This window comes from Poeciliopsis prolifica, unplaced genomic scaffold (genome assembly GCF_027474105.1).
Source record: "Poeciliopsis prolifica strain line A6 unplaced genomic scaffold, Auburn_PproV2 SCAFFOLD003, whole genome shotgun sequence".
Classification (NCBI taxonomy): domain Eukaryota; kingdom Metazoa; phylum Chordata; class Actinopteri; order Cyprinodontiformes; family Poeciliidae; genus Poeciliopsis; species Poeciliopsis prolifica.
Genome location: NW_026562378.1, coordinates 1,136,450 through 1,197,397, shown reverse-complemented (window position 1 = coordinate 1,197,397; position 60,948 = coordinate 1,136,450). Strand labels below are relative to the sequence as shown.

Here is a 60,948-nt window from a genome sequence, read left to right as displayed (position 1 = left end):
GACGATTTTATTGAAATATGTGAATGTCTGTCAGCAGTTTGTGTGTGTGTGAGTACTTATTTTTCCTACATTGTAAGGACCATTTTCCTAACACACACTACATTATGGGGACCCACTGCTCCTTATGGGGCCCAAAGCTAGAATCCGATGAGAAGAAGAGAAGAAGTGCTGTTTTTGGGTTCGGGGTCAGGGTTAGAGTGTAGAAATGAACACAAAATGAGTGAAAGTTGATGCAAAGTCCCTGTGAAGGTAGACATAGTATATGCGTGTGTGTGCGTTTGCCTTGTGGTGAAACGCAATCTCTCATGTTTCTGATGGTTTCCCACTTTTTTCTTTAATATTTAATATTTATCATTCATACACACACTTACCTACACACACAAACACCATATAATCTTTGTTTTATTAAAAAAATGACAACACTGAACTTAAAAACATCATATTTCATTATCAGCATACATTCATAGGCAGTATGGTCTTCTTCAGTGTCTTTACAGATTGACAGTTTATCTCTATGATATAAACACGTTATAGGGAAGCTTGGCTTTATGGTGGAGGCACAGGAAGTCCTGACAGTGGCATTGATAACTTTATGTGTGTGTGTGAATGAGTGCAATAGATGTACAGAGGGTAAGCGGATATGCGTTTGAATGCTTGTTGCTGTGTGCCGAGGGTTCTATGTGCGCTTGGAGAGAAAGTGCTTCAGTCATGCTCAGAACATGCCCTCTGGATGACCCCTTTGGGTGTGAATATGTGTGTGTTTGTCTTTGGAGAGTTGGCTGGTAAATGCATGTTACTCATGTTTGTATGAAACTTAACAATCTGACAGATGGCAACTAACGTCAACATCACTCCGAAAAAACACAAAAGGATATTCAGGAATAATAGCAAGTCATTACAAATCTTTTCTGGTAAATGTTTAGACAGAAGCTTTCAGGTGTCCTGGACAGTCGTGGCTGGATGCAGGTGTTGTTCTGTGGCGTCGTTTACTGCGTGTTAGGGGTGTAGCAAGACGGCCGGGTCAGAACAATGGACTGCATTGCAAGAATGAGGCAAGATGTTAGCTCATTTTTAGGAAAAACTTGGAATCCCCACTCTTTTATGGCAGCTCCATCAGGCCAAGTTGTGGGTTTTATTGACTTTATTATTGAAGTCAGACTCAGAGAAGAGGGAGAGTGAAAGGAGATGGTTGTAGCTCTCATGCTTTTGCAAAAGAGGACAAGAATCAGATGTTGGTTGGAGGAGCAGCCATGCTGCACAATTTTCCCAGAGCGTTTCTGACACTAGGTGGTCTTTGGTAGTGCAAGTGCTAAATCAGCATTTGATCCATATGTCCTGCTTAATGGCCGGAGAACACATACTCAGGTTCACAGCCAGAGATTTTCTTATGACATAGGGCAGTGTGAACCCAACTTTGGTTTGACGCTTACCGGACTCTACAAAGCAGACGCCGACTTTCATCTCTTTCTTCTGTCTAAATAGATACTAATAAAACGCTTTCTTCAATGCTTTACTAACAAAGCTGTGGGCCAGTCTCGTCACAAGTCTTTGTTCTTAAATCTGTTAACAAAACGAGGCAACTCAAGAAGCATTTTTTTCTTACTTCAAAATAAGACTCTCAGACAAGTAGCTGTGTTTCCATTATCCATAAAATTGAACACAACTGGGTTTATGAAAGTTAATTAATGGAAATAAACCAATGAAAAAAACCCTGGTGTTTGTCAATGAAAAGTGTTTGCACCAGACTGAGGCTTTTTTTGGCTGTGTCCAAATTTGTGCACTTCACAAAACTGTAAAAGAAACATTTTTTTTGTATTGTTCGGATCATTCCAGTTTATACTCAGCAGTTTGTACTTTTAGCCAATGCACAGCTGGCTCCACCAGAGCTCTCAAAGCATCACACGGTTCATTAAAAGTTGGTTTTGGTATTCAAACAAGTTGAATCCATAGCTATTCTATAAAATCGGCAACTACAATTTTGCAAAACACAGCTTATGTAGACGCTCCCGAGTATAAGACGTCTCCTCTGAGGGCTGAATTATGAATATATTTCTCATCAGTGTGTACATCCGTCACCACCTTCATTTTTAATAACTTATTGTGTGAGCAGACTCATTCATGTGCGATTTTAATTACATTTCCCACTTATTGGAAATTAGTATTTTCTTACAAACACTAATGATATTAAAATTAGCAGAATATCAATGCTTGAGCACATTTCTAATGGAAACTCAGCTGTAGGTACAGATGAACTGTCCTTAAGCTCTCACCTTCACATCCAGAAACCTGCCTTATAAACTGACACTAATTTTACCAGATGATACAAACTTTACTCAGGCCAGAAACATTATAGTGTTTTAACATTGCAAGATTTCTTGGCATGACCTCTTGCTACACCCCTATTGTGCAAGTATGTATATTAGATTTCGATACCCATCACCTGCCAGTGCTATGAAACAAACCAGAAGGAGACGAAAGTGGCTTTTTCCTCTCCATTATCATCATTATATTCATCATCCTCTCTGGAGGAAGAACCCAGTGGGCGTGTCAACGTCAGCGTGTTTCAGTGGCCAGTTAGGGACTCATGCACACTGAGAAACCCACAGAAGATCCACAGAAGGTGTGTGTTTCTCTGTGTTGTGCGGGTGCGTCCTCTGACAGACTCGCTGACTCCCTTTTTTCACATCCAGCTCTCCAAATGAGTCCTGGAAGCAGCAGCAACATCATCAAGCACAGCGGGCAGGCAACCCTCATTCTGATCCCCAACCCCACCTCCACCCTCGACTGTACAGTCGCAGTTCCAAATTTGTCACTTCTTGTCCCAACTTATCTCCTTCTGTGTCCACCATCTGTCAATCTCCTCAGTCTCAACAAATAAGTTAGAGAATATAAAAATAAAAGGCATCAGTGACAAACCATGTGAGCAAGAGGGAGACAGGAAGAGAATGAATGTTCTTTTTTTAAAAAAAAATCTGACTCTGTTACTGGTAGTAGCCATTACTACAGCAGGATATATTTGTGTGGTGATGATTGACCTGAAAGAGTCATTGCCCTTTGCTGTTTTAGGAGGGTGGGATGGTTTTAAAGCAGAAGAAGAGGGAGTTTCATAGAGCTCCCTCTGGACCGTCACTGAGGAGCCGTTTACCAACCTGGCCCTCTCTGCAGATTCCATCACCGGCAAGTGTGAATCTCCACCATTTTCCGGCACTGTTTGCATTTCACGTAACAGCACCAGTGGAACTTACAACTACACCTGTCCACCACTTCCACTTCCTGTGTCTGGAAGCCTCGGCCGCAGCACATCAGCTCACAGCCATCGATGGCCTTGGACGTTCTGTTGCACTGGCGTCCCACCGTGCCCAACATACCCGGTGTACGTGGGTCATGGTCACAGAAATCTGGACTGGGCTCCAGGTAGACCAGATCTTCATCTGTGTGAGGTTTGAACTGGGAATTGCGAGGCACCAGGACTTTGGTAGATCCCACCTTGCGCTGCTCCACCTCTGTGGCGCCGTCAAATTTTTCCTTGATGATGTTGCCCACCTTGCGGAAAGGTGGCATGGCTTTCCAGCAGGTCTTCACCTCACAGGAACCTGACACGCCATGGCATTTGCATTCCACTCGCATATGGGACAAGATGGCCTGGAGAGATATCATAGCCATTGTCATTACTCTTTAACTGAATGTTTAACTCAAGCAACCCCATTTTTCCTTAAGTGGAAGCTTGTTTTGTACATTTGAGGATTTTTTGTTATCAGAAAAGTTTCTATTGACTAGTTACTTCCTGTAGATTTGGCAATAACTGTAACTAAACAGAAGATAAACTAGAAGTAAAACCACACCTTTTAATCTGAAAATCTAAAACTCAATTATCTCAACAATCCTCAGTCTCAATGGCAATTGAAATTAAATTTGAGCAAAGCACTGCAAGTTTATTTGCAGATTTTAGCCACAAAGCAGTTCAGAGCACTGAGCAGTGAGCTACCTTTCTCCCAGCTTCGTTGTTGTGCAGGTTCATGAGAGCGCGGCTGGAGGATTGGCCTTTACCCCTCTCTCTCACATCCACAAAAGACTGCGAGAAGGCCACTCCGTATGCGATGTTATCACTGCAGCCTGACCATTGGAAACCTTTGAAAACACATACATATGTACAGGAAGTGGTTATTACCGTTATGACGGAGTTGGCTTTATAAGGTCAAAATGAGTTATTTAAAATGTCACATTATTTCATCTTATTTTCAAGAGTAAATTGGGTTGCCCTTCTGTTCCCTTTCCATGTGTGAAAGCGCTGCAGAGACCTACCCTCTGGACTGACTCCATGCACATTGTGGTCACAGCCACATTTTTCCAGCTCTCCACTGCTGCAGGCCCTTGTGACCGCAAATGCCACACTGGCTGCTGAGATGGCATACACAAAGGCTGCCTCACGGGTGCCTAACACACGTAGGAAAACACAGGCACATTTTATATAAATGAAAAGAGCTTCTTGCTCTGAATGGTGCAGCCTAAACAGAGAACACACTCAGGATTAGAATGAAGCCAAATGCAAAGTAGTTTCGACTTTTGACCTATAATACATGAAGATTATGACTGATCAGAGCATAAAAGTTCTAACTGATGCAGTTAGTGATGTCCCTTCAGGACTTGCAGCTGTGCACAACCCTACCTTGGGTCACTACTTTGCCAAACACAGGCATGGTTTCCAGAGTGGAACAGTTCCATCTACGGTTGCGAAACTGGAACTGACACTCTTCTATAGCCAACTGTGCTCCACGGCGGACCGCATCCATCACCTCCACACTGCGCTTACAGATCTGCACCTGAAGCACAAGCACAGTGGACATGTTACGGTCATAACATGATCTCACTACTTGAACTGACTCCTCACCATTGTCGTTTGAGGTGTGGAAAAAAGAAAGTGGGAACATTTTGAAGTTTAGGCACCAGTTCCCCTGCAGCCCTGAGCGGCATTAAACACATAAAGGACCACAGGTATAAAATGATCTTCAAATTTTAAGACTTTCAAGCAAGTGATAACTTTATGAAGCAGGAAATCAAGTTGTTTTTAAAGACTGCCCTGTGCATACTTAACTGGGATCTTATTTGTGTTGTTATTTTTTTGTTTGTTATATATATTGTTTGTTTGTCTTATGGTGAACTTTTGTGGTAAAAGTGTTTTTTTTATTTTGTAATATACCCATTTTAGTAAAAAAATAGGAGTTTATTATATTATTATTGTTCTCTTTTTTTTGAAGAAGCTTTGTAAGATGTCTGTATTGCATTGTAATATATTTATCTTAAAGCAGATGAAAACTAGCCTTTATGGCTCACTCTGGCATACTATGTGATGGGCAATGTTCCTTTTTGAAATAAATAAACAACCTTATAAAAATTGTAGGTAATTATCAACAAGTCATAGCAAAACAGTGACTTACTAATGTTAGCCTTGCACTTTGACCCGTGAAATCTTAATAAAATGTCATCAGCAGGGAGAAGGTGTAACTTCTTTGAAGACTGCATCTATCTTGAGTCAGATGTTTGTTTAGAAACCAAAGTCAATCCTACTGTTAGAACATAATATCTGCTGCTGTTGAGTAAAACTGATACGGTGTCATCACTGACGAGGGATTTAATGCTGATTATAAATCACTAAATCTCCACATGTCCTCTTGACAATTCTTAAATTCTTAAGGCTGATGACAAAGACAATATTGTTTTGACCAAAACATTGTTAATATTTAGACAAATCAGCATTTTAGATTCCTGGAGCCGTCAATAGAACAGGTTCAATTCTGCTGTTTGGCCAACAGCAAAAGGCAAAGTCGATGTAAAAAATCCATGGCTCTCAAGTCTGTGAATTAGTATATAATAGGTAATAGCATGCCAAACGTTTGTTGACAATTTGCTTTACATTGTTAATGAGTTGGTTTGACTGGAGAATCAGGTGGGGCCGAAAGACATGGAGAAGCTTAAACATAATAATATTCTTGCCCTGTGACGGACTGGCTACTTGTCCACTGTATACTTAGCTTCTCATGCATTAGCCGCCTGGGCTAGCCCCAAACCTGAACAGCTCCTATGTTTTACTATGACTCAGGGCACATAGAAAATGGATGACGTGACCCTAAGTCATCACTGACTGTTGAAACCTCACTCTGGGCTTCAAGTAACATGGATTCTATGTCTCTCCACTCTTCCTCCAAGCTCTGGAAGCTTAATGTCGAAATGAAATGCATCTGAAAGTCGTACTTTGGACCACTGAGCAACAGTCCAGTTCTTTTTCTACTTAACCCAGGTGAGACACTTTGGCCGTTACCCCTGATTCAGAAGCTGTGACTCAAGGCATGCAACATTTGTATCCTGTGTACAGGAGCCGTCTGTGTGTAGTGGCTCTTAATGTTACAAAAGGGCTGCGGTTGTCCCCTTTGCTGGTGCACCTTTTCCTACTAAACTTTTTCCAACCACTCAGCTTTCTATGAATGCGCTTGGATGCAGCATCAGGGAGTGTCACAACCAGTTTCCAATGTTGAACTTTTTCAAAATATTAACATTTTCTGAGACACTATTTCGCTCTATCCCTAATGAAGGCATACATACTGGTTATATAAAAAATGCTTTTTATGCACCTGTACCTAAATTTATTTTGAATAACTTTGATGAAGTACTGGACTGGGACTTGGTATTCAATGATACCTATTTTTTCTGACTCTTCTGTAGCAACAAACATCTTGATCAGGGCAACTCAACTTGACTAAATTACCCTGAACTTGAACATGCTTTTTCCTAAATCTCAAAACTCACTGCTGTAACTCTTGGAGTCCCAGTGAATTCTGTGTGTAACTCTGAAACCTTTCTCTTGTGATGTCTGTCAGTGTACCTGTCTTTGGATAAGGCCTCGTAACCTTTCGCATGTCTCCTCATCCCTGATGCTCCCCACTGATGACAGCTTGGCGAGATACCTGACAAAAGAGCACAGCAAGATGAAATCTCATCAGCACCATTTTGAAGTTCTGTTTTTTGTAGGACTACCAACGGTATCCCATTAACAAATGCAGTTGTTCTGGAAACCATAATGCATTGATATTACATATAGCAGATTAATCAACTATTTTGACCTAAAAGCCTCTTCTAGGAGGATATGGAGAAGGAGCAACATCGACTTTTGTGTGTTGGGCACATTATGAGTTCTTGTACTGCGGTCATCAATACAGAGTTTCGCGCACAAATGAATATATGAGCAAGGAGAGTCTAAGTGGTGTGCTGAACAGCAAATTTTGTTTTAAAAAACACCCTGATGGATGTTTGGATAAAACTGAGGTAGACTGTAGATAGTGTAGAAACTGAAATGATGAGATGTCCTTCCACCTCAGAACAAGCAGTTTGTAAATTAACATTTAGCACAAAATTATTTGGTTTAAACCTTCCTGAATTGTCAAAAAATTTGACATTTTCTTTGAAAACATGCATGTTTACAGTTAAGAATAGTGATTAATCTGATAAAAAAAAAAACATTTAATTGATTGCCAGCCCAAAAAACAGCATAGTGGGAAAAGGAATGATGCCTTAATCTGATTGAATTTACTGGAACAAACAAGTTAATACCTCACCATCTGAATTTGATATCAGTCACCTTAAAACATCCACAAAACTTTATATATTCAATGATGAATATATCAAGTGATATATTTAATATATATCATCAAATATATATCAAATATATATTTCCCACATTGACTGGAGGCTCCCTGGTCAAAGGGGGAGGCGTCTCCAGTTTCGTTCTCCATCACTCTCGGTGGCGTCACCGAGAGTGATGGAGAACGAAACCCGCTAAGAATCCGACTGATAAAAAGGGGGTGGCTAACCAACCGGACATCGTGATGGTGAACAAAGCCTAAAAGAGGGCAGTAGTGATAGATGCAGAAGAAACACAAGCAGCTAGAGAAATTCCAAGGTCCCAAAGAGGAAACTGAGGCGTTGTGGAGAGGCAGGGCCTCAGCTGGAGCAGCGGCTCCCAATCCGGGGGAGTGGAGACAGATTCCAGGAACAAACAGGTGGAATCTCGGTCTAGAAGACAGGGCTAGCTTTTGTGTTGATATGGGAATGTTTTGGATGGTTGTCTGGTTGAGAGGAAGTAAAGTGGCTTATCACACACAGCACCTCCAGGCCAGACAGGTCTGATATGCTGCTAACGGACACACTCACACACAATAGAAGACGATGTGTGAGAAAATGACACTGGTCAGAATAACCTGATCCTCCCACCTTCACCTCAGGCTCATATCTGAAGTCCCAGCTGCACCTTACAGAAATAGGCCTTCTCATAACCCTCAGATTGTGTAGCGTTTGCACCGCTCCATGGCCAGCAACGGCCTTTAAATGCGTGTTGAGTCTAGAAGTTGTTTTACTAAAACAAAAGAATGTAATCAATCCAAATTTTCAACAAGGATTCGATTGCCATTTTTCTCAAGATAAACACCTGTGCCTTTAAAGAGCCCACTTCACAAGGGACTGGATTGTAGTTAAAGCGGTGACACGCTGTAGCTCTAATAATGGTTCACATTCTTTTGAAGGGGGAATGAAAGTGCTTCATTGTATGTGTGAATGTTAAAAACAGAGTTGTTTATATGAACAGAAGGAGCAGATAAATGGCTTACGTTTTTTTTTGGAGATAAAAATCTGAGAAGTGTGCTCTGCGTATATATTTAACCTCCATGAGTCAGAACTATCGTAGCTCACAATGGACCTTTTGCTACAGTTACAGCTGCAACACTTGAGGTACGGAGTCTCTACAAACTTTGGTCTCTAAAAGACTGGAAGTTTTGCTTGTTTTTCTTCACTATGCCAAACTTTTCTGCATCTGTGAACATCCATTTTCAAGTCTTGCCACAGATTCTCAACTGGATTTAGTCCTGGACTTTGACTAGACATGAATATGCTGTGGTCTAAACTGGTTTAGTCTCCAGTGTTTTGCAGCTTGTTTTGAATTATCCTGTACCTTGACATGTTTCATTACACCAGTCATGATTAGTCCAGTTTAATAAAACTAGTTTGTTTGCCAAGAAAGTCCAGTTCATCTGGGGAGGTGTGAATGCATAATAGATCTCTGATGTGAACCAAAACAGGGAATTCTGGTCCACCTACAAACCTGAATCTGGGTTTAGTTGAAGTGAACTCTGGACCAGGGAAAAAACAATGACTGAACCTTGAGGCCGAATACCAAAGTGGTTTGGTGTTCAACAAAGTAGTATACCAAAATACATTGTTGTGGAGAATTAGTATTTTCTAAAAATCTATCATCATGCTTTTTCAAAAACTTTATTCAGTTTTTAATAAACTGTATTTATATATAAATTTAAAAATTTGTAGAAATTTGGCATATCTGTCAGTCAGTGTGTGTGTGTGTGTGTGTGTGTGCATTTACATGTCACAGAGTTTGACAAGATGTAGGAAGCGAAACCAAATATCTTTAAAGTCTTTAAGCTTTCCTTTTGTTACATAAGTCAGTCTTTCCAGGTTGTTGCTCAATAGTTGGTCCGTTCATTTGTCTTTGGTCTTTCTGTGTTCCTCCACTTTAGATCAATCAAATGTTTAGCCTGCAAGAAGCAAAAACTCACACGCTTCTTTCTCTTTCTAGGTCCTTTAAAGTAATCTCGAAAAATGTGCAGCAAGCAAAGTTTACTGTCCATTGGCACATCCTGTCCAATCAAACGAGAGATGAACATGATAACCTCCTTCCAGGAAGTTTGAAGCTCCAGACATTGCCGCATACAATGGAAAAGAATCCCCTCACCTATATTACATTCAACATACACATCAGGAAAATTTGAATTGAAATGATGAAGTTTTACAGGAGTGATATACGTTCTAAATAACCATTGGTATTGTAATATTCCAAACTTTGTATGACTAGTTTGCATTGGAGCCAATAGACATGAGTTATTCCATTCATCCTCAGGAATTTCTGTTTGCAGATCAGTTTTCTATGCTTGTAAATATGAGAAACTATGTTCTTTCAAAGCCAAAAGTAAAATATTACAACATTTATAAATTAGGCCTCTTCTCTGATGATGAACAGTTTTGTCCTCTATGGTAATTTTGCTGTTTTTCAATAAAGGTCCTACCAAGGACTGGGTTTGCAAATCAGCCCGTGGCTAGATGGATGTGCACTAAACAACAGTTTTATTTTTAACATGTAACATTGTGTAATGTGCTTTTGAATTTGAATTGATTTGAAAAGTAGGAAGTGGACTAAAGCATTCTGGGTAAATACAACCAAAACAAACACACAAGTCTTCTGCTAGGAGGAGAAATTTGCCGAAGATGGAGGTGAAATCCTGATTCTCCTGACTGGAGTCAGAAACACTCAGTTCTGACGCCAAGCCATTTTTGTTTACATTTCATTAAGAAGAAAGTTGTCAGTGTTTTCTTCAGAGGTTTTTGTGTTGTTTCCTTTAGTTGTTCTTGGTGTAGAGCGCCCCCACAGGCAAGGAGGAACAGGTATTTCAAAGGATTTAGTTCATTTGACACAGTTTAGTGTGAAAGAGAACTGCAGAAGCTGAAAATGTAACTGATGTTGCAGGTTAAGTCTGCTGGATGAGCAGGTGTGAAAACCCCCTCAGACTGCTCCACAGTAACTGCAGCTGACACTCAGTTTGTTTGAGGTTCTCTAAAGCCAGTTCCACAAGGCATGGAAAGAACAAAGCTGTAAATCAAAATGCACGTTGTGAAAAGCAAAACAATTGACTTTTTGGACCATTATTCCTCTCAGACATGGATCTGCTTAGAGTTTCTCCAACTTATTTTTATGAGTTTGAGGTTATGAGTTTCCATGACCACACGTACCTCCGTGAATCCCTGTTTGTCCATTGAAATCAAGGCATGGCACACAGCCAGACTGAAGAGGCTGTTCGCAGAACTCAAATAGAATCCAAAGTCTTTTTTCTATGTGTGTTTCATACCATGTAAAGTAGTCAATACTGCAAAGTGAATGATAAACATCATAATGGTTATTATTATTGTTATTATGTCTTAAGTAACTTCTTAAAACTGTTGAGTTTAGGGGAGAATTTTTCCATCAAATTGTTGCATTATTTTTTCTCTTTTTTTATCCACTGTATTGTGATAAAAATTCCTCCTATGGGTATCAACGCCCTTCTTCTCTCTCCCTCTCAGAATTTCAGATAGCCCTCCCACCCCTTCCTTTGTCTCTTTGAAGGTCTTGTTTTTTCTTCCCGTCCAGACAGAGTTCGTATTAAACACTCATCGCTGTGATAACCTTGTTCTCTGCCACTCCACCACATCTCAGCCACATTGGCTCTTCCCTCGAAGCTGACCTCACCATCTCAGAACGTTCAAACCACACCAGCTTCTTGCCTGCAGCGTTCTTCGGGATTCTGACTCAACTGAATGATGTGAAGTTCGGAGAAAATGTGACATGATCATTCAGACTGCAGACGCCTTGAAAACAACTGGATACATATCTGAGTTCCACATACAGAAACGGCTCAGATTGGATTTTTTTGGGGTGGGGGAGAAAAGATCAGAAAGTTCAGACTGCTGTGGGTGAATATAACACAAGACAACCATAAGAAAACTTAGATGCAACGTTCTTTAAAAATGTTTTTTTTTTTTTATTGGCTGAAACTGTCACATGTTGTGACAGTTTGGTATGAGACAAATCATCCAGCTCTTCTGCTTTCCTTCAGTTCTAACTAAAATCAGCCAATCAGAGCTGGCAGGAGGGTCTTAGCACTATCAATCATCATTTCATGCACCTCCTCTGGTTACCTACTGCTTCTTCCTTACAGCTGAACCTATTGGAAATGCTAAAGCTAGTTAGCATAGAGGCGGATAAACAGTTTTCCAGTAGCATTAGTACAGAAGGTAGACTGAGCGATAAGCCCCTCCTCCTGGCTCCTGATTGGTTGCTTTTGGTGCATCTCTTCAGATGGCAATAGCAGCTCAAGAGAGGAGGTGGAAGAGATTGATCTTTTCACAGATTATCTGTCTCATATTATACAGACATGACAAGGTGACAGTTTTAACAAATATGTAAAAAGCCATATATTTTTTAAGAGCTACATCCTGCAGCTTTAAGGTTCTAGTCATGCGATGGAGCCACTGGGATGAGGACAAAGAAAGAGAAGAGTGAGGAAAACATGAACAAATGGAAATGGGCTATTGAACAAAAGTTCATTTGGCCAAACCGTCTTTCGTCAGGTGGAAAGAAACATTTAGTCAGACGGCTTTGTTTGCTAAAGTCAATCAACTTCATGCTGCAGCTGCCTGATGAATGTAGTGACTAATTCATCTGACATGCAAACTTTTATCAAATGCCTGAGTGCAGCTGAATGCGCCTGGCTTCTAAAAACTGGAACTGAGAAGTTAAAGGTCCGACCTCCGGCTCCTGTCATCAGAGGTACACAGACACAGAACCTCAGCAGCTTCAGGACATCACATCAGTACAAATGCTCTTTTCTGCAACCGCCTTCTGAAACATATCAGTGCCACAAGTCATCAACTATGAAAAGTTTCAATCACTAAAACTCATTAATGAATGCTTCTGTAAATTCAATCGGAGGAATTGTAAACGGTTGTTGCCGGGTGGATGACCTGTGTTTCTCTCTCTATCCATATTGGATCTGGTCCAAACCCAGACTGCTGCAGCTGCTCTGATTCGCTCCAGCGCAGTTTCATGATGTTCATCAAAGCCATGTGTGGTGCTTGATGCCTTTTTGCTCTGTTGCCTTGGATAGGGAGACGCCGACAAGGTACAGATGCAAATCTCTCACTGCCTAATGATTCGATTCTGAAATTTAGGGCTATGATCAAATTCAGAAACAACTTTCCAGTTCAAAAGACCAGAAGATTCTGTTTAAATTGTGTGACCGACTAGAGGAGAAGAAGACATTGTAAACAAATAGATCATTTATTTTAAACAAATTCAGACTGTATCAAATTCCATCAGTTTAGATTCCCTCATCAAAAACTTTCCTGCTCTGATACTTCCAGGCATATTTGAGAAATCCTTGAATCTCCATAGCAACCACTAAGCTGTGCAAAACATCTGCATGGACCTAACACCACCTCACAGAGCAGCCTTCCTCTGAGACTCCCGCACTCAGCTCCTTCAGACTAGCCAGCAGGAATTAGCAAGCACCTGGTGGACCTGCAGATCTGTTAAGCTCATTGTAGGAGCTGCTTCTCAGTGAAACACTAGTAAAAAAGATTAACAGAGGAGCCATGTTGTGATGACTGAAGTAAAAAACTTACTCAAAATTAGGGCTGTGACGATTCCTTAATGATTCGAGTAACTTGATTATTAGGATTCCTCGAGAAAACTTATCTGCCTCCTGACCTCATTAAATCATGCTTTATTATTTATCACACCATGTTCTTACCGGGTCATTATTTGCATTCTCTCGCGCACCAAACCAGTTTTTGTGTTTGGTCTGGGAGGATTTTATTGATTTATGAAAACGTCCGGGTTTTTATTGTATGAGGGGGAGCAATAAGCATTCTGAGATTGACCAGAGTGCAGCATCCTGTTTCCTCCCAGAGATGCTGCCTGGTGGCCTGTTCAGAGCGAACAGCAGGGAAGACCACGGCTGGAGAATTTACACAGGTGAGCGGATGAACTGAACACAGTGAGTAGCTGTCCTGTGGTTGATGCTTAATGTAAGTGTAGATTTATGGATGAACTGGAAAATAAATGTCATATCTTTCCGGTACATAGTAGCTGGTAGATGTTTCTGTGTGTGACGAACGAAGGTATCAAATCCCATCATAAACACAAAAGCTAAAAATGGCTGGCAGGGTGAGAAAGCTGGAGTACAGACATTTTTTATCAGCATATTTGTGAGTCTGCCTTTTTATTATTAGATTGAATATAATTTCAGATTCTTGTATAACTCAGAAAGTGAGCTGTTATTGTTACAGGTTAATTTTCTAAACTACAGAAAAGTTATTGTTATTCCTCAATTGTGAGGAATTGGACTGATGTTGATATCCATAGTAACACATCTGTAATAGTTCACCAATAGTTTATTTGATCATTCTTTTTATATGATTCTCATTTTATACCATTCTTTTTATTACTTGTTTAATTGTAAGAATAATCGATGGAATGTTTGATTACTAAAATATTACTTTAAAACAGACCTACTAAAACTACATAGAGTAAATGAGACGAGGCGACATGCAGCACACTCACAAATAGAAGTGCCAAAGACGTACAACTTAAACACATTTTATAATTGATTTTTCAATATGTTGAATCAATTCTGAATACCCAGGACTGGGAAATTAGATTTTCTTTTCTCACTACTTCTACTTTAGGGTAAGACCATCATAAAGTGAGAAAAATAAGCAAGGAAGAAAGACACTTCTCTGACAGGAAGCACTCAGAACGCCATCACACTGGCCTGACATTCACCTCGGAACCATTTAATAGACATTGGATAAGCTAACATTCAGGTAATTTTCTGGATATGTGTGTGTGTGTGTGTGTGTGTGTGTGTGTGTGTGTGTGCGTGCATGTGTGGGAAAAGCTGAGCGTAGGCCTGGGGCGGGTGTCTCACTTTATCTTTTCATACTGCTGTGTGCACCCTTCGTTTCCCAGAGACGAGGTTAACAAAACACCTCTGCAGGGGAGTCAGCTCATGGAAGGACAAACACACACACACACACACACACACACACACACACACACACACACACACACACACACACACACATGCACGAACACACCCACACACTCACAATATGGTCACTCCTCTCATCCTGGCTCTCCCTCTCCTCTGTCTGTCTCCTTGGCCCCTGGTGGTTTACTTGCTTAAATCCTGGGGGCCTGAGCCGCTGGAGGCCTGCGATGCGTAATGCAACACAAACACACAAACACGCTGCGCCTGCGAACGCACCCCGATCCAGGTGGAAAGCGCTCATCAGGCCCCCATTGGACCCCATCGGGACCCTCTGTCTGCCTCAGAGACCCATAATGACAAAATCATTCCAAGCAGCATGCAAACCAAAACACTTTGCATTTACTGTAATAGAAAAGTGATATTCATTACTAACTTTTACCCTCTCACTGCAGCATCTTTATTTTAAGTGAGGATGTCAGGATCGCTAATGTAAATTCATGATTTGCATGGATCATTTTTTTATCTCAGTTTTTAATCCTAGTACAAACAATTCAAATTAAGTTATTTTTAATCAATCAGGGATTCAGCCATATGTGGACTTTTCACTGTTGTAAAAACAGTAAAAATGTTTACAGTTGTTTCTGACATTTGCTGTTTTTTTTTTTTTTTTTTTGTCTTTTAAACATTTCAATTGAAATGCTTACCCTTAGATTAGGGCTTTTGTGTGTAATTCATTTTGGATGAATTACACACAGAAGAAGCCTCACATTTTTCAGTTTCCCATTTCTGACACAAACTCCTCCTTCCAGTAGGTGGCAGTAGTGGCCCCTAAGATCTACTGGACAAAAAATAAACAGGATGTATGGAGAACAAGCTTTTAATCTGAAAACCTACACTGCAGGAAGATGAAATCTAATCTCTATCAGCACCTTTAAAACATTAATCAGTAAGTATAATAAATGATTATAGCACCTATCACAAACATTAAAATCACAAAGGGTTTCACAAAAACACAAACATAAAATCAACTAACCCTCGTTAGCATAGTGCATGACAACATTGTTTTTAACTTTCCTATAGAGGAGTTTCAGCCTCTCACCTCGTTTAAGATCACTGCAGCAATTCAGTCAGACAGAAGTCTGAGATTAAAGAAGGTTGATTCAAAATCTCCACTATTTTTTATTTTTTATTTTTCAGTAATCGAGATGGACTTGCTGGTGGGATTTCCATCAATGATTTTCCACGTCACCCAGGTCGACTTTTGCCCAAAGTCAGAAACTTTTGCTCAGATTGTACTTTGTAATTTTTCCTTTTCCATTGACCTTTTCTAATGTTACACTTCAAAATAGGCAAAAAACTTTGATAAACGGTTAAAAAACAAGATTTAGGTTTCTGGACCAGTTTTTATCAAGAGCTGAACTAAAACTAAGGTAAAGTATTGTGTATTTCTCAGTCACATTGTGCCATTTTATAGCACAATCAAGTAACTATGTTACTTCCAGTTGTTATGAAAATGTATATATAAAATATGACTTAAAAGAAATTTGACTTAGTGTTTTAACACATTGAAATTGGGCCTCTGTCTCTTTAAGAAACTCCTTCTCTTTCTGAAGCGCCGCCTTCAGAAAGTCATCACAACATGGCTCCTCTATTAACCCTTTAATAACATGTTGGCCAGCGTTTCACTGAGAAGTAGCTCCTTTAATGAGCTCAGTAAACAAACAGATCCATCAGATGTTTGCGAAAATTTGATGGACCACCAGCAAATGTTGAAGCTGTAAGCTCAGAACAAAATAGAAAACATCATAAACAAATAAACATGATATATTTGTTAGTGCTTGCAAAACTATGGATTATTGTAATAAAAGCCTAATTAAATGTTGAAAAACGTCACTTCTTTTCCCTATGCAGTTAGTTATAAGTCTGTTTATTTTTCTGCAATCCGGTTAGAAAGTTGGGCCCTTCTTCAGGCCTTTCCTCATGTCTGCACATAAAATGACAGTAAAGCTTCTTATCGCTGCCCTCCAACAATAACTTACTGTCTACTACTGTTCTTCATGAAGGACACATTTTTAGGTGCACAGCTATAAATCAGTCGTGCCGATAGACTCTCCAAATCAAAGCCTTAAATCTCAGCTACTGTTACCATGACGCTGCTGGCTGTTTGTATGATTGATGTTCTGCCTGCTGATATCTTGCTTGGCTTCCAGTTGTGCCGTTCTCTGGTGTCAGGTGATAGAACCGGTTCAGAACCGTTTCATAACAGAACTCTGCTCTAAGCATCTCCACAACGGATTCCTTGATGTTTTATAAGAAAAGTCTGACAAATGGATTTATGTTCTCCACTAACTAATTAGATCCATTCTGAAGCTGCTTGGTTTTAATTTAGGGTATGAGATGGATAAAAAGGTTTGTCAGACTTTTTAAATTTTGGAAAATTTGAACCCATTTTCCTTCCATTTCATAATTCTGCTCTGCTTTGCGTTGTCTGGTCTCATTAAAACTATATTAATAAAGTATACTTTGCAAGGCATTGATGAAGTTGAAGAAGGAAATGACGAATAACTGAACAATAAGGTAAATGTTCATAAGTGATTAAGAAATAAATAAACATGCATCCTAGCGAAAGGAAGCGTCCGCACGGAAAACACTGCAGTAAGTCTGTCAGGCCAATCGGTGGCGCTGTGACGCAGCAATAGAACGATGCAACAAGCACTGAACCGTACCAGGTTTGCGTTTCGTGAGTGATTTTAAAAAGATGCTGCTCGTCTGTACACAATGAACTTTGACATTTTTCCCCACAGTTTCAAAAACAATTGCTTCTGGTCTCCAAGAACGCCAGATCAAATACCTTTAAAGGTTTTTATAAAATAATTTTTTGGACGTTTTTGTTCTTCCAATTGGGTCTCTGTTGCTTCTAGAAATAGTCCATGCGCTAATGAATCCTAAACATTTCATGGTTTTTGATGTGTATGAAGTGCGTGTGTTCACTTTTACTTGGGGGTGTGGCCAGCAGTAGCTTATTTGCATAAAAGTGATGTTAACTTGAAACAGCTCATATTAAAAGCAGCTCAAAGTAGGAAGGAGAGAAACCTCACAATCTGAGAACAATTTTGTGCAAAAGATTTAGTGAGTATGTTTTGTATAGACCACAGTCCTATATTAGCTTGTTTAAAATGAAGCATAATGGGTCACCTTTAACGTCTTCTTTAATGTGAATTTGTGCTGGTAAATTAATAGACAAGTTTTAGATTCAGATGTTTCCTACTTTTGTAAAACTTCTATAATTTACGGATTATTTATTTATTTATCTATTTCACTTTTTTGCAATTTTCTTTAAAATAATAATAATTTTTAAAAAAAGACTGAAAAAAGGTGCAAATAAAGTAATCACAGAAGGCTCTGTTAAAGGCCGCTTCACCGTGTTGGACTTGGATAAACCTCCTCAGGAAACAGGACATGAATCTGTATGCTGCTGCACACCTCCATCCTTTTCAAATGTGTATTTATGTGAAAATATCCCCGTGTTTACCCCGCTGGCTCTGAGCACACACTGATGCTTCACAGGAACAGATGTATATATAGCAAACGCAGAGACGACCTGGAAGAACAGCTTCTTCTGGGTCGGGGTAGAAAAACGAAGATTCAGAGTCTCTGAACAGATTTTAGTGAAATAAATTGGGCTGAATGAAGCCTTCACATGAAGCTCCTCTGGCAGATTCAAGGTGTGAACGGCCTGAATTAACCCTTGATGTCTTCCTCTGCAGAGAAAGCACAGCATGCACAGCAGGTTGTGGCCTGTAGACGGCGCTGTTCTCTCATTTTGATTTTGGCCATCATGCCAAAATGAGAGCTTGTTTCAGCTGAAACAAGCTCTCATTATGTTCATCACAGTGTCTTTAAGCTGTTTTATATAAAACTCCATGAGGAGAAAATTCAGAAATAAAACCTATTTCTAGGTGATTTTGTTTAGATTTAAACAAGGGAATGGAAAGCGTCACTTTTAAGTGTAAAACTGGTGCTATAACTACAAATCTGTTGGAGCGGATCATAAGATTCATCAATTCAAAAACAAATGTGTCGTTATTTTGGTATCAAAAACAACATGGAAGACAGATCACACCGCAACAGCATTTGTGGTTTTCAAGAAATTTCATCTGTGGGACATGCGGAAATATTAAAATGTAAAAAGTTTGGAGAGAGACATTTGTTTTTAAATGACTTTTTTATTTGTACAGTTATACATTTCATATTTCTATATTTATTTATATATCTCTTCAAAAGTTTTGCTGCCAATTTTCAGTGTCAGCTGTAAGGATTAGACCAGTTTGCGCCGATTTGAACCAGTAATTTAACAAACCGATTTACATTTTTGTTTTATAGTTGCTCAACGATAAAATGTCTTTTTCTGAAATCGAAATCTCATCAAAGATCTGAAACATCAAAAAGGGCTTCAGACTGTTTTCTTATTTAAAAAAAAAGTAAATTTCCAGATTTTGGGGTCATAAATTGTTTCCTGTGTTGTTGACCATTTATTTATTTTATTTTTCCATTCTTGACTTGGGATGAAACAAATTCTTTAAAAGGTGCTTAATTGAAATATCACCGACCATATTTACAGTGTTTGCAAAAAAGCTCCACTTATAGCTGAAAATTTATAGTTTGTTTTTTTGTTTTTTTTTTTTTTTTTTTTACATTTTTGTTACAGTTGTACCCAATATTTTTGATCATGACAAATACATCCATTTTTCTTAAATATTAAGAAAAATGATTAAGATATTCTTAATCATTATATCTAATTAAGAAATGGCCTCATAATCAAGCTAACGTTACTTTATTATGTCTTTCTGGGAATAAAAGTCCCAACAACTAAATCCACCAATTGCATTGTTCAAAAAGGGGAGTGAGATTTGCAAAAAGTGTTTTTTTTGCAAATCTCTACATGAAAAACAAAAACAAAACAAGCAAAAAAAATTGTCCATGGTGACCTAAATGATAAAGTTATGGCTGATTTTCCAGCTGAGCTTTAATATCAGGGCAGTTTTTGAAAAGAACGTCAGAACATATTTCACAATACGGAACAAAACGCGGGCACCACATGAGTAGTTGGAAACAGGTTGAAGTTAACAATTTTTCCCAACATAAACAACCTGCAGTCAATGGAAAATGTGACTAATTTATAAAATCTGCAGTCTGACAGTTGTTAGAGCCAAAGAAGAAGAACAGGTTCAACGCTAACATGAAACAGAGGATGAGAATTTATCATGAGAAAGAAATGTCTTATACTGTGCCTTGCAAACCATCCACACTCTGTGAACCTTTTCATGTTAATGATTTTTAAAACACAAAAAAACCAAAACAAAAAACAGAAGGTGTGTCGTTCAGCCCCGTGAGTAGAGCCATGTTTTAGGGTTTGTCTCCATCTTTGCACATCAAGTGATTGAAATTCTTGCCCGTTTTTATGGAAAAGTGCCTGAAACTCAATCAAAGTGGTTGAAAAGTAAAAACCAGATTTGTGTTATCAGTTTTCAAATGGATTTAAGCTCACACTTCGACTGGGCCATTCTAACACCTTGCTATGCTTCCGTACCTCAGTATGTTTAGGCCTGTCCAGCTGGAAAGCAAACATCAGTTGTTTTCCAGGTTTTCTCCCATTTTTGCCCTGGAATTAGCTCCATATATATCATTATCATGACACTGCCAGCACTTTGTAACCCTTTGGATGATGAACAGCATCAACATTTAGGTATAAAATGTAAACCTTTGTTAAATCTGACCAGACCATCTTCTTTCTCTTTTTCTAGTTGTCTAAAACTACAAACAAAGTCTCTTTATCGGATTCGGTCAACCATGACTTTATTCTTGTTTCTCTTTCATGATTTTCAATTAGAGACTAATCGGTTCGATTGATCTCCAACCGAAAATTCAACATGATCCATCCTCCCAACTCCACATACCCACCGTTCGTGATGGTTTTAGATTTTCTACCAAAAGAATGTTTCTCAAATTGTTTATCCTTTCAATGCCACTTCATGAAATTCTTACTCTCGCATAACATCCCCAAAAACATACATTGAAGTTTGGGGTTTTAACATGTTCAGGATGAGAATACTTCAGTTTTTTTTTTCTTTTTTACAATATAAATCTCTGTACCATGTTTTAAAAAAGTCCTGCGTTAAACCCAGAATGGGGCCACAGATGTGTCCTTGGTGCGGCATGCTGGGCTTGGTGCAGCGTGCTGGGCTGTTTCAGAGCTTCTCCCCATCGTCCTCCATCATTGTTTTGACTGCTGATTGTCTGTGAGATCAAAAGCTGGTCCTGCTGACCTCCGCTTCAACTATGAAAGTGTGACAAAGAGGCTGAATGGATGGCAGATTTCACACCGAGGAGGACTTGAACGGAGAAGAGAAGAAAGGAGTCATCAAACCCCGGCTGGATGGAATCGTCCTGACAAGAACATGAACAAAACCAGAACTGCCAGCCTGTTGATGCTTCACTGTTCGGCTGAAGACGTCTCTCATGATATACGAATAGTTTCAATCTTTTTTTTTCTCTCTTATGATTCAAAGTAAGCTTGCTAAGTTGAAAGTACAACTGCAGAAAAAAAGCTGAATATATTTTAAAAAAACAAAAAACGTGAAGCAAGAATGCAGTAGCTGGTTTTTATACTTGAAGAGCTTTGGTTCTCACAATAGGTAGGTGTGTGGGTCTTTGTATTACAGCTGGGTGGGTCAAATCTTCAGTCATAATACTCAAAATGGCCTTGTGACTGTATGTGGGAGGGAGGCAGCACCAGAAGGAGAGATAACACCGAGGACAGGATGTGAGAGAAAGAATGGTTACGATAAAGATGAAGTTTGCTTGAAAAGAAAAGGAGGTGGAAATTCTGAAGGGTGAAAGGTGAAACAAAATCAAAAGTTCCTGCATCACCATGCTGCCTGTGTGTGTGCATCGGCGTGTGTGCGTGCGCGTGTGTGTGCCCACGAGTGTCTGGGTGTATTTATATGCTTCAGGCTCCACTAGAGCTTATTTGCCCCTAAAAATAACACACACAGCCAACACCGCAACCCTCTCACACACACAAACACACACGCACACATGTACTCCAAAACTCACTTTAACACACATTTGCGGAGAGATGCCGTAAAAGTCCCAGAGTTATCTCCACACCCGGTGCCAGTGCCGCGGCCCCAGCAGGCTGGGAGCCAACCAGTAGCTGGTTGTGGGTGTTCGCCTGTATAAGGTTCCGATCTGCGTACAATAGCTGTGAACAGCTGATTGGTTCTAAATGCAGGACCTGGCAGAAGATTCCTGCGCTTCCTGTATCCGAGGTTGAGAGTGAACATAAACGAAGCTGAACGTCACAGCAGCCAATCACAGAGAGCTGGACAACATTTATCAGAATGGGATTCGGTTGTTTCTAGTACTTGAGCGTTACAACTTAATTAATGCTTAAGCTAAAACGGAACCCACATTTACATCCACATCCTTTCTCATCCCTGACCTTCTGTTTTGAACATTAATGTTGGTAGTGCGGCATCTCAGTAGTTTCAGGACTTTGAAAACAAACATTTTCACTTTAACACTTGAAAACTGAGCTATAAGTTGAACTTGCAAATTCAGTTACAAATTGAAATATTTTCCCTGCTCAAACATTTTTTACACACATTCCGTTAACGTCAAAATTACCCAATTTTGCAATTGCGGTGTTTTCATTAAGTCGGAAACGAAGTTAGAATCAGGCATGAGGAAGTTTGTTCACAGTAAAAGTTATTAAAAACATGCAGCGCCGCCATCGTCCTCCAAAATGTCTAATAAAGTAAGTTGCGTTTCACTGAGGATCCGTTGAGTCTATATATTGTAGTTATGTTATGAGCAAGAACGAGGTTTAATTGGCTCCCTGAGGTAACGACAGATAGAGGGAAATTATTATGAAAGTGACAAAAAGACAAGAAAAGGAGAAGAGAAGAAACAGAAGAAAGCCTCCGTTTAGATGCTAATGTGGCTTCAGAGCCGGCGAACTGCAGAGACGTGAGTAACACTCGTTCCTTAAGCGAAATGAATCACCTTAGATAACTGATTAACAGTCAGTGTTATAACATGTTAATCTGACAGCAGACTCATTCATGTTGCTCTGTTTTGTTCCACATCTTATCAATAATTATACAGAATAAACATGACAAGAGATGAATTTTAACTATAAGAATATTTTGCAGTATCTGGGAAGAACATGGATAAAATGTCTGCGGCAATGTGCAAACGACTTACGAATAACTTAGAAGATATGCGACCTATATCCTCTTCAATTAGTTGCATCAATAGTTGACTTCCTGTTTGATTGGTGATGCTTTTTGTTTTGAAGCATCACAAGCCCTACGTGTTTTTTAACACTTAGCGTAAAGGCAGCTTAACGGCAATCAAGACAGAAGATAAGTTACCTACATCGAAGACAAGCACATAAAATATGTTTTATTATCAGTACTTATGATTGAGACAAAAGGCAAGTATGTGATGTTTATTATATAAATAAGTACTTGTTTTAAATGTGTGATTTAAACTGGGCATTTGTTTAACCAGATGCCAAAACTAAAGATAATTTACATTTTAAACGTCATTTTAAGGTATGTTAATATGAATCAGTAAAGTATGCATAGAATGCTACAGCTAATAATGCTTGACTTAATTTTAATACATTTGTTTCTTTCTCTAATCCCTTCAACACTGTAGTGGTCTATTAAAGGCCATTCGGTCAAACTTCAGAACAGCGGTCTTCAGAAATGTAGTTGAACAGTCCCGCAGTCATCATTGATCATTTTAAAACTAATAATTTTAGTTTTAAAAAAAATATTATTTCATCATAATGTTGAAATTACAACATCATAATGTTGAAATTACAATAATACTTGACTGAACACCAACATAAATTAGTGTTTTCTTTTTAAACAACCTAATTAAAAAGACAAAAATAAATGGATAAAAAACAGAATTAGGAACAAAACTCACTGGTTTCTGATCAATGTGAGCACTGACCATGGTAACATACGTGTTAATAGTTAATAGTTTTTTCCAGAAAATCCAGCTTTAATCCTCCATCCTGGTTACATAAATCCAGTAAAGCAGATGATAGCAAGTTGGTCAGGTGGAGTTTGTTTGGTCATGTGACAGTGATGGTCATGCAGCACAGGATTGTGGGACGTTTAACTGAGACAAAGAAATCAGCTGTGTGGTTGTTTATTTTAAATGTGTCAGCAGAGTAGTGAAATATTTGTAAGATATAAAAAATATTGGTAAAAATGGGTTATTGGCCATAACAGCAATATTAATATCGGATATTGACATCGGCAAAACTTTATCATAGGTACATCTTTGGTTAAGAAACATGTCTTTGGGTTTTTGTTCTATTTATTTATGCCACAATAACATACATGCAATAAAAAAAATGATTCTGCAATGAAATGTTTCTTTAACTGTAACATCAGATTTTACCATCATAACCTGATAATACAAGCAAATTAATCTTACATTTTAATAACCTTCACAGTAAGACGCTGTTTTATTAACTAACTTGATTATTGGTGCATAAATGAATAATTTCACTAGTAAAGATGCTAACACAGTTAGCTTTCACGGTGAAAGTGAAAGTGCGGTATAGCGCTATAATGGTTTCATAAAACCAGGATACTGGATTAAACTCACCTGTTTATCTCCTCAGCAAAGTTAAAAAAAATTGGCTCTCATCTAGTATTGCATTTATAATGAGATATTTTATCACAACCTGGCAGCTTTCAGGTTGTTTTTATTTCCACACTCACTTTGGACAGATAAGGAGATGGGCCTGCTTGTGAAAATTTACATCATTCATGAGCAGCAGACAGGTTCCGACATGCAGCATTTACTGGTGCTGCTTACTGTTTACACAGTTTAATGTGTGTATTGTACATGGTTTCCTATGTATATTAAAAACTTCTGTATCAGTCATTTAAAGAATGTATTAATATACACAAATACAGTGCGAATAGTTTTTAATTCACCAACATCAGAAACTTTGAGTTTCCATGTTGAAATTTGATTTCTGTTTGGAATGAAACATTTCAAGGGATAAAACAGATTGAAGCAGTGACTGTTTTCATAAATGGATTAAATGACGCACTAATTATGTGTCACATAGTGACTGTCAAGCGTCGCTTCCAGTGAACCTCCCTGACGTGTCGTCTCACAGCTCCAAACTGGCAACAAAATCCATCCGCCCCTCAGCCACAGGCAGGCAGAACCATGGATCGAATGATTCTCTGCCGAGAGCTCAGTGTCGTATAACTCCTCCGAGTTCTTTTCTGTTTAAAATCACTTAAAAATAAACTGCTCACAAATTGATAACTTGTGTGGTCTGTAAATATGTTTCACATTACAGAGAGGAAAGGACTTAAGAATTCGCATCCGTCTCGTTTGCATCTGACAGCAGATTTTTACACTTGTAGTTTTGCTCTGGTGACGTCTGACAAAAAATGGACAAAGGCAGAGATAATACTACACATAACATCAACAGTACTTAATATACTAGTAAAATTCTAAACTTATTTTTAATTTGCCATAAATAGGTTGTGGTTCCTAGACTGAACCAGCACAAGCTGTGGCTGTTCAAAGTTCAGTCCTACTGGCTGATATTATGTCAAAGAAAACAGCAGAAGTGCCTCCATATTATGGTAGTAGACATTACTGGTTGGCGCTTGCAAAGCAGCCAATCAAGGTCATTTTTTTTAGCTCTGGCTGGTTGCAGTCCTGAGAGTGGAGATAAGGAAGACAGTAGATATTAGCTTGTTTGTTAGAGCTAATGGGCTCCACACACAGGACAACATGGAAAAGCAACAGTTTTTGAAACCTTGGCCTGGACTCAACTGTGGCGTTTGGCTGAAGAGGGCAAACAAGTTGTCGCCTCGTGAGAGTCAGCCCTTAGTCAACCCTGCTGTCCAATGTGTGCATTAATCCATATTAAGGTATATTTGGTTTTGAATTATTGAAACCGGCAGTTCTAAGAATTTTTAGAGATAATCTCAAGTATTTGTGGGTTTCAGCCATTAGTGTGTGGCCGTGGTCCCTGACCCCCACTAATACCAGAACTTAACTACATATATGTTGCAACTAGTGTCTCACAGCTATGTCCAAATGTAGTTTGGACATATTTCTAGACATATTTATGCATGTGCTTCTCTACATTAGAACGTGAGTGGAAACAATCAGTCAGCTATCATTGGTAGGGGAGTGAAAAACAATAAAAGGAACTGAAAGTCGACTTCAGAGTTAAGATCAGGTTCTGGTCTTCAGGTTAATGACATGATTTTGTGTTTGTGTTGTTCAGGAGTTTCTGATATGTGGTTTCCTGTGCTATTCTGTTAAGGTTGGTCCTTTCTGTTTAGTGTTGTCGTCACTTCCTGTTTTATTTCTCTCCCCTTTCTGAGTTTTTCCCCACCATTATGTTTATACACTTGTAGTTTCTGGTATTTCTGTGAGTTCAGTTTCTGTTCTGCCATTCTTTAAATTTGATCCATTCATCCCTACTTGTCAAGTTTATGAGTTTTTTTTCTGATATCACCACTTTTGGATGAAATATTTGGTTTTTGGACTTTCCTTTTGCACTTACTGTCCTCTGCCTCTCTCTTCACCTGCATCAGAAACACACCAAAGCGACAACAGAGCGCAGCACTAAATATCTAAATGTGGCAGTTTTGATTTGTGGCTATGCACTGCAGTACCTCACAATGAATATGCCAGAGACATGCACACGTTCACACACACACATAGCAACAAACAGAAAACCAAAGCAGTCATACTTTCCATACAATGCAGAGATACGATGACATGATGTAAGTATATTTAGCAGCTGGGGTGAGCAAATCACATGTAAGATAAAGTTACAACAGTATTCACGTCTTTATCGCGATTGCCTTTGTTTCTCTATCTCTTGCATCAGGGTGACAGAAGACTGTGACGTCCTAACTTGAACTCACTGTTTCCCACAAGGGTTTAAAAAGTAAATAGTCTGTTCTTTGTGGTTTAGAAAGCAATGTGCCGTCTTCAGACAATAAATAAGGACTATAATCCTTTCTGTAAAGGAGATTTGTGCCAGTTTAACTAAACAAACAAATGACTTTCAGCCAGGCTCATTTTCTTAACCTGTCTCTATGTAACCTTTCAGGCGTAGCGATGGTTCTTAGCCACCCTCCGGCTAGAGATTCAGGCATTCTGATCAGCCTCTGAAAATGTCACAAAAATGATTGATGTGCTGACTGAATAACTGGACTGATTTAATTCTATATAGCTGTATGTGAATGGGTTCTGTTTGTCTTGGAAAGTGCCTGGAGAAAACGTCCATCCATTGTTTGACCCGTTTATCCCTGCAGGGTAGCAGAAGAACTAGTGCTACGTTCAGTGGTGATTGTGTGAGAGCCTGGGTCCATCCTGGACAGGTTCCTGGTTCATCACAGGGAGACAACATCTGCAGCAAGATCATTTTTGTGTTCATCACATGGTTAAAGCCTGAAACTGTCCAATACACAACTCCCATTTGGCAACCTCCTGTGATTTCTGCAGATGGATGGATGGATGGATGGATGGATGGATGGATGGATGGATGGATGGATGGATGGATGGATGGATGGATGGATGGATGGATGGATGGATGGATGGATGGATGGATGGATGGATGGATGGATGGATGGATGGATGGATGGAGTCAGGGTTTTTTTCAATATTCAGTCAACTTTAAGTAAATGGATTTACATTGATAGCCAACAATAAGTAAAACATATCAAACAGTCAACCAAACTGTACATCATCAAAATGTGAGAATTATTGCACAGTTTAACCTTTATAAAAGCAATTCAGAAAATTTTGATTGTTTTGCAACATTTATGAAATATTGTCATGATGTTTCTTTTCTTAATACAAAAAAGCAATGACTTCACTGATGTTTTTTTCATTGGTTTACCTCAGTTCTCTTAGTGTTCAGTTTGAACCTTAGTTCCGTTATGGTGCATTCACTTTAAATCGGCGGTATCATGTGTTTTCAAGGCACATAGCACCACTTGATAGCACTATTAAGTCACTATGTTACCTTCAGTTCTAAAAATGAATTAAATATGACTTAAAAGAAATCTGACTTCCTAATTTGATGCCTTGAAATTAGCCACACTTTCAAGTGTCTCTTTAAAACCTCCTGCTCTTTCTGAAGAGCAGGCGGAGCCATGTTGTGAATTCATCACTAACCCTTTAGCAACATTTTTACCAGCATTTCATTGAGAAATACCTCATGTATTGAGCTCAGCTGATGCACAATACCACCGAATGTTTGCTAATGGCTGATTGCTAGTCTGAAGGAGCTGAGTGGGGAGTTGTGGGTTAAGGGCTGCTCTGTGAGGCAGAAGCTCAGAAGCTTTGAAGCTGAAGCTCTGAGGAGAAGCTGAGCCTTGAAGGCGGGTTTAGGTCCAACCAGGTGATTTGTACAGCTGAGTGGTTGCCACAGAGATTAAAGGATTTCTCCAACATGCACGTAAGAACCAAGGGAACACTCCAGGTATGTTTTTGATGAAGGAATAACATTAAAACTTCACATAAAGTTCAAAAAATTCCATTTTACATTATACTGCCCCTTTAATCAAACTCTGGTTTGTTTACCTAGAAAGTCCGGCTCATTTGAGGAGCCATGCAGAATCAACCCTGACGCAGGTTGTAGTCATCACATTAGCAAGTTCTAACAGAAGAGGCCTCAACTGTTTTTCAATCATTTGTTTGGCTGCATTTTTGCTTTGGAGTAGGAACAGCAAATCGAAACAGACTCACAAACAACATGGCAAGTTGTTCACATGGCAAGGAGGCAGAAAGCATCGCCATAACAACCATTAGCTGGACATCTAGTGGTACAATGAGATAAGACACAATCACAGAACACGCTGTAAATAGCCACTGGAAAATTGTCAATGTACTGCAGACATGCATGATTGAAGAGTTTTATGCAAATCAGAAAAAGACAGACATCAATTTGATGCAAAAATCTAAAATATTTGGAATAAATGCCTTCTTGCAGCATTGTTTTGATCTTGAACGTTTTCTTAATATTAAAATATAGTAATATATGTTATTACTATTACTGCTAAGTTTGACAACCACTACTTTCTGGAAATATGTGTATGTCACTGAAAAAATGACTGCAGCTGACTCCACCACTGCTTCTGATTCAGTTTAAATCACAATCCCACAATCCTGTGCTGCATCACAATCACTGTCATGTAACCAAGCAAAGATAGAAACAAACATCAACAAGATGGAAATAAATATGATGTTGTTAATATCAGCCCATTTTTATTAATCGCAGCGATGCTGATATGTTAAAACGTGAGTAATATCGACCGATGCCGATATTAGTGCCAATATATCGTACATCCCTACCTCTGACATTTGTTTTAATTGGATTACACTGCAAAAATTTTTGGTTCAAATATTTTAATACACTTGAAATAAGACAAAACTAGCTTAAGTAACTTTTTCACAAGATATAGGAGTTTGTTTATGATCATCATTAATATTCATGGGAAAGTATTAATTACACTGAAAGAAAAAAATTCTGTCAGTGGGACTTTTGATCAATATTCAAGAATTATTGACCTAAACTAAGCTGTTACATCTTATCAAAGAGTTACATGCAAGCTAGTTTTGCCTTATTTCAACTGTACAAAGATATTTGCATTACAAAGAAGAAAATGGCACAATTTAATATTTTTGCAACATAATTAGCAACAATTAGCATATTACCTGAAAGAAACCTGAATTTGAAGTATGAACAGAGATATAGAAAAGCTGTTTTCTATATTAAGGTGAACTATCTGTCATATGATCCAAGGTAAACTGAACATTCCCAGCATCATGTAGTCGATGCAAGGTTAGAGAAGAACTAACAGAGTGACAGTGCGTCCTTGAAGCTGTAACATGCGGCCAGTTACACAGCAGAGATGAAAAACAAAACCTCACAGGGGGAGCCAAATCATCTTGCTTCTGATCTAATCTCCTTTCATTGAGTTTTAGTGATCTGTTGGGGGCTTCCAGGGGCCACATGCATTAAGGCCTTGCTCACATGTAGTTGCCACATGTTTTATAGCTGCTTGTTAACAGTCCCTCTGACTGCTGGCCATCCTTTGACCCTCGCTGAAGCCTTGACGACTGCTGCGGACCACACAGATTCGTCTGAGCAGTGTAAATCCCAGAGAGCAGAGCGGCAGCGCTGCGGCCTGCCTGTACACGTCCTGCTGTGTGCTGCTGTCACCACACCTTCAGCTCCCAAACAGCACAATTATCTTGCACCCAGTGACAGAGTTCAAGGCAGCTCGAGCTGTTTGGCTCGAGCAGTGACTTCCACTGATGAATCTGTCAACAGCGTCAGTTAGCCCGTCTGCGGCGCGATCCCAACGCAAACATGAGAGGGTCGTTATAAATCTCACAAGGTCGCCGTCACGAGGACACATGCGACGTCTTCAGCAGATGTTTGTGTCAGCGGTGATTTGTCAGCAAATAATGGATCTTTGCGGCAGGTAGAGTTTGTATCAACTACGAAGGAAAGAGAGTGGGGGGGAGGGGCAACAAGAGGTTGACCTCTAAGAAGAACAGATTTTCTGTAGGTAATGGAAATGAATGGCAGCAGAGAATGGAGCGGAGCCTGAAGAGGAATGCAGAAAGTGAGCTAAACACCTCCCACAGGTCTGCTGGGAGAGCAGGCACACACATGTGGCCCAACCGACCGGCTCCCAGGACCCGGGAGGAGGCGGCACGCCGGCCCAGCGGGGACTCACCGCTTTACGCCTCCAGTCTAGTACAAACCTCAGTTCATCCACAGTCAGGATGTAACACTCAGAAATGATTTACATTTCTATAAAGGACAATTTAAAAACAAAGAATTTCTAGCTTTTTTGTTTTGCATCCTAAACATCCTCTCTGTTTCTGATAAAGACACAAAGGTGTGTTTTCATACAGAAACCCTCAGTTTCTGTCTCCATTATTGATCACGTTCTGTGAGATGTATTTAAGGAAAACTTTATCAAAACAATCATGTTCGTCTTTAGCAAAGAAACAGTTTGTGTGAGCAGAGTTATCTCTCGCTGTATTAGAGCATAATGTAACACAGTGTGACCCCTCCCCCACCTGTTGATGTGCACTGTGGGTGAGCTGAAAGACAACTTTCACCGTCCTGTCGCTTCTAAGCAAAAATGATTTCCAACTTAATTCTATAGTTTCCTTCAAAAGTGTGCTTCAAAATGAAAATGACAATAAAAAATTTGATCGCACTAAAAGTCAATTATGTTGTAACATTATAAAATTTTTTATAAATGCAAACAGTTTAAATAAACTATATGCATTTAGTCAAAATTTAGGAGAAGAAAAATCAATCTGTGTTTCCAGATTAAGCCAAGATTATTAATCCTCATGGATTCAAAAATAACAAAATTTCCCCCAGCTGAGAGTTCTTCTAAAATCATGACCATAAAGTGGCCTCATGTCCAGTTTCTGCAGCTAAATGGAGCCTAATGTCCTCCTCATGCTGCATGTTGTCTCATCAGCAGGCTGGAAAAGACCATTACAATTCCCCTCACTGACAAGTACAAAGCCCAAACCTGAAGAATCAATATCTTACATCATTCTGGCAACAGCAGGAATAATGTGTTAGGTTATAAAGTGGAAGATGAAGGCAGGTGCAAGAATCCAAATTATCAGTAATATTGATATCAATATCACTGGGGAGGTACGATTGATGCTAATTTCAGATGACATTTTATTTGATTTCTGTTTTTTTTCATTTAGTTTTTCAAATCGATCTAAAATCAGATTTGAAAAACCGCTAAGTTTTTCTTTTTTGCCCTTTGCTTTGGGAAAAAAAAGCTAACTATATAGGTTATATATATATATTTTTATGTTCCTGTTTGTTGAGCTAATTTTTTAAATTAAAAAACCATTTTGTGGACACTTTTAAGATTTGTCAAAATTCTGTCTGAGGTTTTAACAAAATAGTACAAAAGAAAAACCACAAATATTTCAAAAGTGAGTAACAGAAAGCATCGCATCAGTACCGGAGACATGGGATCGATACCAGAGCCATGCGGTATCCCATATCGGTATTTTGAAAAATTTCATCTCATTTTTTTAATTTTTTTTTTTTTTTTGCCATGTCTTGGTCTAGTGAAGCTGGAGAATGTCGAATTGGCCCAAAAATATATTTAGATGTAAAAAAGACAAAAAATTTTCAGCAACTTATTTTTCTATGGATTGTATAAATATTATAGGTACAACAATTTAATTTGTCACTGAAAACTTCTCCTTTTTAGAATAAACATGTGGGATTCTTTGTTTTGTTGAGTTCTTTTGTGCAAAAGTTTTCTACTCCCCTCCGTAAGAGTGTCAGCTATTAAACCTCTGGCAGAGTGTGTGTGTGCGCGCGCGCGCGCGTGTGTGAGAGAGAGGCAGGGAGCATGAGATGGTTAACAATTAACCTGAGCGGCCGCTGAGCCGGAGGTAACGAGGACAGGCGATGCGGAGATCTGAGTGAACACAGCAAGAGAACAGGTGTGTGTGTGTGGGTGTGTGTGTGTGCGTGTGTGTGTGTGTGTGTGTGTGTGTGTGTGTGTGTGTGTGTGTGTGTGTGTGTGTGTGTGTGTGTGTGTGTGTGTGTGTGTGTGTGTGTGTGTGTGTGTGTGTGAATGCGTGCGCGCCCCGTGGGTATGCAGGGAGAAAGTGAGAAGCAGTGCTCCGGTCAGGAGAAATGAAAACAAAACTGGAGGCTCAGAAACTTACAGCCAGTTGCTGGCGCTGACGGAGAGGAGCGCGCAGCAGAGCATCAGGACGCAGCGCAGAACAAGATCCTCACTCATCTTGACAGGCAGAGACTGGAGGTCCGGCGGGCCGAATAATCCCCAGGTAAGCGGGGCTCGGAGGACGGAGAGTAAAGCAGACTGCGGGATGTTAATCCATCGTCCCGCATCCAGGGGATCCCGTCCCGTCCTCTGCCACTGGCAGCTTCCACGCCACGACACAGAGCGCTCAGATATATGTGAAGAGAAACTAAGTGTCTTAAGAAAAAAAAAAAAGGAAAGAAAGAAATTTTAACTTGGATGTTTTTTAGTCTGCTTGTTTTCCCTTTCTGCTGCGCATTACTGAAAGCGCGTGGAGAGGTGAACCAGCTCTTCCTCCTTGCGCGCCGGTCTGACACGCTGAGTCCGTCCCGTCCCGTCGGCTCTGCCCTGCCACATGCGCACAGCTTGAGTGGCCCCCCCTGCACACACACCGCCGTCTCTCCGTGAGTCTGATGAGGAGAGACCGGGAGCGCAGACTTTAGCTGAGGGGCGGTGCCAGGATGGAGAGGTATGCCACCAGGATGGGAGGTTTTCTTCTTCTTTCCCAAATCTTCGTTTTCGTGAGGATGAAGTAGGCGGGTTGAGTGAGCTGCTGAAGTGTTGTTTATATATATATATATATGTGTGTGTGTGTGTGTGTGGGGTGTGTGTGTGTGTGTGTGTGTGTGTGTGTGGGGTGTGTGTGTGTGTGTGTGTGTGTGTGTGGGGTGTGTGTGTGTGTGTGTGTGTGTGTGTGGGTGGGTGTGTGTGTTTGTGTGTGTGCGTGTGTGTGTTTTAGAGTCTCCTGGGAGGATGCAATAGCGCGGCCATTCACTATTGCCCTCCCATGCCACTCACCACTCCTGTCCAACATGCAAACACACGCGCCTCGCTCACACCACACACACCACACATGCACAAACACACACACACACACACACACACACACACACACACACACACACACACACACACACACACACACACACACACACACACACACACACACACACACACCTCTCGGCTTGGCCTCGCCACCAAATATTCTGCGGCGAACGTGGCTATTAAAAGCTCGGCTGCAGAATGTCTACGCTTAAAACCAGAAACATTCAAATAATCAGACAAACAACACCGTTGCTGCTCACCCAGCAGAAGCTCATACATGTAGGTGGGATGTGTGTGAAACTTCTAACGCTTCATGACTGACGCAGACTAAAGAGAACGAGATGAATGCTGAGCAGTGAGAGGAAAATGATGCATTCAAAAACTCAGACATGGAGGTCTGTTAGTTTAAATGACATTTGATGGATTCCAATTTGTCCATAATAATGATTTATTAACTATACTTGGTTAATATTGGTAATCCTCAGGGTTCTGGACGGGGATCCTTTCTGTTGTCGTTGCCTTCTTTAGGCAATGTCAGTGTTATATTTATTCTTATGTTGGTGAAACCATGCCTTGCTCAATAGTTGCTGTAAGTCTGGAATTTTTATCTATATTTTACTTTTTTGTCATCTACCAAAAAATTTGTAAATAGTTTTAACCAGGATTGCTTCTCCCTTTGAATTTGGCTTTATTGTCAAAATGTAAGTTTATTGAAAAAGTGTCATGAGGATGAATTAGCATGTAAAAAAAGACGCAAATGCATAAAAAATCTCTGCCATCCTTTCAGCCCCAATCAGCTATTTATTCAAATGAAGGGCAGCGCAGATGAACAAGGAAACAAGAAGGTTTTCTCACCAAGTTCCTTAAATTCACAGTGAAAACTACAGTAAGCTGTAAAAACACAGAAATAAAGATTCACATGATATATTTTTGACGGGAAAAATTATGGAGATGACAAGACACAACTCATTGCTGTTTTTTTTTCATGTGGCTCAATCTGTGTGTGTGTTTTAACAGTCAGTGTATAAGATGCAGTGAGATAAGATAAGCCTTTTACATTTGTCAAGAGGAAAATCCAGGCATCGCAGGAGTAGATCAAACAATTAGGTGGAATGAAATGTAAAGCAATATATGGAATTTAAAAATTATGTTGTGACTGAATAATCAGCTATAATGTAATTGGAATAAGTGTTAATAGATGATAGATCACTATGAACATGGAGAACTAGAGCATTTTTTGGGGACCAACGGCATCAAAAGAAGCCAATTCTCTCACGGTATATTATTACATTAGTAGGTTTCAAATTCCTTTGACAGATGTTAACAGGTTAGTAATTTGGGCTTTCAAACTAAAACTTAGACATTTTTCTAAATAAGAACCTTAATGCTTGTTTAAAAAAAACAAAAACTTAATTTATCCCAAAGGTGATATTCAATGATTTATATATTTTTAGTGAAATGTAGCATCCACATTTTAATGGAACTAAACCAGTGACAAAAAGTTTACTGTTGATCTCTTAAAATATAACTCAGCCAGATTCATTTTCATAGGTTAGATTATTACATGACAAGGTTTTTCAAATATCCCAAGGAAGTAAAATGCTGCTGAAAGGAGATCATGTTGGACCTCAGAAATAAAAGTTGTGTCCTTTATTGGGTTTCAGTAAAAGAAAGTTATTCCTCATGACTCAAACAACCACCTGGATGTTCTGCTTGCTTGGTGTCACTTATAAAACTCTGGATGTGAAAGAAGAAGACTACTTCACATCCGATTGGCAAACAGCTGTTTGATGGACATTACTGCCCCCAACTGGTGAGGAGTGAGGGTCAGAATGGCAACATTGTTTTAAAAATTGCTTCAGAATGATGTAAATTGTCAATTATTTATGTTCACATACAGTTTACTTTGATATTAATACAGTACTCAGTATTCAGCACAAGTGTTATTGTGCAACTGTTTTATTTTCAGATATTTTACTTCTCAAAAATATTAAAGTATTAAAGTATCGCCATGGCTGTTCTTATGGCAGAAACCATTAAAAAAAAACGAATAATGCATAAAATTAATAAAAAATCTAATCAATAATTTGTATACTTTTTACAAAATCACTATTGAAGTATTTAAAACTAAATTGAGTTGTATGGGCATGGAATTGAATTGAGAAGTTCTTCACAAAACACAGCAGATCTGACCCATTTTGTGTATATCATGTCTGAGTGTTAAAAATATAAAATACAATATGCAGTGAATAATGACTTCCAGCGGTTTCTCAAACTGACACCTTTTATGAAAAAAAAAGAAAAAGAAAACTAAACATGTATGAAATGAGACATTGCTGCTGTTTCATCAGAAGGTTTTCTACTCACAAGTCAAGCTTAGTCTTGTGTGTGAACTTTAGCTTGTTTGCCAAGAAAGTCTGGTTTGTTTGGGGAAGTGTGAATGCGTAATCAAACTCTGATACGGACCCAAAAAGCAAACCAATCAACCTAGGTCTCAGTTCAGCTGAAGTGTAAACGCCAAGTGGCCAGAGACCGCTCCAAAAAATGGAAGTGGACTACTGCATAGGGAATTCTGGGTAAATACAACCAAAACAAACATGAGTGTCTAGTGCTAGCAGGAGAAATGGCTCGTCATCTTTCATCAAAGGCAAAAGAGGATTCACCCTAAAATCTGATCCCAGTTCTATTTTTGTTTAAGGAAGTTGCACTCAGTGTCTTCTTCAGAGGCCTTTATATCATTTATTGTAATTGTTCCTGGTGCAGCGCCACCACAGGCGAGGGGAGAAACTGGTTGCTCCAGGTGTTTGGTTGTCTTGACAGAGCAGTGTGAAAGCAAATTGCTCCAGCTGAAAATGTAACAAATGCTGCAAGTTTTGCTCCTCAGTCAAACCGAGTCTACCGGGCGATCAGGTGTGAAAACGCCCTAAGTCTTTTTCCGCACTGGGAAAACCTTGGCATCCCCGGAAATGATGTGGAGAGGGTTGCTCAAACATACACTTGTATTTATTTTACATTTCAAGGGCTTTATTGATAGCTAAAGTTGCTGACAAGGCAATTCTCTCAAAGACATGAAAAACAGGACCAGTAGAAAGCAATGTGATGTGATGGACTGATGTCCAGGCTGTACCCTGCCTCCTGCTGACCATCATCATCATCGTCGTCGTCGTCGTCATCGTCTACAAAGTGTTTCATTAACACCAGTCACAGCTGAAACTGTGAGGAACATCACAGTTAAATATGATAGTATAGAAATAAAGTAACACTGTTCTAATAAATTAAAAACTCAAATCTAACCTAATAAAACAACACAAATAAGCAGATAAAAAGATACAATCAAAGCCAATAAAATCTATACCACTAGAGATGAGGTAAAATCAAGTCTCAGTTTGGTTGAATGTTTTAAACATGGCAACATGTAACTCAGCAATTCTCTCTGATTACCAGCAGATTATGTTGATCATAAGTTAATCTTTTTAACCATTGATAATAAACTTTTTTTTTTAAATAACCGGACAGGAAAAATAAAATGAGTTCATTTGTAACATCTTGTCCTGTTTTCCTCTCTGTTTGCTCATTATCAAGGTTGAATCAAAATTATTCATCTGTTTTCTAAACACTGAAGTACAATAATCTTACATTTTAAATGCATTATAAATATGTTCTTGGTGAAAGAACATATTTATAATGCATTCTTAAATCAATGGCAGTAGGATTCTTTGTTTCTCTAAGATGCAGATGTGAATGAGCTGATCTCACTGAGGAGTCGGCATGAACCAGGAAGTCAATCTTTGAACTTGTGTTCATTCAGTTTGAGTGAAGCGAACACACTGCCGGGATGTGTGGCTGCTGAGGAGATCCAAGTTTACAGCGAGTGAAAGGAACTATTATCCCGCAGAACTCAAGATATCTGGGCTCACTACATGCAGACAGACAACACACACACACACACACACACACCCACACACACACACACACACACACACACACACACACACACACACGCACACACACACACACACACACACACACACGTACGCACACACACGCACACACACACACTGACTGTGTGAGTTCCAGACACATGGGAGGCCTGGACAGGCATGACCACATGAACTATATTAAAATGGGGTCGAGAGAGAAAAGGTCGAGCAAGGACGTGTTCCCCTTACGACGTCCCCATCTCCATGACAACTCGAGCTGGCATACATGCCCATTGCGAAGGCATTCTGGGAAAGCACGGGTTTTATATTGCCCCTGGCTTTACACTCCTGTGCTATCACCCCGGTAACGCTAATGCTGCTTGGCCTTCTAACATTTACTCTTTGGCGACACACAGTCACGGACAAATGAACTGTTGCACACACACATGCACACACACCCCCACATAAACTCAAACACACACACACGTAGCAGACAATGTATGACAAATCTGACAAGTCTCTTCCTCTCTCCCGGCTTTTTCAGCAGCCTGTATCCAGAATGGATCACACTCAACTGTTGTGGGAACTCAGTTCATTCTAAGAAAGTGTGTTTTACCTGTGTGTTAGGTAGAAAACAATCCTGGTGAAAACCAGACCATCATTTTACATCTTGCTTCATTCAGTGGGGTCTGTTGACAGCTGAGATGTAGACTCTGTTGAAGCTGGTTTTGACTCTTGTGGCCTTTATTTGAAAGTGTAAATCAGGACCAGGTCTCACATAATTGACAGTCTTCATTAAAATGTATATCCTTATCAAATTCTAGGGCAGGAATGTCAGGCTCATTTTTATTTTGGCCCACATCAAGATCATGAATGTCCTCATAGATTCAGGTCAAAGAAAATGTTTTGACAAAACCCATCAATAAATGCAGGTCTCTGCATTTGAGATATGCTATATTTCTATAGTTTTATACTATATATATAAAAAAAAAGAAACCACATTGCTAAATCACATTGATGTGGCAGTACACCGATTAGATTAGAACAGTTTGATTTTATTAATAGAATGAAATGTAATTACAAAAAGCATTAAAAGCTGCAGGAACATCAAGGCATTCAACTCTTCCAGGCTTTTATGTAATTCCAAAGAGTAGGAATAAAAGTTATCCTTTCATTAATTAATCCAGTGATGGATTAATGGATTTCATTGATTAAATATTAAGTGATAAATGGCCATTTTCCAAAGCAACAGAAAACTTGAGTTTTTCTTGTATCAAAAGTCTTGACTATCTTCTGCTTCATGAAGGTACATTTTTTATAATATGATGAATTTTAAGAAAGCACAAGATGAGATATTTTAAAAATATTGTCAGCTGTAATAAATAGTGACAAATTAATAATGTGAGAATAACACAATATTAACTTTTTTCTTAGACATATTTATAAAATATAAAACAGGAACCTCAATAGAAAAAGAAAAGATGACGATAATAAAATATGTGAAACAACGAGTCTCTGATGAACAGCGAGAAAAAAAAAAACCCAGACATTTTTGTGTTTCAAAAGTCAATAATTTTAGACTTTTGAAATTCCAAAAATTCCAAGATTTTCCTGGTACATTTCAGAGGGTTTTCTCGCAAATGTTCCACTTTTCAAACTCAGAAATGCCCACAGATATTTGGCAGAAAATTACTTTTTAAGAAATTGACAATTCCATAAAGTGAATGTTACTAGTGAATTGATTGGGACTCATTTTCATCTATCAAGCTGTTAATTGTGGATTAATTGTTTGGATCCCTAACACAAATAAAAACAAAGTCTTGTCTTTCTCTGGGTTGATCTATGTCTATGTCTGATCATTGATCCCATGTCAAACTCCAGGCCTCCGGAGCCAGAGCCCAGGCACTGCAACTTTTAAGCTGCCGCTACGGTGACAGCACTGAAAAAAAGCCTTGAAAGATTATAAATTTAACTTCAAACCTTCTGTGTTTAATCTGGTCTGATCTGATTGGAAATATATCACATACGAGTCATTTGACTACAGTGACGGAGTGGAAGCCCAGAGCTCCAGGGACTGGAGGGCGGAAACGCTGGAGAGGATCAGCTCAGCTAGAAATCTGGAGCCTTTTAAATAAAATGCATTCCTTTACAAAAGCGGAGATGTTTTAAGTGAAAACCTTGATCTTGAATATGACCGAAACTTAAAAAAAGTCAACTTAACATAGTCCGAGGTTAAACAAGCACACATCCACACTGAAAAAAAACAATCAGTGTTGATCTTAGAAATCAATGGTGACACCATGCTCTTTCTCTCGGGTCCCACAGGTCCAGTTTTTCATCAGGCAGTGAAAGCCAGATATCAACAGAAGAATCAGAACGGCGGCTGTTGAAAGTGAAATGAACTAATTTGGTTATTTGGTTTTCTGATGATCTAACACTTTGTTGTGTTTTTTTTTTTCCATCTCAGCAGCTCCTCACACGTGCGGTTGTTGTTTCTCGTCTCACTGCTGAAGTAGCTGAGCCGCCCCACGGGGAAATTTGCCTCACTGCTTTGAAAAAACACTTCATTTCCTGTCGCACAGATGATCCAGATTTAAATTCAATTGAATTTCCCCTGTGCTTTGCTTTCTCTCCTTCTACCCGTTTTTTTTTCTGCTGCATCTATCATGTAGTTACTGATTAGCCTGGCTTGCTGTGTCCTTTGACCTCTAAAGGACCCCAGCCATAACACAGAGGTTAGAGGTCAAACGCCCTCTGGCCTTCTCACTGCGTTTGCTTTGTTGCTCATCTTCCTCATCCTCCCTTTCGTTTCATCCTCTTTTCTCGTTCCCCATAAAGAGACTCTTTCACAGGGGGGGTTTGTGGAAAAGGTAGAGTGGTTCATTGAATATGTGAGGTGGGTGTGTGTGAGTAAAGTGTGTGTCAGTGTGTGTGTTTGGTGTCACGAGGGCTGTCAGGGGTTACACCAGTAAATGAACAGCTGAGTGGTGATTTAGTCTGTATAAAAGCAGTCCAACTGTCATAACAAAGACGCTTTGACAGCAGGCCAATAGGAGACAATGAGGAGTCACTGGTCCCCAGGAGGCCCCCAAAGGCCCCTTTGGACACATATACCACACACACGCACACACACACACACACACAGACAATGGCTAGTCGGCAGCAGTCTCCCAGAGGCCTTATGAGGGTGAGGGTCCAGGGGCCAGACTGAGCTCAATTGAAAGGCCCCAAGAGGCGTCCGTGACAAAGCCCGACAGGCGTCAGAGGGCCACTCCGGTCGGTGGGTCGCCGAGTTTCCCTTCCTCTCGCCGCTGAACCAGTGATGTACAAGTAATAGAAATACACATTAATGTTGCTTTCTACTGCAGTGAAAATACACAATAGTCTTTTTTGTGATTTATTAGATTAGTGCCTTATACTCACAAACATTCACACTCCACATCTTTACTTTTGACTTTCAAATTTCACAAACTGGAATTCTGAAAATAAATTTTCTTAAATCAAGGGTGTCCAAAGTGTGGCTCAGGGGCCATTTGTAGTCCCTTGCCTGATTTTGAATGGCTCCCAACTGTAATTGGAAAGTGATACTTATTTAGCTCGTCCTTTGCAGCTGGTTAGTGGATACCGATGGATGCTGATGATCAGAATAAAACTATTACCAATATAATTTTCTTTCATTGGAAAGTGTGAGGTACGACACAAAGTATTCCTATTTTTTGACTCAAATATTTTGGCTGACATGACACAAAGTTTCAACAACCCAGCTTAATAGAAAAACATAAATTCAGTCCCAAAACCCTGAGTAACTACAGTCTTCTCAAAGTAGGCGGGGCTTATGGAGCCAACGCCTGAATAAGACCTGATGAAGATAAATGATGAGTCCGAGCGCCAGGACTGGATTATTAATATGTCTCATGTAGTTATTTACATCCATCATTACTGTGATTTTTAACAACTTATCACATAAGCAACTTATTCACATGTGATTTTAATGGAAACACCATGATTTGGGGATTTTTGTTTTTCGGCATTAGAGGAATATTAAAAAAAACGTTTTATGCACATCTATAAATTTATTGTGTAGCTCTGCCATTATGTTCAGGTTCACCGTGCTGCTGAATGGTGCACCACTGTCCCAATCAGCTTCAATGAATGTCTTTGTCTGAAGAGATGCATTCCCATAACATGATGCTGCCACCACTATGTAATGTACAGTATTATTTTCTACCAGAGTACTGCATATAGGCCAAGAGCAAAATTTTTTGTCATTGTCTTCTGACTAATGTGTTTGCTTAGTCCCATGATTTTTATTATTTTTTGAAACAAACTCTGTTCCAGGAAGCCTGGATTGGTAGAACAAGAAATGTTGCTGCAGTTTGATTCTCCAGATGTACTGTGGGGCTCTTGGTTCTTTAAATTTCCAGATGACGGGTTGAACGGAGCCTCTTGAGATGTCACCGGTTGGTATATTGTTTTCTAACCAAACTCTGTTTTCAGTTTCACCACAACCTTCCCTGCTGTGTTCCTTGGTCTTTATGATGCTATTTGTTCTCCATGTTCTCTGACAATCTAAGTGGATGCCCTGAAAGGCAAAAAAAAAAAAAAAAAAATTTGAAAAAATTTCTGTCCTGCTATTTTTCTAATACTTTTTTCCCCTTCTCATCCAACACAGAGGAAAAGAAATGAATATTTTAGTATTTTTTTCACCTTTTTTTCCCTCTTTTCTTCAGGCCTGAATGGCAAGTGAGGGGAAATAATTTTGCGCCAAAATATATGACTAAAGTATTTTTTAAAAATTTTCCTGTGTGTTTAATAAAAGAGAAGAAATAAAAGAGACTTAGAAAAATCTCAAAAAATCTTTGTTGGACAGGAGTTTATTTAGGAGTGTACAAGTAAATCTCTTTGTCTAATCTGCAATCATCACTTTGTATAAATGTATAAATGTCTTCATGGCAGCTTTTTTCTGCTCAACTACTTTCCTTTAGTAGCTTCAGTAAAGCTTTCACCCTGCTCTCCATTCAAATAGATCTATAGTGTGAGATAGCTCACACTATAGATTGCTGGGGGATGAAAACAACCAGCACCCGTTTTCATTTCGAAACTCAAAACTTCCTGATTTTGACAGAAAATAATTTACTTTTACTAAGTTCGTAAAATGATGATATTCTGTTGGCACAACTAAAGGGTGATTCCCGCCATTCTTCAGCCACAAGAACCGCTTCTGTCCCGTCAGTGTAGCTTTGGTTTAAATGTCCTCCATCCCATTATGCTCCGGTTAATCCTCCTCCTGCTCAGAGTAAAGCAGCGTTTCAGGAGAGTCCTCACAATCGCCCTCCTCCCACCACCCCATTACCCAGCCACCTGCTGTGAATGTTGGCTTTCAGGCACAACCCCACCCCCACCCATCCAAAAAAAAAAAACACACACACACACACACCACCCCCCCCCCCCCACACACACACACACACACACACACACACACACACACACACACACACACACACACACACACACACACACACCCCACACACACACACACACACACACACACACACACACACACCCAGGCTGGCGTGAAAGTGTGAAAGGCTGCCTCTTGCTCAGCCTCTGGACTGGCTTTGATCATGAGTGAACAAGTCAATATGAATGGCTTTTAAAGAGCCAGCGTTATGGAAAATCAACAGTTTTCCATAATGTTATTCCATCACCAAAAACCTTCCTGGAGTGTTGCTTTGATTCTTTCATGCATGTTGGGATTACCAAATTTTTTGGATAAGTGAAGAACCTTTTGTCTGCACAGCCCTGCCTGGAAGTGTTCTCTATTTTATTACTAAGAACAGTTAGTTGTTGCTCTCTGTGATTTAATATTTTGCAGAAATAATCTGTCTTTGCTTCATAAAATTCTGTCTGTTTTGGACCAGAGCACTCAACAAACACTAACTGGAACATTCAGGCAACATTCCCAGAGGTTTCTGTGAAGAATGGACAGTTTGTGCAAGTTAGACAGAGAATGTTCCCTGATCGTTCTTTAAAGTTTGCATTCTATGTAACCTTTAGAGAACATTCAGGGAACATTCTTTGAAAATAGCAAATCTTCTGGCTTTGAAGGAACCCTCAAGGGACGTTCCCTAAAGTCTCCTTTACGGTTATTTACAACTCTGATAGTGTGACCTTTGGAAAGCATTCCCTGAATGTTCTCAGGAAGAATTGTGAAACTGTTCTTTTACTTTTTATGTATTTATTTTTACATTTCTTCTATGAAATTAGAAATATAAATATTCCATATGCAAGTCATATAATTTTGTTTCCCCCACTTGGACATTGTAAACGTTGTTCTAATGGAGTCATTTTACACTGTCACCAATATCCTCTGTTTAAAACAATTGTCTTGACAGAGACGCTGTGTTCACCTTATGGACTCACAAATGCAGTGACTTCATGCTTCAAGAACTTCAGCTGTTTTAAAAAAAAATATCTGTAATAAATTGTATCCTAAACATTTTTAATGTAATACTTTTACAGACTATTTGTTTTCATCATCATTCCTGATGCAATGAATATTTTTCATGTTTAAAATCTGTAAAGTTTATTAACATTAATGTGAAGTATCAGTAGCTGCTGGCCTTAGTTTTTCTAACTCCATTTACACGTCTTACTTCAACATTAATTGTGGTTTAAGGAGAAATTTAGTCGCTACATAGAAACTAATTTATGTTTAAGAAGTTCCATAAAATCTAGATGAAAACCTTTAGCTAACACACATAAAAACACACATTAAAAATATTGAGGAAGAGAGAGAACACGCCATCCCTGCTCTCTATTCTAATTACAGATTTAAGCCAATAACATGTTTATTGTGGTTTTGATTCCTTCTTCATGGCTCCCATGTATCTACATTTCTCACTGAAACAGTCAATCACTGGATTGCTGTGAAAATCCAATTTGGCATTTTGTTTATGATGACGAGATTCTTGGTCATCAAAGCATTTAGGCGTTTGGTGCTTAACCATTAAAGCTTTTATTTATAGTCTTTTCAGGTCACTACAAACATAATTTTGTCTTGAGACCTTAAGGATGCTCAAGTGGAATTTTTTGAAATTATTGACCCCTTTTCCTGTTCTGTCAATCCTAAATATTTTCAGAATCTAATCTGTATAGGACTATGAAACACAAATAGATTTGGTTCAGTTAGGTGATTAAATGTTTTCAGCAAAAAGTGATGAGTTCATAACAATGAACATTCAACTTTAAGATGTTGGCATTTATCTAAATCTTTTAACACTTGTAATCCTAATATCTTACGTTAAGCTTTAACAATAATTTAGATTTTTTCAATAGGTCAATAATTGAACATGTTGTAGGACCAATGGCTTGGCATTTCAGCAGTAATTCATTTCAAAGAGTTTCACACCACAAAAACACAAAGTCATGCATCATAGAATCAACAATCAAAACATTATATTAAGTCAAGTGCCATCATTAAATATATAATTGACTACGTTTCAAACATGACTCTGAACAGGTGGGTTTGTAGTCGAGATTCAATGAATTGTGAACTTCCACAGGAATTTATCTGTAGGATCCTGACAATTATGTAATAAATGAATATTAAACTTGTAACACTATCGAGGTACAAGTCATGGAAATCATTAAGTTTTTTGTTGGCTTCGTAAAGATTGAACTTTTTTTGTAAATGAGAACAAATGAAAGTGTCTCCACAGTGAAATACCGTTACACTTAAATGACTAAGATAGGCAGCTTTGTTTGGTGTCACAATGTTGATCATCGGGCTCACCCATCTCCAAGAAGAAATATTGATTAAATGATGTTTTGTTGCCAGTAATTGGGGGTCTCTGTGAATGCACAAACACATTCCCAACTAGCAAGACAGGAGGAATCCTGAAACCCGGAGCAAAAGCCTCGACCCAGAGGAAGACCAGCATAGCCGGTTCTGTTCAGTACTTAATGTGGTTCTTCCAGAAGGACTGAAACAGAACTCACAGACCCTCAAGGCATCTAGATCGCTGCTGGCTCTGGTAGCACTTGGCTTTCTCCCTCCTCACATTTACTGGCTGTGACTTCCTCTGTTTTTAGTGACAGAAGCCACAACTATGCATGTGTTTATTCCTCAGCATCACTCACCGGCAAACTATTTCCTCACTAGCTTGAAAAAAAAAAAGTGAGAATTTTGTGCTTGTGTGTGCGTGGGAGTCTTGTCTGTCAGCACGGACAGTTTCTTCTTGACTAATTTTTCCTGGAGCATCAGTTTTTTTATTAGGTGTTTTTTTTCTTTTTTTTAACAATCTGATCTCCCACCCCTTTCCTCATCTGTACTTCCTTTCATTGGACCATGTTCTCTTACTATCTTAAAGCTTGCCAGCTCAGGGAGTGGCATTTTACTGAGCATTAAAAGCATTCAGGTTTATGTTGTTTGTGCTTGTAGATGATGATCGACTGCAATGATGCTTATTATGTATTTCACAATTCATAATAAAACCAGCAGCACTAACAATGACTTTGGGACTGTTGAACTCTTCAGTAATCAAGTTGCATGAATCATACGTGAATCATTGTGCACCAAAGGGAGCTAAGGAAGCTCATGAGCAATTTCTTTTACGAAATTGAAGTTCACTGAACAGGGTGACATGTATCTGAGGCCAGTGCTTCCTAGACCACATTCAGAAACATTATAGGACACAGTTTAGTTTATTTATATATCTGCCCCTTCAATTGACAAATGTCTTTGCAATCATACAAACTTTCCAACTGCTCCTAGTTATCAAACAGTGCATTGAGTTCAGTTCATTATTCAAACTGATTTTTAAAAATTTTGATCTAAGAAAACCCAGCAGATTGCATTAAGAAAAGCATAATGTTAGGACTTTATGCTTAGTGTTGGTACTTGTTGGCAGCAAACAGAATGCCAGCAACTATTTGGTCTCGCTTTCTTTGAAACACAAAGGCTTTGCCCTGGAGGCAAAGGTGACGTCAGATGATCAACATATTTCAGACTTATATTGTGATGTCATTCAAACTGCAACAAACTCAATATAATCAAAACTAATTCACTTCTAAGCAGAAAAGCAGACTAATATTTGATGGGTGTGGTCTATTTTCTCCACTGCGCACCTTAGAATCTTTAAAACAGACTTGTCATTTTGTTCTGACTTTTGGGGTTTGATTTATTGATTCCGGTTTTGTCTTTATTTTGTGTGCCTGAGATTAGGTCTAAGGTCTAAGGCTGATCTTTGATTAGTTATTCTTACTGTTAGATTTATTATCCCCTGTGTACTCTCCCTCACCCCTCACACCTGCAGTCATCCATTCTTTGTTCAGTTTATGTAGAACTCATTCTGATTCACCTCTTCATGATTCCTCTCATTTATTCTTGTTAATTCTCTGTTTCTTCCTGGTTCCTCGTTCCCTGTTTTTTTGTTGTTTTTTTCTTTTTGCATGCTTATTTGCTGCTGTTTTATTATAAAAGTGAATTCAACAAGACACAGAATTCAGGCTCCTGTTTGCATTTTGGCCCAACCATAATCTCACTGCTCACGACAAAACTGGTGGTCAACCTTTTTACGGACCAGAGAAGTTCAGGCCTTTGGGTTTGTCATGCACCAGTACCAAACAAATGCAGTCTGTTTTTTTTTCTGCTTACAAGCAGCACATTTATGTGAAGAACTAAACTGCAGATTTCTATTTTTTATCAATAGTGTTTTGAAAAAAAAAAAAAAGAAAAATTAACAATAGAGTGATAGATCTTGTAACATGAAGGGAAGCTAGTTGTCTAGTTGTCCCAATGTTTATTGTATTTTTATTGCTATTTATGAGTTGCTCTGACAACACGTTGAGAGTGGATTTTATATGACAAACCAATGAAAAGTTGTGCATGCCTGCAGCCTGGTAAAAACCAGCTTCGTTCTGCCCTTTGCTTCATACAGAGGAGGTGAGAAACAATTGCTTTCTGAACTCTGTTGAAGTTTAAAATTTTAAGCACGAATCATGATGGTATATAAAACCCCAACTCAATGAAACTTACCAAAATCTGTGTTGTGTGCACTTTAAGCAACTGAATGAGGAGCGGGGCCAGGACATCTTTACCAGCAAGACAATGTCTGAAACATTCCTCTTGCTCTGACTTCAACTGCTCAATATCTGGAAGCGTGACCAACATGGTGTCCAAGTTCTCTCACACTCTGCCATTCCAAAACTACAACTGAGGCAGACTACAATTCTGCCTTAGCAAAAACTCTATCATTGTTCAACTCCTCCTTCTGTTGAGTGATATGTTTGGATGGTGTTCTACCAGAGAAATTGAGCTGAATGGGAGAAATCCCAGCCAGCACACTAGAGAGAGATGAGAATCGAGTAGAATTATGCAGGAAGTCAATGGCCAGGCAATCCTGAAAACAGAGTCCACTTTTCTGTAGTTTAATCTCTAAATGAAGACAGCTGTTCTGTGAATGCCTCAGAAGTTCAATAAAGTTCTCAGGAGACATTATTACTGAAGTGGCAAAAAGCAAACATGGAAATGGTGATAGGAATCCCTATTAACAATTTGCCACAAGCCATGAAGAGTAAACAGCAAACATGTAGAACAAGGTTCTCTGCTCACGAGGATACAGTTTAACATTTTGACCTACATTCAAAATACAATGTGTGCAGTAAAACCAACTACTGTGGTAGTCAATCCTCATCACTAGAATCACAAAACCTTAGAAAGATTCACAAAGAAATCAGCTGTTGACAATTTTCAGTTTCATTGACTATAAAAATTGACTGACTCTTTCAGATTTATGACTTGGACCGAGACGTGCTTCATAATAGCGAGAGAGAGCAAGAATTTCAGCAGATAACAGGAAGGCTAAACAGAGTATTGCTAATTTTATTTTTCTAAGCGTTTAACTTGCAGTTAGGACTTTAATCACAAAAAAATTGTGGTATTTATTGACATGAATCCCTGCAAAACAGCACTATAATTGTATTTATAGTGCTAGCGCAAATGCTTACCTTCGGCAGGGAGTCTAGTCAGAGTAGACAGCAGGATGGATGGGGCTGAATTCAGTCCGATCCTAGAAAATAAAGTTGAGACTGGGCAGATAAATCCCATACAAAACAACCTGCACCACACACATACACAGACACACACCTACAGACCTACTCCCACGCGCACACACACACACACGCAGAGGTCCAGTGTCCTGAGCCTAACCCAAAAACAGCATTTCCCCTCATGGGGACCAAGGAAATGTTCCCACAAAGAGCAGTGGTCCCCATAACCCCACATTGTAGACAGACATAGGTTCCCATAAAGATATAAAAACCTGGTACACATACATCCAGCCAGCCATAAAACCTCTGGGCTCCAGAGACAAAGGCTTGTCATGCTTTGGTGGGGTCCTGCCACTAATCCACACAGCATTAAGGGCTGTAGACAGCAGACACACACACACACACCCACACACGCACACAGATCACATCCTTGTATGTGGAGGAGAAATCCGACACATGCAGTGCCTGGATTTGTGGAACCATGCTAACACACACACCCTGCGCACAGATGCAGACGCTGGTGTTGTGTAGCCTGGCTGGCCGGGTGTGAAGGCCATGCAGAGCTACTGGCGACAAGTTGGACAGAGGAGATGACTCGCTAAGCCTAATCACACGACAGAATGCTGTCTAGGTCACCTGACCGACAGACCTCTTGCAGCGTGTGTTTGGGTATATGCTTACTTATCGACTTGTAGGTTTTGAATGTGTCCGTGTGTGTGAACTGTGGGTTCATAATTGGGGCTTATCGCCCTGAACAGGGCCGAAGAAGAGGTGCCAGAGTGGGATTGAGAGTGTCTGACCGGAGCTGGAGTTGAATGGGAAGTGAGGAGGGGATGCTGTAATGACTCATCCACATTCTTACTGGCAAAGCCTCACATATTCCATACACCGAACACTGTCTTTCCTACAAAACTCAGAATCAAGATAGAAGGAAAGTTTTTTTTTTATGTTTGATCTCGCCTCCTCATCTGTTCAGATTCTCTGCAATCTGCTTCCACTGATAGGTTCCGTTTGCGCCTGCTAACAGCTAGCAGACTGGAATGACAGTCGGTTTTATTAGCATATAAAATACTGGCCAACCTTTATCGCTGCACGTCCAAGTCGATAGAAGCAAGACAAGTTTACAGGATTTCACTCGCCTCAAGCTGAGTTTCCATGTGATTCTCAAAAATATGAAGCAAACTGGTTGAGTTTCATGGGAGGAGAAAAGAAAAATCACATTTTCCATAAACAGGGTCACATTCTGTAATGTTTCCATGAAGTTCTTCTGCTATGACACCTTATAGTATTCTCTAAAAACATGAAGAGAAAGAAAATTCAAATCCAAATTGGAGGATGAGTTGTCTATTAGTTTGATTTGGGGACACAAATACATTATTCTGATTTTAGTTTCGATGTCAGTGCCAAGAAAATTAAAGGCACCTATAAGTTGAGTTAAAGTGAATCCAAATGAGATTTACTCTAGAGATGAATTCTGGCAAATACAGAGATCATGTAAGAGTGGAGCTTGGAAAAACAGTTTGTCAGGGTCCCCAGCTTCAAATCATGGGAAAACATGACATAAGCCAATGATTCAGTTGTTTTGAAAATCATCATTTGAAGGAATAACCTAAATGAGTTGTTTTCTGTCCGACGTTTCATTTTCCTTGCATTTGCTTCAGTTTGGACATATTTGCAGGTCTTTATATCTGCACAGCTCTCAGGAAGTGTTGGTTTTACCCAAACTGATTCTTTTTCTTTGAAGCCATTCTCTCACAGATATGCTGATGTATTGAGATCATTGTGCTGTATCATGACTTCGTGTGGACAAAGCTTCATTCATTTAACCATTCCTGGTTTGAGTTCTGGGTCCGATTCATGTTAAAACATCTTTTCAACCACGTCATATTTATTTACTTTTCTTTGTGAGTGAAAGGACACAATTTTGTGTGTGTGTGTGTGTGTTTGGAATGTACAATTCTGTTCTTGTATGTACTAAACATAGAAGACCACTTTCACAATTTTTTACCAACAAAGAGGTCATTTGTGGAAGTGAAGACATTTTACTGGTTCTCACTTTTTTTTCAGTTCTGCTGCTCTCTGCTCATTTAGAGGTATGCTGTGAGTTAAGTTCTGGTTAGGATTTTGAATAGACTATAGTTATATAGTCTATTCAGTATAGTTAGTGTTAGGAAAAATGTCTGGGTTAGGTGCAGTTACTAAAATGAATGGAGGTCGATACAAATTCCTGAATTGGACAAACGTATAAGGATATTAATGTGTGTAGTTGTATATATTCTACTTCATACTAAAGCATAATCATGGTCATCATCATCATCATCATCATCATCATCATCATCATCATCAGTTTTTACCTCAATTTGACAAAAATATTTTTAGTGTGTAAATATGAGTAAGCAGTAAGCAAATGAGTAAGCAGAGATAAACAATCAGTACTGTGGAAAAAGCTAAAATCTTAAGAGAAAGATCAATAATTTACTTCATCTTGAAAAACACTTAAGTTTATGTACAAAACTAAATCATTTTTGAAATGTTGCTAAACAAACCATTGTTTGTCTTAAAGCCAAACTCCAACCCTAAAAGGGTTTTCTTTTAATGCTGATTGTTATCTGGGGTCTTCCTGATAAACAGAGTGACAGATTTGGAAAGCCAGGTAAAACTCACAGTTAATCTGTTAACAAAAATTCTTTGAACACGTTCTTGAGTGGATGAGAGGCAGATGGACGGTTTTGTCTCGGGTCCAGCATCAGGAAAGCCTCAGGCGAATCAGGAGACACTTTTACAGAAATTCTTCTTTTTTATAAGTTCTGACTGTCAGCGGCTCTCTTCCTCTCCCTGCCATGTAGCAGGACTGTCATGGAGGGAATCTGGGAGGAATTTGGCTCTGAGGCCCAGAAGGAGGTTTTCCATGATTAATTGCCTGCTTGCAGTTTTCTCTAGAATGAGGTAAAGAGAACATTCATGGAGATCAGCTTTTAGAGGGAAATATGCAGGATGGAGATACAGTGGTACACAAAGTGTATGTTCCATGGTGCAAAGGTGTAAGGCACTGAAAAACATTGTTTATGGATGAACTGACTTAGAACAGAACAGCAACATTGTCTGCCCACACATATTCCAACACTTGATTTAGAAACTTTAGCTGTCCACTATTAATCCACTGTTATTGGCTTTATCTATAGAGAAGTTAGTCTGCTTTGGCAAGTCTAACAAATAATGGATTCAAACTGGTCAGTAACTTCAACGTATCATAAAACAAATCAAGTTCCATGTGGAAAAGTTGTGGGATTTAAGTTTTTTTTAAAGGGAGCTAGAGTCAGTTCCTTTAAAGATCTGTTCAAAAAATGTGCTAATATTTTTAAATTATATTTTTATTTCACTCAATTGATGGCAGTGGGCATCCTGTCAAAATCAAAAATACATATGTACTCGTTGCACTTCTTTCCCTTATGCCTGTTCTCCCTGTCACTCAGAAGACTGAGCTCAGGTCTTCAACCAGACGCCTGACAGTTGAAGACCTGTCAGGCTGATTCTTAGCTGTTCCTGCGCTCTCTCAGACAAAGACCTCAGATTGTTCCTGATATCTGCTTCAGCCACTCCCCTAAGTTGGGGGTTACAGCTGCACCACTGAGGCCTTTATCCTTCACAACTTCTCTATTTATAGCCCTTAATATACATGTTGCTACTTGATGGCAGCAGCTGGATTTGAATAAGTTCCCATTATTTTTTAGCAAATACATTTGATTAAACTATTGAAAATTAAAGTCTATTCTCCTTTTAGAGTTAAAATATTTTGTCCAGATGTAAAAAACCGAACATGTTATCGGACTATTTGGAGGTGAAGTTGTTTCCGTTTAATAAAAAAGTCTTTAAGAGAGCTTGAATACTGTTTTCTGAAAGTCATGTGACAAACTAAAGCACTATTATTAGTTCCTTATGTTTTTGCCTCAGCAAAGAATGACATCACTCAAAGTGATGTATTGGACTTGTAGTAAAGTATCTATGAGTATGACAATATCAATTACAAGTATAATAAAACTAAATGACTGCAGTTGCATGACCGTTCATGGAACTATTTCTGAAAACATTTTGAACATTTGAGTAGTTATCATGTTCTCCTTATGGTTTGTCTGGTGAAGCATAAAAATATCAACTCTTGTTTTGAAATCTTTTCTAAGAATTAGAAACTATCCTTCATTGTTCTGATAAAAATCTAGCCTTTGTGTGTTGAGAAAGATATCAAAAAGCATAAACATCAAACCTAAACTGCCTTACCTGAATTTAATTCTGCGATTGCCAATAGAAAGCATGAATTCATTGTCCATATCAACCAAGGTCTCATTTTCACCCCAGTTGACCTCAGGCCCTCAGTATTAGAGAAATATTGACACCTCAAACCCACAACATGTGGAGTCTACAACTCTACATGTTGGAGACCATTATTTACATGTTGTAGACCACATGTGTCTACTCAAGGCCCAAATCTGACCCGCAATGGCTTTTTATGTGGCCCTCAAGACTCCAAATTATAGCAGCAGGCCCCTCCAGTTTTTCACAAATAATAATTCACACAAAAATCAACAAATTCCCACATTTTCCTCTGATTTCATCAACATTTTTTCTCAAAATTAGCCAAAAACATTTAGGTTGAAGTGACTGCTGTCACTTGATGGCAAGTTATAGTCCACGACTGATAAAAGATCACATTCAACATAACATATTAGCACAAAAATTCCTTACAAATATTTCTAAATTAGCTCCACTTAATCTGTTATGTTGATTGCAGAGAACCACAAAAACAATCCTGGATGGGCTGGTTAGTGTGAAAAGATGTTCAATATTATGTTATTTTAAGTAAGTTATTGAAAGCTGAAACATGTATTTATTGATATTTTAACAATTTAATTAGTTTTTATCAATACGTTCTGACCCAAAAGGCCTTTTAAGAACATTCCAATTTTTGATCTGGACCCAAATGGAAACGAGTTTGATGTCCCAGATATATGGGATGAAACAAGTGAATCATGGACTATTTTGAATGTAAACAAGATATTTAGAGGTGGGATGATGTTACACCACCAGCAAAGGGAGATTCTGTGATGTCACTGGCGATGAAGTCTGTGATGTCATCAAATGCAGAATTATATGTAACACAATTCTGAATATTTGTCATTGCTTGCAATACCACTGTCGAGTTCAGACACCCGCAAAGCACTTTCTGATAGTTTAGTGATCAAGGATTTTAGCAATTGTACTGAAGAGAAAATGTCTCATCATTCAGCAAGATACAACGGTGAAATGACGGGACCCAATACGAGAAGGGGAAACCAACAAAACTCCCAAGGCTGGTTCTCTTCTGCGCACCCCGATGATTTACGTCGAGAGATTCAAAGATTGACGTCCCTCCTGAAAAAGGAAACCATGCGCAGGAATAAGGACAGTCAGAAACTGGCCCGCCTGGAGGAAGAACTGGAAGAGATGGATTTCCAGGTGAAAAAACAGGAACAACTTAAAATGGGGTATTTTGATCAGGCCATGAAGGCAAAGCAAGATCTTGAGCGATTGCAGCGTTTCTGTGATCCAGAAATTCTTAAAGCCTTGGCCATTACTTCCCAGGCTGAGATAGATGATAAAGACTTGAAAGCAGCAGTAGCTGAAATTACTACAGAAAAAGAAAATAGCAAGGCTCTAAAAGGAGAGCTTGATGATTTAAAGTTATCGTATGAGGAGCTGCGCTCCAAGTATGAAATGGACATGGCTCGGATGAGGCAGGAGGACAAAGACAACAAGCAGCTGATCAACAGCGTAACAGCTGAGAAGGAGGAGATGTACCAAAAAGTACAAAAATTAACTCTCCAGATTGAGGAAGAAAGAAAAATTCAAACTGCAAAATTGAAGGAGGACAAGGCGCTTTTTGAAAATCTTAGAGCAGAGAATGCCATCCTCAGAGACACAAGGCAAGAAATTAGGTTCATGCAGGAGAAATTGAGTAGTGTCCAGATTGAGTTGGAGAAAGTCAGCATTCAGTATAACAACTATGTGACTGAATTGAAACGGCAAGTGGACCAAAACCACCAGAAGAAGAGGACAAATGACTTCCAAACATCTGAAGAAGAGCAGCTGCTGCCCGACACGATGAGCGATGGCAAAGATTACAGCGAAGGACCAACCTCAGTTTCCAAAGAGGAAGAGCAACTGACTGAAGACAACCTGGTTGAAGAGGTGCGTCGAGAGGTTTCCTCCGAGGAAGAACTCCCAGAAGAAACCTCTCCAGGCTGTTCTAGTGGTCCAGAAAAACCACTAGAACAGCCATTGAAGAAAGAAACAAACATAATTGAAGAAACCAGCCGGGAAGACTTGGACGATAGCGACATAAAAGCCTCAAAGACTGGAAAGAAGAAAAAATCAACATTTTGGAAAACGGTGAAGAATATATTTGGATTGAAGAAATCCAAAAAGAAATCAAAAGAGTAAAGACAGCCAAGAAAACATTCAATGTTCCAGCTTTCATTTTTAGAGAAAGACGGAAAAACGTGGGCAGCACGGTGGCGCAGCGGTTAGCGCTGCGTCTTCACAGAGACCATCTGTGTGGAGTTTGCATGGTCTCCCTGTGTTTGCGTGGGTTTTACCGGGGCGCTCCGGTTCCCCCCACATCTCCTAAAACATGCAGGTCAGGTCAATTGGTCACTGTAAATTGCCCCCAAAATACTTCGAGAAACTCCAAACATTTGTACAATTTTAATGTTAAACTTCTGAAATTAATTGAACTCACCGTACATTAGACATTTTCCCTTCGCTGGTTTAGTGCTGCAATTTTAATAGCAACGTATTAATTTAAGAATTAAAATAAATGTCTTCGTTTAATAGTAATAATTTCTGCTTATTTTTATTTTGTGCTTTTATTGTTTGTCCTTTTGTTTTCCCCTTTCTACTCGCTTTTTATATTAAATTGCACTGAATTGTAGCCAGTTATACTGTGTGAAATTGTTTAACACAGTTTCACACAGTATAAACTGTGTTTAAACACAGTAAATCTGTGTTTAAACACAGTCTAAACATAGTTAAACTCTGTGTTAAATTGTACATAGTTTAACACACAGTTTAACTGTGTTCGTGTTTGAACACGGTTTAACTGTGTTCGTGTTTGAACGAACACAACTGTGTGCGTTCGTGTTCGAACGAACACAACTCAAACGAACACAACTGTGTGCGTTCGTGTTCGAACGAACACACAGGATAAGTGTGTTCGTGTTTGTACACGGTTTAACTGATCGTGTTTGAACACGGTTTAACTGTGTTCGTGTTTGAACACGGTTAAACTGTGTTCGTGTTTGAACACGGTTTAACTGTGTTCGTGTTTGAACACGGTTTAACTGATCGTGTTTGAACACGGTTTAACTGTGTTGGTGTTTGAACACGGTTTAACTGATCGTGTTTGAACACGGTTTAACTGTGTTCGTGTTTGAACACGGTTAAACCGTGTTCGTGTTTGAACACGGTTAAACCGTGTTCGTGTTTGAACACGGTTTAACTGTGTTGGTGTTTGAACACGGTTTAACTGTGATCGTGTTTGAACACGGTTTAACTGTGATCGTGTTTGAACACGGTTTAACTGTGATCGTGTTTGAACACGGTTTAACTGTGTTCGTGTTTGAACACGGTTAAACTGTGATCATGTATAAGTTATATGAACACGATATAACTTATACCGTGTTTAAACCTGTATTTTAGAAAAGATTGGCAAAACGATCATGCGATGGCTTTTTAGGACAACTGTGGCTCTTTGGGTAGAGTTGGTCGTCTTGTGACCAGAAGGTTGTAAGTTCGATTTCAGCTTCCTCAGCCACATGTTGAAGTGCCCCTGGGCAGGGCCAAAGGATTATGCCAAAGCATTATCCTTTTGCAGAATGATAATGCTGCCAAAGGAGGCAGCATTATCATTTTGCCCTGTGGTCCAACTCTGTCATTGCCTCATCCTGTTACCAATCTGTTTATGATTAATCACTCTACCAGTAATCGGAGTGCCCTTCTTTCTCTCGTGTTCCGTGGCTCCAGATGACTGCAATGTCGGGGCATGACACAATGGGATCCAGATGCGTGATCGATGGAGGACGGGCAGTGTTCCTGAGCAGCGAGGCGTTGTGGTTTAGAGTTACAGACGTACAGTCCCATCCACCCGGCCTGGTGTGTTTTCCGTAGGGGGCGGGGGCTTCATGGGTGATTAATGGGACATTACTGGCAGGATGAGAGACCTGTTTCCGGTCTGACAGATATGGAACAATGTTGTATACAACAAACTCACGCTCCGGTTTGCTAATGCGTGGATTGGTTCATGCACATGTGTATGCACGGACTGTGGCCGGGTAAACTCCCTGGCTCCTCGTTTGTCGGAGTGATGGCTTCCAGGCGGTCACTCTGGTAGCAGATGGGACAGAATAAAGGTTATTTGATGAGGCCCGTCCAGAAGAGTGATGGCATAGAGGATGCAGGGTGGCTACATAAGTGCAACAAATCATCCTATAGGTCACATGATCAGCAGGCAGGGAGATATCATCTGGAAGGAATAACTGAAGCTCACATTCATACTTAATGCATCTGCTAGACAAATTCATTATGAATCTAGAAGTGATATTGACCCATGTGCTGTCATTGCGCCTCTTCTTTTCTACACAACATGGCTATAGTCTCATCCCTCATGTCTCGTTGTCTCCATCATGCTGATTCCCTTTCCTTTTTGAAGGCATATCAAAGCCCGGCTGTGTCTGGCGGCTCCGCGGGGCCGTGTGGCTCGGTTGCAGGTCATATGCCGAGCAGATGTGGGATCTCCGTGAGGTTCTGCATGCTGTCCAATGATAAGCAGAGGACGTGATCTGATCGCCGCCGACTCTGAACCTTTTGTTTCCATGTTTGGCGAATCCGTCTTATTTGTTTTGAAACTGTTGTCCTTCATGGAAACTACACACAAACGCAGCCCTTTATGAAAAACACCAGCCGCGGCTGGAGACATGTGAAACAACATGTTCTAATTAGTGGTGGATACACAGTACATCTGGCTTGATAACAGTGCCCATGTTCCACAACACTTTAATTAAAGCTGAATGTCCAGGAGGAGATAGTGCAAGACAGTCACTCTATAGAAATGTTTTTTTGAATGTAAGTCTGTCTGTGTTATTGGTTTGAATTGATTGTGTATTTCTGTATATGAACTAAATGAAGGTTTTCGGGGGGATTTTGTGAAGATTTTTGCTGGTAATTGGACTAAGTTGGGATGAAATGAGTTTTTTTTTGGAGATGATGACTTATCTTTAATTAGCCACAAAAAAACAGTTTCTTGTTCAACTCATTAATTGTTTGAGTTTTTCAGTTATTGATACACAAACAATAACTGTGTATTGTCTGGATTTTTTGCTCTGACTTTTCTTCTTCTCACCCTGTTTTTATAGATCTAAAAACCCCAACAGGTGTTGCTCTATGCTGTTCCAAACTTTTATTTGAAAGAGAAAATATTTTGATTTAATGAGTTATGCATTCTGTTATATCATTTGTTTTCATTCCTTTTAAAACAAGAAGCAAAATTTGCATCCTGTTAAAATGAGAAAGTTTTTCTTTTTAAACATTTCATTCCTTGTCATGTAAGCTATTAAAAACCAATTGTATTTGTTAAATGCAAAGCGACATAGAGAATCGACAGACCTGTACAATCAATAAGTCTTACAAAACAATACATTATATTGAAACTCATTTAATGGTATTTAGACAATAAAATTGGCGTTGAGTATTCATGTTTGCCCTGGCAAGTTTTGTAGGTACTTGGATTTTTTTTTGTACTCTAATCGGCCTCATAAATAACATAACTTTCTATTACACATTGTTATTACACATTGTTATTACACATATTATGCCATGTTTTTTTTTTTTTGTTTGTTTTCCTAAATGAGTTCCTGAGATGTAGAGGAGTCAAAATGGTGTCAACATTTGTGCCTAGTTTGTTTTGTCTCAATTTCACTAATCCAGTCTCAATCCTAAAGCAAACAGTTCTTCCACACATGGAGTCAGACGCCGCAGCGCAGCTTACCGAAGGTATCAGCGCAAGTGTCAGGGATGAAAGACACAAAGGCTTGAATCAACAAAAGGTGATTAAAATCTCAGCGTGATAAAGGCAGTCCAGCAACATGAGGATTACAGACACTCCCCAGTGAAGGTTCACTTGTTTGCCTCATGGTGTCATTATTTCTGGTATTTCATGCAGTTTTTAGTGCAACTATGGAAAACTTTTCCAACGCTTGAAAGGCATTTCTAAAACCAAAGCTAATCAGTGTGATGCAGTTCTTGTTGCACAGTTTGCTAAAGAGATGCAACATTGTAGTTAAAAGCACAAATAAGTCACATTTGTACAACAAAATGAAAACCTTACTTATTTCTAAGTTTTATGTGTGATAGTGTTCAAATGAGAATAACTAATGAAGGAATTTCACTGCAGTATTGTCTCAAATGAACCACCTGTGGGGGGCGCTGCACCAGGAACCACTGAAGCCTCTGCAGACACTGAGAGCAACTTCCTTCTTCACCAAATGGAAACAAAATGGGGTTGCATCAGAGCTTAGCTGTTGTAGGAGTTCTCTCTTGTTTTTGGTAAAAGACCATGAGACCATGGCACAAAGGGTGAAGTTGTTGTTAAGGTTGTTTTCACCCAGAATGCCCGGCACTATAGTCCATGCAGTAGAGTTCACTTAAATGGTAGAGACTGAAGTTTGTAGGCGGACCAAAGTTAGCTTTTCAGATACGTATCGGAGTTTGATTATACCTACCCAAGAGAATCAGACGTTCTATGCAGGTGATCCAGAGTTTGATGAAAGTGGGCTGAATAGGGATGGAGTGAATGAATCGTAAAATTGATTTTGTTAATATTTTTGAAAAGTCTGTTAATTCTATGTATTTATGGATCACAACCACCGGCAGACTGAACTTATGTGCAGGTAAAAGTACAGCACATGTTCATTGTGACGCATGTTTGGTCATTGGACCAGATAGGAAAAGCTGCTGCTGCTCATGTTAGGGAGGTTAGCTGTGACTGCGTGTGGCTTCACTAAGTGCATGTGTGTGTGTCTGTTTTGGGTTGTATGCGGCCTCAGGCAGGGTTAGGGGAGTGAAGGGTAGTCAGTACGTGTTTTGAGGTCACCCCTCCGGTTTCAGATGGAATTACCAGCCCTCTACCCAGGCACATGCATCCACAGGTAGCGCTCACATGATGGATCTTTTACTAGCTCCAGCTTCGGTTTACTACCAGTCCATGATTTGTTCCTGGTATCAGTTTAATCAATCACCTGCTCTGACACCGTGCCTCCATCTCCAGGCTCACTGAGTGTGTGTGTGTGTGTGTGTGTGTGTGTGTGTGTGGGTGTGGGTGTGTGTGTGTGTGTGTGTGTGTGTGTGGGTGGGTGTGGGTGTGTGTGGGTGTGTGTATGTGAATCTTGCCACCCAGGATGTAGAGCTGTAGTCTGAAGGAATCTCCCTTAGGCTTAGTTGGTGTGTGTGTGTGTGTGTGTGTGTGTGTGTGTGTGTGTGTGGGGGTGTGTGCATGGGTGTCTGTGTCCATCTTTGTTCACCTTCCAATGGCCTCATTCTCCACCATCCAGATGGAGAGCGACACTAGCGAGGATGCGTGTGTTTGCGTGTGTGTGGGTTATTGTTGTGATGTTTCCACGGTGTCTGTGTTAAGATGAGTGATTTTATCTGTGCAGTTGTGTATGAATGCTGGTGGTGTGTGTGAGTGTGTTTTGAGGCTGCAGGGCAGCTTTAGGATGACGGATGTGTTGTGAGCGACGCTGAGGGACACCCTAGACAGCAGGAGGATCAGATGGACATCCCTCCATCAGTAGAGTGTCAATAAAACACACATGCACACACACACACACAAAACAGGGAGAAGACCAGGAGGAGAAAAGAGAGGACACACCGGTGATGGTTGGCTGTGCGTGTCAGGCTGGTATGCATGTTAGGCAGGTGAAAAATGGGGAAGCTGTTTTGTAGACAGACTCAGTGTAATTAGTACCACACACAGTTTCTTCAAGGGCTGCGGTGTGTTTGGCAGCTTCAAGAGTCTGAGCATTAATCAGTGAAGCTGCCACGTCAATCAGACTTTTCTCATGCATTGCAATAGAAAGAAATTTACTACGGCGCTCTTAGAGTAAAACATTATTAACCAATAGAAATTGATTTCCAGAGCTGGCGCTACAGTCGTATCAACCCGGTTTAACTTGCAGCGCATTGACCAAACGTCTGGCCATGCTGCCGCTACAAACAGCAGGTCAGAAAGACCAACGCAAGGTGGCAAAATTGTTATGAAATGATTTTTTTTTTTTAAACTGAAAGTAATCTGAAAAGTTTTAAAGCAAGACTAAAAATTTTTATTATTATTATGTTGAGAACAGAGACATAATAATACCAGAATAAAATTATAATCTTATCAAATTTTGGTAAGATTACCATTTGGTTGCATGTCAGGAGAATCAAATACTTTTCTGCAAATTCCTGCAGAAAAGTTATAACTGTGTTATAAAAATATAACAATGCAGTAATTATATT

At 39.4% G+C, this 60,948-nt stretch overlaps 1 protein-coding gene across 1 annotated transcript; it reads right to left on the bottom strand.

The window, feature by feature from the left end:
- Positions 1-384: 384 nt before the first annotated feature.
- Positions 385-32,957, bottom strand: wnt4 (wingless-type MMTV integration site family, member 4). Its single transcript, XM_055023953.1, has 6 exons — positions 32,469-32,957; positions 6,878-6,959; positions 4,667-4,820; positions 4,303-4,434; positions 3,986-4,128; positions 385-3,642 (listed from the first exon to the last, which is right to left on the bottom strand). The coding sequence occupies exons 1-6, from the start codon at positions 32,543-32,545 to the stop codon at positions 3,172-3,174; spliced, it is 1,059 nt and encodes a 352-aa protein (XP_054879928.1). The 5' UTR covers positions 32,546-32,957; the 3' UTR covers positions 385-3,171.
- Positions 32,958-60,948: the final 27,991 nt, after the last annotated feature.

Excerpts from the sequence above, each read along its gene's own strand:
- wnt4 (XM_055023953.1), bottom strand. The coding sequence starts at position 32,545 with ATGAGTGAGGATCTTGTTCTGCGCTGCGTCCTGATGCTCTGCTGCGCG. Across the intron at positions 4,129-4,302 it reads GCATGGAGTCAGTCCAGAGG|GTTTCCAATGGTCAGGCTGC; the intron begins GTAGGTCTCTGC and ends GTGTTTTCAAAG. Across the intron at positions 3,643-3,985 it reads ACAACGAAGCTGGGAGAAAG|GCCATCTTGTCCCATATGCG; the intron begins GTAGCTCACTGC and ends ATATCTCTCCAG.